Source organism: Anarrhichthys ocellatus, unplaced genomic scaffold (genome assembly GCF_004355925.1).
Source record: "Anarrhichthys ocellatus isolate YVR2014 unplaced genomic scaffold, GSC_Weel_1.0 scaffold5, whole genome shotgun sequence".
NCBI classification, from domain to species: Eukaryota; Metazoa; Chordata; class Actinopteri; order Perciformes; family Anarhichadidae; genus Anarrhichthys; species Anarrhichthys ocellatus.
The window spans coordinates 11,541,114-11,609,053 of record NW_022280035.1 but is presented as its reverse complement, the minus strand read 5'-3'; the positions used below and the strand labels follow the sequence as shown (position 1 = coordinate 11,609,053).

General features: G+C 41.7%; 8 protein-coding genes across 14 annotated transcripts in view; 6 read left to right on the top strand and 2 right to left on the bottom strand.

Moving 5' to 3' along the window:
* Window positions 1–6,107, top strand: part of LOC116382114 (adenylate cyclase type 6-like) — a 32,070-nt gene extending 25,963 nt beyond the window's left edge. Inside the window, exons 16-24 of the mRNA XM_031844831.1 lie at window positions 438–587; window positions 740–909; window positions 1,112–1,144; window positions 1,224–1,253; window positions 1,365–1,497; window positions 1,887–2,150; window positions 2,317–2,521; window positions 2,713–2,837; window positions 4,165–6,107. Coding sequence (XP_031700691.1) covers window positions 438–587; window positions 740–909; window positions 1,112–1,144; window positions 1,224–1,253; window positions 1,365–1,497; window positions 1,887–2,150; window positions 2,317–2,521; window positions 2,713–2,837; window positions 4,165–4,293 — 1,239 coding nt within the window. The 3' untranslated portion in view covers window positions 4,294–6,107. The remainder of the gene's footprint in view (window positions 1–437; window positions 588–739; window positions 910–1,111; window positions 1,145–1,223; window positions 1,254–1,364; window positions 1,498–1,886; window positions 2,151–2,316; window positions 2,522–2,712; window positions 2,838–4,164) is intronic.
* Window positions 6,108–7,977: 1,870 nt separating this feature from the next.
* Window positions 7,978–15,928, top strand: galnt6 (UDP-N-acetyl-alpha-D-galactosamine:polypeptide N-acetylgalactosaminyltransferase 6 (GalNAc-T6)). 3 transcript variants are annotated; one of them, XM_031845921.1, is made up of 11 exons: window positions 8,126–8,214; window positions 9,473–9,972; window positions 10,536–10,708; window positions 12,162–12,311; window positions 13,297–13,531; window positions 13,616–13,733; window positions 13,834–14,034; window positions 14,198–14,329; window positions 14,431–14,532; window positions 14,633–14,791; window positions 15,084–15,928. In XM_031845921.1, the coding sequence occupies exons 2-11, from the start codon at window positions 9,491–9,493 to the stop codon at window positions 15,195–15,197; spliced, it is 1,866 nt and encodes a 621-aa protein (XP_031701781.1). In that variant the 5' UTR covers window positions 8,126–8,214; window positions 9,473–9,490; the 3' UTR covers window positions 15,198–15,928. The 3 variants fall into 3 exon arrangements, with proteins under 3 accessions (XP_031701782.1, XP_031701781.1, XP_031701780.1); XM_031845920.1 differs by having other exon boundaries at window positions 8,127–8,214; window positions 9,470–9,972; XM_031845922.1 differs by lacking the exon at window positions 9,473–9,972 and having other exon boundaries at window positions 7,978–8,214.
* Window positions 15,929–16,267: 339 nt separating this feature from the next.
* LOC116382513 (glucose-6-phosphate 1-dehydrogenase-like) lies at window positions 16,268–22,939 on the top strand. 2 transcript variants are annotated; one of them, XM_031845617.1, is made up of 13 exons: window positions 16,268–16,501; window positions 17,121–17,158; window positions 17,294–17,402; window positions 17,495–17,712; window positions 17,793–17,951; window positions 18,102–18,227; window positions 18,333–18,426; window positions 18,532–18,718; window positions 18,867–19,102; window positions 19,647–19,723; window positions 19,820–19,912; window positions 20,003–20,068; window positions 21,878–22,939. In XM_031845617.1, the coding sequence occupies exons 1-13, from the start codon at window positions 16,367–16,369 to the stop codon at window positions 21,885–21,887; spliced, it is 1,548 nt and encodes a 515-aa protein (XP_031701477.1). In that variant the 5' UTR covers window positions 16,268–16,366; the 3' UTR covers window positions 21,888–22,939. The 2 variants fall into 2 exon arrangements, with proteins under 2 accessions (XP_031701477.1, XP_031701476.1); XM_031845616.1 differs by having other exon boundaries at window positions 16,269–16,501; window positions 20,003–22,939.
* LOC116382512 (ceramide kinase) lies at window positions 20,901–27,291 on the bottom strand. The gene is made up of 13 exons (XM_031845615.1): window positions 26,903–27,291; window positions 25,570–25,665; window positions 25,202–25,339; window positions 24,979–25,107; window positions 24,810–24,873; window positions 24,554–24,699; window positions 24,395–24,469; window positions 24,121–24,273; window positions 23,765–23,870; window positions 22,701–22,804; window positions 22,118–22,314; window positions 21,729–22,036; window positions 20,901–21,568 (listed from the first exon to the last, which is right to left on the bottom strand). Exons 1-13 carry the CDS (start codon window positions 27,027–27,029, stop codon window positions 21,439–21,441), a joined length of 1,773 nt encoding a protein of 590 aa, XP_031701475.1. The 5' UTR covers window positions 27,030–27,291; the 3' UTR covers window positions 20,901–21,438.
* A 924-nt stretch (window positions 27,292–28,215) lies between these two features.
* naa10 (N-alpha-acetyltransferase 10, NatA catalytic subuni) lies at window positions 28,216–32,625 on the top strand. 2 transcript variants are annotated; one of them, XM_031845131.1, is made up of 8 exons: window positions 28,216–28,401; window positions 28,559–28,657; window positions 28,769–28,827; window positions 28,926–28,971; window positions 29,101–29,216; window positions 29,380–29,424; window positions 30,261–30,345; window positions 30,448–32,625. In XM_031845131.1, exons 1-8 carry the CDS (start codon window positions 28,381–28,383, stop codon window positions 30,637–30,639), a joined length of 663 nt encoding a protein of 220 aa, XP_031700991.1. In that variant the 5' UTR covers window positions 28,216–28,380; the 3' UTR covers window positions 30,640–32,625. The 2 variants fall into 2 exon arrangements, with proteins under 2 accessions (XP_031700991.1, XP_031700992.1); XM_031845132.1 differs by having other exon boundaries at window positions 30,441–30,613.
* Window positions 32,626–32,877: 252 nt separating this feature from the next.
* Window positions 32,878–41,237, top strand: LOC116382523 (rho GTPase-activating protein 4-like). 2 transcript variants are annotated; one of them, XM_031845651.1, is made up of 22 exons: window positions 32,878–32,911; window positions 34,423–34,512; window positions 34,692–34,863; window positions 34,994–35,156; window positions 35,352–35,414; window positions 35,497–35,616; window positions 35,704–35,832; window positions 36,041–36,262; window positions 36,330–36,431; window positions 36,828–37,001; window positions 37,183–37,267; window positions 37,390–37,414; window positions 37,552–37,651; window positions 37,751–37,811; window positions 38,265–38,342; window positions 38,470–38,598; window positions 38,688–38,793; window positions 39,198–39,425; window positions 39,508–39,554; window positions 39,632–39,851; window positions 39,946–39,994; window positions 40,547–41,237. In XM_031845651.1, the coding sequence occupies exons 2-22, from the start codon at window positions 34,446–34,448 to the stop codon at window positions 40,679–40,681; spliced, it is 2,475 nt and encodes an 824-aa protein (XP_031701511.1). In that variant the 5' UTR covers window positions 32,878–32,911; window positions 34,423–34,445; the 3' UTR covers window positions 40,682–41,237. The 2 variants fall into 2 exon arrangements, with proteins under 2 accessions (XP_031701511.1, XP_031701510.1); XM_031845650.1 differs by having other exon boundaries at window positions 37,387–37,414.
* A 1,257-nt stretch (window positions 41,238–42,494) lies between these two features.
* ssr4 (signal sequence receptor, delta) lies at window positions 42,495–45,718 on the top strand. Its single transcript, XM_031845193.1, has 6 exons — window positions 42,495–42,667; window positions 42,906–43,024; window positions 43,125–43,199; window positions 43,523–43,612; window positions 43,733–43,798; window positions 45,053–45,718. The coding sequence occupies exons 1-6, from the start codon at window positions 42,517–42,519 to the stop codon at window positions 45,155–45,157; spliced, it is 606 nt and encodes a 201-aa protein (XP_031701053.1). The 5' UTR covers window positions 42,495–42,516; the 3' UTR covers window positions 45,158–45,718.
* Window positions 45,719–49,872: 4,154 nt separating this feature from the next.
* Window positions 49,873–63,379, bottom strand: avpr2aa (arginine vasopressin receptor 2a, duplicate a). 2 transcript variants are annotated; one of them, XM_031845341.1, is made up of 7 exons: window positions 63,034–63,379; window positions 62,079–62,152; window positions 55,954–56,339; window positions 54,708–54,953; window positions 54,317–54,475; window positions 52,837–53,416; window positions 49,873–51,844 (listed from the first exon to the last, which is right to left on the bottom strand). In XM_031845341.1, the coding sequence occupies exons 3-7, from the start codon at window positions 56,335–56,337 to the stop codon at window positions 51,645–51,647; spliced, it is 1,569 nt and encodes a 522-aa protein (XP_031701201.1). In that variant the 5' UTR covers window positions 56,338–56,339; window positions 62,079–62,152; window positions 63,034–63,379; the 3' UTR covers window positions 49,873–51,644. The 2 variants fall into 2 exon arrangements, with proteins under 2 accessions (XP_031701201.1, XP_031701202.1); XM_031845342.1 differs by lacking the exons at window positions 62,079–62,152; window positions 63,034–63,379 and having other exon boundaries at window positions 55,954–62,069.
* Between the last annotated feature and the right edge of the window lie 4,561 nt (window positions 63,380–67,940).

Genomic DNA, 67,940 nt, shown 5'->3' with positions numbered 1-67,940 from the left:
AGTTTGTTCACCAGAGAGCACTGACAACCTTTTTTTTTTTTTTTTTTTTTTTTTTTTTTTTTCAAATATAAAATGTCGAAAATGTAATCTAAATTCTAACCAACAACATAGTGATCTCTATCACAAATGTCGATGTCATGTGCAAATAAATTGTTATTCGATTTTCTTTACTCTCATAAACGATGTTGCCATCGCCCTTATCAACTCAGTACCAGTTGGGCTCTACTTTCATTCAATAGGGACAAAATAAAATATTGAAACCTTTTATAATTGTGGCTTTCTGTTTTCAGCATTACATTTGTGTGTGTGTGTGTGTGTGTGTGTGTGTGTGTGTGTGTGTGTGTGTGTGTGTGTGTGTGTGTGTGTGTGTCTCTCTTGCTGTTTCACTTTTACTGGCTGACAGTTAAATGACAGACTTTGGTGTCCTTTCCTGCCAGTTTACCTGCAGCAGAGAGAATCTGAAGGAATGTGTGGCCAACGAGCTGAACACATCGGTAAATCTCTGCCTGCTGCACAACCTGACCAAGACGGCAGAGGACGGTTTGACTCTGTGTTCGAGCCAGGCCATGCCCTGCCATTTCCCCGAGGTCAGTCCCATAACATTTTAGCGTGTGTGTGTGTGTGTTGTCCGTGTGTTCAGACAAATGCCTATGTGCATTTGTCTGTGTGCATGAAAAGTACGTTTGAATATTCACCCAAATATTCCTCCTCTTCCCTGGCTGTCTCCTCTCTGCTGCAGTATTTCAGCTACTGTGTACTGCTGACCCTGCTGGCCTGCTCCGTGTTCCTCCACATCAGCAGCATAGGGAAGCTGGCTCTGATGCTGCTCATCCAATTCACTTTCCTCCTGCTGGTGGAGTGGCCTCAGGTGGCCTTGTTTGACAACGCAGACCTGCTGGTCAACACCCTGTGAGTCCTCTGCTAGGAACACACACACATGCAATCACATACGGTACACTCACTCCTTTCAAACTGAATAGTTCAGCTCATGTGTCATAACACTGTGGTTTCGTTTGGACATGGCCTACTTTGATACGATAAGGTTTAGAAAAGACCTACTTTCTCATGTACCAGTTGGGCTCTATTCCTATTTTTGAATTTTTTTCCTCAGGCAATTACCACCTGTTAATGATTCCCTACAACAGTAAGTTATCTTATTTTGTACTCTCTTATTTCAATGACTAATATGCTTTGTAGACATGACTTTCTCTTCTCTTTTCTAGGCATGGTTTCAATGAAACTCCAGAACAGTGGTGAGTAGCTTTCATTCGATGAATGTTTTAGTGTGTGTCAGCTTTCATACATTTTACTCCGATGCAAGACACTCGGTCATGTCTCTTGTCAAACCCTCTTTTTCTCCTCAGCCCGGAGGGCGTGACCACGGTATACTTAAAGGTCATGACCCCTGTTATCCTGACGGTGTTTGTTCTGGCTCTCTACTTGCACGGCCAGCAGGTGGAGTCCACCGCACGCCTTGACTTCCTCTGGAAGCTGCAGGTAAATTAAACTTAAACTGATTAAACTGAAGCTACTTTTATTTAAACTCACCAAAAGGCCTTTTTCAGAACAGACATTTTCACTGGTCGTAGCAGGAAAAGCACAGGGTTGGTAATAACATTAATAGTTGCTCCGTTCTATTCAAGTGTCCCAGTAAGTCAGGACAGTGAGACACTGAGCCAGCATGCACAATACCAGGACCCTGAAACTGAAGCACTTAAATGGAATCCAGTCATCCTTCATTTTCTGTTTTACACTTGTGCTTTTCCTGCTGTGACATGCCAAACTATCTTGCACGAGAAAGACATATAGCAGCACATGACTACTTCAGGAATCCAGTTTTATGACAATGAGACTAAGCAACCACATCTCTCCCCGTCCCTCCTCAGGCCACAGAAGAGAAGGAGGAGATGGAGGAGCTGCAGGCGTACAACCGGCGCCTGCTCCACAACATCCTGCCCAAGGACGTAGCCGCCCACTTTCTTGCACGGGAGCGTCGAAATGACGAGTTGTACTACCAGTCATGCGAGTGCGTCGCTGTCATGTTCGCCTCCATCAGCAACTTTTCTGAGTTTTACGTGGAGCTGGAGGCGAACAACGAGGGAGTGGAGTGTCTCAGGCTGCTCAATGAGATCATCGCCGATTTTGATGAGGTGAGAAGAGACGAAAGTATGAGAGATAAAAAGATGAATGGAAATTGAATTTGTGTAGAAGGCATTTACTGAAAATGGTCAGTTGTTTTATGCTGCTTTTATCTGCCTATTCCTGGTTGTCTGTGTTGCTCTGCCACTACAACACGTTTGTGTGCCTTGTCTCTAGATCATCAGTGAAGATAAGTTTCGTCAACTTGAGAAAATCAAGACCATCGGCTCCACCTACATGGCAGCCTCTGGCCTCAATGACTCCACCTACGACAAAAAGGGCCGTTCACACATCCTGGCTCTGGCCGACTACGCCATGAGGCTTAGGGAGCAGATGAAATACATCAACGAGCACTCCTTCAACAACTTCCAGATGAAGATAGGTAAGTCTGGAAAGAAGCAGAGATTGGGCTTGAAGCGTTATCTGATAAATCTTCTTTGGCAATTGTTTAAAAAAAAATCCCTTTCTTGTGCAAATGAGAAACAGTCATCTACTTTCTTAGAAACAGCATTATAATTGAGTTAATATGGTGTAAGTAGCATGATGTAACATGGCCAGGTGATTTGTTCTCAGGGTTGAACATGGGGCCGGTGGTAGCAGGGGTGATTGGAGCCAAGAAACCCCAGTATGATATCTGGGGGAACACAGTCAATGTGGCCAGCCGGATGGACAGCACAGGAGTACCAGACTGCATCCAGGTACTGCACCCAAACTCCTCTCAGCACGACCTCAGCAGTTTGTAACTTTATGTTCTCAAGAAGCATTTAGCAGTTTGTTGCTCAGTGAATCAGCCAATGCAGAATACCAATCCAGTTATTAATAAAATGATGCTGTTGTCATTAGTCATTCAACATGAAAGTGTTATGTTTAGTGTTATGTTTACTCATACCCTATTATTAAAAAAAAAGTCCAATCTGCAGACATCTTTCCTCTAACCGAGAGATGTTTATCACTCTTAGGCATGTACTTTTGAAAGCATTGTTTGTGGTATCTGTCAGGGACCAAGTCATTTGATTATATTATATTCTGTGTAAAAGTTTCATAGAAGATACCAGTTCTACAGATATAATCAGTTTACAGTCCTTCAGTTTAAGGAATTAAGTTCAGACATCTGCTCTGCAGAAGTGCCCTTGAGCAACAATCCCTGTCAGTACCGGACATGCTGTTCTCTAGCAGAGATAGTGCTCTGAAGTCCTTCTGGAGGGGAGCATTATTCTATTCTTAAAGTCTTAAAGACAGATGAGCACTGTCAGTCAGGTTAGGAAAGTTATTTATACCTCTTATTCACGGTTATATAGTTGATGTTTACACTCATTTTGAAATGTGGGAAGAACACCAGCTTAGCTAAGAGCTGTAGTGAGTTGTTTTTTGCCCCAAATCAAATCCATAATTTGGCTGCTACAAAGATTACACTCAGAACAATGCTGCCATCTGTTGAACAGTATTCGCTACTGCAAATGAATATGCCTTTTACAATACACACTACATAAATAAAAGGCAACTGATGGATATTTTGGCTGTCAATAATTCTGTTGATTATTCTTTATTAAAATTTATTCATTGTTTAGACCATAAAATAAGGAAATACCCATCTTGTTCATTTCAACCAGCAGTCCAAACCCCAAATATGTTATTAACACAGATGAGCAGCAAATCTTCGCATCTGAGATGAGTCCAAAGATATTCAGTTTGCATTTAAAATAGAGAAACGCTCCCACCTTTGCAAAGCTGGAACGAGTGAATATTCTGAATTTACTATTTGCTTGATAAATAAGTCAAATGATTGTCAAAGGTGTTGCTGATTCATTTCCTGTCGATTGACTATTTGTTTCAGCCCTAATAGATAAGTAGATCTATTTTCCTCTACTGCTGTACGAAATGTACTACATTTTAAGCTTTTTATATCTGATCATCGCAGTCACATGAGGCAGATTACTCAATGTGAAACTGGGACTGACGGTGTTTCTCTACGGACGGGTTTAGCATCTCACATTCTGGGTGTCAAATGTCCATGTCCTCTCTTAGGTGACCACAGACTTATACCATGTGCTGGTCAACAACGGATACCAGCTGGACTGTCGAGGTGTTGTCAAGGTGAAGGGGAAGGGGGAGATGACCACTTACTTCCTCACCAGCGGTCCACCGGGCAGTTAACGACAGGCAGGCCGACCGCAGAGTGACTCCCACTGCACTGACAAGACAGAGACTGCAGAGAGACCGAGTGGTCAGCTCGGCGATGAGCACCGAAGCACGGTGCGAACACGCCGGGGGACAGAAGACGGCCGACAGAGACGAGCTCGGCCTGTCTGTATTTTGTCAAGTACTCAAGATGCACATATGTAGGACGTTGTTCATGTTCGAAAGGCTTTTTCCCAAGCTGCTCGAGAGATCACAAAGCCTAGTTGCCTTAGGACGGAAGCGACTTTGCTTGTGTTAATGAGCAATAGTACGAGTATTTCATCTGGAGTCGTTATTTATTTTCGTGCGGATGGATTTTCGTGATGACCTTGTAGAAAAAAGAATATATATACAATATACAAAAAAAACTGTTACTTAAAAGAAAATATGCAAGGACAACATCAAGGATGAAAAATGACCAAAGAACAAATGTTTGATATGAAGTACACCCTAATGATTCTGTTCAAAAGTACAGTAAACCGAAGTAATTTATTCATCTTTTGACAGCGAAGGCCACGGTAACGTCACTGTCGTTGATAGGGACAAACACTTTCTTTTGTTGTTGTGAACTTATTCATGAAGGAGAACACACGCACACATACGCAGATAGAACACACTCACAATAACCTTGGCTTGGACTTCTGTGTTTCTTATCAGGACCCTCTTTGTTTCTTTTAGCCTGTGATTAGCCACAGTCTGGCCACAAGGCGGTTTGTGGTTCACTGAAATGTGCAATTGATTACTCGCTCCCTGCAATGTACTTTTGGTTGAAGCCAAAAACAAGAAGTGTGAAATGAAGGAAGAAAAGTTGCATTAGTATCCCGGTACTGAAGAGAGATTCTGAAACTGTCATGAAACGTTTTGTATAAGTGTGTGTGAAGACCGTGTGTATGGGTGTGTGTGTGTGTGTGTCTGTGTGGGTGTGAGCACACATAGCTAAATGCTGATCTTTATCTAGGGGCATACTGTAACTTTTCACTGTGAGGTTTTTATGATACTGTATGACAATGCTTTCTTGCCAAACTGGTTGCTGCAAGGCATGTTTTATATTATTCCTCAGAGATGTGTCCATTTCTGATTTCTCGTGTCAAATCAATAATTTGAAGAGAGTTGTATCTACTGCGCCTTTTACTGGTCTGTGACTGATTTCACTCCCACCTAAATAAGCAAACGCCTATGAAACGTTTGTTTTGGATTGTGTTACAACGTGTGAACGTTAAGTGGATTCCTGACGGCTTCAGGATGAACTGTATGCAGGAATTCTCTGTCTGCTCACAAGTATTGCTTTGAGATTATGCAGTTCCAAAATCTGCATACTTCATGGACAATATTCACAACTTTACACAACAGTATTTGACCCGATCTGGTTATATTTCACACATGGAGGCTTGTTAACCCCCTAAAATTTGTCTTTTGAAACAATAATCATATGAATGTATGTAATAATTTCTATCTTTGTCCACAATTAAACTACTTCTGAAGGAAAACACTATACATTGCCTTTACATTGTACTAGAGGCCAAATTGATTGGACACCACGTTTGCTGAAAAGTGAAGGTGTATTTTACATTTTGACAAGCGTTACACCTGATGTTGCTTTCACTCACTTTTCTGTCTGAGCCAAAAAAAACGTTGCCTTAACAGGCTACAAAAAACACCCTCGCTTTCTCTGTCCTTGTGAAAGGTCAACTAAACACTTGTATTGTCCTTTAAAAAGTGTCAGAGTTTAAGAAATAGTGCAATGATTGACTTGATTAACTTACCCTTGGACAATAAATTAATAAATTGCCGTTTTTGCATTGATTGTGTTTATTTGTTTTTTTTATTTCTATTGAGGCTCTTGGATCTCTTCAGGAGCAGTGGTAGTAAAGTAGTGAACGGCTCAACCAGCTCTCATTTCAATCAGCAGTCTGCAATCAAGATTTCTCCCTGTGACAGTAACCTGAGAGAAGCCTCCGTCTCCTTTTCTGAATAAATCAGTCTACAGTTTCAAGAGGGTGATGCAGGAGAGAGTATTTAATTGCTTGCACATGAATAATGAATTTCTGTTGAGGTAATGGCAATGTTCACACACAGCACTCTATGCTGAACATTAATTAAGAGACATAAATTCGTCCTAATCCCTGATGAAAAAGCACTAATGTTACTGTAATAGGCTCAAGATACAGGGACTTGTTATGTGTGTGTACTACACTGTTGTCTACTTTTTCTTTTGTACACTGTGACTATGTATCTCATATTCGGGTGCATCTCAAAGAATTGGAATATCATCGAAAAGTTAATTTATATCATAAAATATATTAGTCTGGTTCAGTAGGCTACACAATCATGGGGAAGACTGCTGACTTGACAGTTGTCCAGAAGACAGTCATTGACACCCTCCACAAGGAGGGTAAGCAACAAAAGTTCATTGCTAAAGAAGCTGGCTGTTCACAGAGTGCTGTATCCAAGCATGTTGGTGGAAAGTTGAGTAGAAAAAGGTGCACAAGCAACAGGGATAACTTTGTGAGGATTGTGAAGCAAAGCCCATTCAAGAATTTGGGGGAGATTCACAAGGAGTGGACTACGGCTGGAGTCGGTGCTTCAAGAGCCACCACACACAGACGTATCCGGGACTCGGGCTACAACTGTCGCATTCCTTGTGTCAAGCCACTCCTGAACCAGAGACAACATCAGAAAGTAAATTTTGCATTTCATTTGGAAATCAAGGTCCCAGAGTCTGGAGGAAGAGTGGAGAGGCACACAATCAAAGTTGCTTGAGGTCCAGTGTGAAGTTTCCACAGCCTGATGATTTGGGGAGCCATGCCATCTGCTGGTGTTGGTCCACTGTGTTTTATCAAGTCCAAAGTCAGTGCAGGAAAGTTTAGAGCACTTCATGCTTCCCTCTGCTGACAAGCTTTATGGAGGTGCTGCTTTCATTTTCCAGCAGGACTTGGCACCTGCCCACACTGCCAAAAGTACCAATACCTGGTTGAATGACCATGGTATCACTGTGCTTGATTGGCCAGCAAACTCGCCTGACCTGTATTGTCAAGAGGAAGATGAGAGACACCAGAAACAACAATGCAGATGAGCTGAAGGCCCCTATCAAAGCAACCTGGGCTTCCATAACACCTCAGCGGTGCCACAGGCTGATCGCCTCCATGCCACTCCGCATTGATGCAGTAATTCATGCAAAAGGAGCCATTACCAAGTATTTTTTTTTTTAATTGGTCTTATGTAATATTCAAATTTTCTGAGATACTGAATTTGGGGTTTTTATTAGCTGTAAGCCATAATCATCAAAATTAAAAGAAATAAACGCTTGAAATATATAACCCTGTGTGTAATGAATCTATATAGTATATGAGTTTCACTTTGTGAATTGAATTGCTGAAATAAATTAACTTTTCGATGATATTCTAATTCATTAAGATGCACCTGTATATCCTATAGTCTATATAATTTCAACATTTTAATATGAAATAATATTTTTACCCAAATGTATGTATTTTTTGTATGTCTGCTTCGATTTGATTTGACTTTATCTATTTATTTTTCCTTTATTTGTTTATTTTTTTTCCTCTCCTCAATCACAGGAACCGCGTGCTCTGTTTTCGATGAAAGCCGCCTTTAACGTGCTGCACGGAAGTAACTCGGGTAAGGACGCACGCGGCCAGCAGGGGTAGCCCTCACGCCCTCTGTCTCCAGCTAATCATTTCAACAAATGGCACCTGTGCGGTTCAAAGGAAAAGCCGGGAGGCAACGCAACTCCTGCATCCTGGTTCGCTGCTCGAAACTCCAGTCTTACAACTTTAAGCAACCGGAAAGGCCGCTGCGTCCTCACTTGGAAACTTTCCAAACGCATGTAGAAATCCACCGTAACAGGTGTTGGCGGAGACTTCTTATACATTTTAGGTAAGTGGCGGAGTTACATTATATATTCACCTTTCAGCAGCGTATCGGTGTCCTCCGTGAGGTTGACAGGCAGGTTTCATACATTCGTCACCTATCTAATTTGTTAGAGCCGACAAGAGTTTAGATAAGTCTTTAACTCTGATATATTCTGAATTACAGGAACGACACACTTCCTCTTTCATTTTTGCGGAATTGCTTTTTGTGATTACGTGGGACCTTCTGTTGTTTACTTGTGTTTCAAGTTACTTTAAGCTGTAGAAAAGTGTGAACAGTTGTTTGATTTGTAAAATTATGTTTCTGACAAGCACTTCCTGAAAATACAGAAAGTTAATCTGAGGGGGACATAATACTGATTTGCCACTCTATCCAGATTTACAAGCTCACATAATATTGAGTTTAAATATTTTCTGATCGAATGATTTCTTCCTCTGTTGTAACTCTAAAAACTGGACCAACTGGTTATCGATTGGAGACGACTGCAGAGTGGTCTGTGCTGGTTTCCCTTTTGCTGGAACGCCAAAAGAGTGTCCTCTTGAATTAATTATGAAGGAGGCTGGCTTGAGAATAGAGTAAATTAATTATGAACAAGTAAGAGTGAGTCTCTAACTGAACAGTGATCACCCACTGATACACGCAGATGTCCTACATTGCAGTGATATCCTGTTTCACCTAGCAGGAAACAGCCTCTTATTGTGCCAGGGCCGGCTTAATGTTGTGGTCCTGTCACGCTCCACGTAGCAAACTCTGCTTCCTGTAGCAGATGACAGCTCTGATCATTATGGGTGTGGTGTATGTGTAGCAAGGCGTTGTCACTTATTAACAGGTGAGGGAGTTGCGGGTTGTGCCAGCAGTGTCGTGGCCCAACTGCTGCCACGTGGGTCCTGGAGGACTGTGGCCGGAGCAGGTGAATTGAGGTGTGGTGTGTTTGTTCGCACTCTCCACATCCGTGTTCTCTCCGCCAGCCCTGTGGGACTGTTTCCGAAAGAGAGGAGGGGGAGCAATGTCGGCAAGATCTCCTGCTGCTATGACACTTGCAGAGATGCACAAACCGGTTTAAGAAATGTCCCTCTTGCTTGTCTCCCCCACCCACCCCCCACACTTCAGTAACAACTAACTGAATAATTAGTGAGTAAAACCAGGTAATGCTGACAGAGCAGTTTGGTTTTTCAGAGCTTGGCTAAAACTATCAAGTAACATACGCAAACATTTTGCAGCAAACGTCTTGGGACAAATTTCGTTTTTTTTCTGTTTTTAGCAGCAACACCCATTGTGAAACATGCGTAAATTCCTACGCCGGCGTATGTCCCCCCTGAAACTGGTGCTCCTTGGGGGGACTGTCTTCATGGTGGTCTTAGTGGTTCTCCAGAGGGATGTTGGGTCCTCGTCTGCTGGTGACCCATGGTTTCAGGAGCTGGTGGAGAAGAAGGATAAGGTGTTGGTCATGGTCCGAGAGGCTGTCAACAACATTGGCAACCAGATCATACCTCCGCAGGCAGCGTCGGTACAGCAGCAGCCCACCGAGGACGCCAAATGCCTTTCTGGATTCTACACTCGGGCTGAGCTCAAACCTCACCTGGAGAGACCGCCTCAGGACCCCGAAAGCCTTGGGGCTGATGGGAAAGCATTCCAGAAAGACAACATGTCCCCAGAAGAGGTGAAGGAGAAGGAGGAGGGAATGACGAGGCACTGTTTCAACCAGTTTGCCAGTGACCGTATCTCGCTCAGCCGTAGTCTCGGGGATGACACGAGGCCTTCAGAGTAAGAGCATGTTCTCAAGATGATCTGAGATAGTTTGGAGTTTGCTGACATGTAGATACCAGGCCAGATAATACCCTGGGTCCCAGCTGGGGTCACGCTCGGAGCAGTAAATTATTTACATGCATTTTGATATTGTGTCTACATTTTCCTGGAAAATCACTTAGTCAAAAGAGTCATCTGAGTGTAACTGCAAAAAAAAAAAAAAAAAAAGCCTCGCAGTATGCACATGTTAGTATGGGTGTGTACTAAGTAATTGAGACTGAGGTATTTTCTGGGATGCAAACACTTCCACTGACAGTAAATGCTTGTCAGACTTGACATCTAAACATATCACCGGCTCGATACGCCTTGAGCTGTATATTTTTTGAGAGGCTTTTTAAGTGAGCTGATTGTTTATGACCGTTTGCTCAAATGTGCTATTTAAAGTATTGGTGACGAGACCTTGAATATCTGTAATAACAATGGTCTGTTAATACGTGGCTCTGCAAGACCTTGTGTGACTTTCATTTCATCAGATACGCCTCTCACTTTTGCACACTTCTTTGTATTCTGACCTGGCTCAGGTGCGTGGAGAGTAAGTTTCGTCGCTGTCCTCCTCTGCCTACCACCAGTGTTATTATTGTCTTCCACAACGAGGCTTGGTCTACCCTCCTCAGGACGGTCTACAGCGTCCTGCACACGTCTCCTGCCATCCTGCTCAAAGAGATCATCTTGGTGGATGACGCCAGTGTTGCAGGTGCGAAAAACATAAATACACACTATTGACACAATGTAACTGAGGCGTCACTGGCAGGAAAATATATAATACGTTGTTTACGACGTTGCCGACAGTAAGGGGAGTTCAGGTTTACGACTTTATCCATTCGTATTTACTTAATCGGGCAGGAAGTGAGGAACAAATTTGTAAGCTGAGCAATTCTGCTTTCCTGTTGATGTTATCAATAAAGCGAATGCAAACTAAACATTTCACAGACATTGTGTTTTATAATGTAAAGATGATATTGAACACTGTGCATGTTTCACAGAAGAGTTGGACAGTGAAGAAACATTTTCAAACAACATGACATAAAATCACCAGGAAGCTTGAGGAAGTCATTTCTTCAAAAAGGTGCAGGCAGGACACAGCTGCAGCAGCACAGTCTGAAAGCCATAAAGTCTCAAGTTATTGGTGATTTATTAATTAAATTGACCTTCGGAGTTTATAGGGCAGCGTTCCAGTCACTTTAAGCTGTGAGCTTTGATAAGAATGGTGTTGACTTGGGAATTTTAGCAGTTTGCACACAGAGTATCAGGCTGGTGTCATACATGAAAATGATGTTGTGTATTTTACTATGGGTATGTCCACAAGGCTGGCCTCCTGTCAAATAGAAAGTGTTGTGCACCAACTTAACAGAATCTCCAAGGCCACCTCCCCCTCAGTGAGAGTTGGTCAAAGTCAATAAAAGAAGCCTACCTTCGAGGTATGAATGCACCTTTGTCATATATTTTGCATATGAAAGTGTTTTTACAGTCCAATCTCTTGTGCTGCTGTGACTGTGAAAATGTCATTGGATTATTGCACAGTAGCAGCATATTGAAGTACAGGAAAATTCATGACTTATGGCTGGAGAAAATAGAGAATTTTTAACCTACTATCACTACCCGTGTGTGTGTGTGTGTTTTTCAACCTCAGTCTAAATATCCTCTTTGTCAGTTAACTGAAGCTAATGCACCGTTACATTCTGTACCCGCTGTATTTCCTACTAAAAATAAACTTCTCTTTTTTGCTACCAGAGCTGCCTCTCAGGCATAACGTTTAGACAATGTGGTTGCCAAATTCACTGAGACCGAAACCTTTCAGAAATGTGCGCCGTGCATTGCGGTAATTAAGACTCGTAGAGGGGAAGTGTGATCCAGATTTAACAGCAACTTTTCCACTTCAGGCAGTCGTCACACTGGTATACATTTAATTGTTTATTTTTCTTATCTGAGTCAGCAAGCTGCTTTATTATTTTATCTGTTCATTATTATTGCTGAAAATGATAGTTCCTCTCACCGTAAAGTGTGTTGCACCCCTGACCAAACTCATTACCCAGCGCATTACGATTGGGTGTGGCTCAAAGTGAGCTCTGTTGCATCGGTAACCACATCCGTCATTGTTTTAAACAAAGACGAAACAGACATGCTAATGTTGTTTCCATTTTCCGCAGATCACCTGAAGAACCAACTGGAGGTGTTTGTGCCTCAGCTGAAGATTGTCCGCGTTGTGAGGCAGCTGGAGAGGAAGGGCCTCATCACTGCCAGGCTGCTGGGTGCCAGCATCGCTCAAGGCGAAATCCTAACTTTTCTCGACGCACACTGTGAGAAAACGCACACACACACACACACACACACCACAACAGCCACACACCACAACAGCCACAATGGCCGTTTTTTAAGCAGCTGTGTGTAGCTCATTGGGACAGTAGCACTACCAGGGTTAGGGGCTAATGTGTTGTTTTCCCTCTTTAATAGAAATGTACATACTTGCACTACTGCAAGAAAGTGATTCATATTTCCTATAGTTCTCTAGTTTGTTTGTGCCATATTATGGCAACATTTTGAATCAAATGATTATATTTTCACTTAATATTAAGGTCCATCCATAATACAGATTTATCCATGTTTTGTTTCAACTTTAACTTTATCACGGTATTTATAAAGTTTTCAGTAAAATGTTCAGTAGATATAAAAATGTAATTTACAGCAAAGATTTATTGGAAGCAGAGTTAATTACAACTTAATTACAACATCTCTGTTTGGTCTGAAAATGTACTTTGACTCACAAAGCATACACTTTGTCATTTAAATTAGGGAGCAAACATCCTTATTGTGATAGTAACATGTTTAATTGTTTATTTTAGATCATTTTCAGACATCTTCCTCAGTATTCAGCTATCAGAAAATGGACAGAAGTGTCCTCTAAATGTAATGTAGTAATATAATTTTCATGAATCCGTGCTTTGCTCCGATCATAACTTTCTTTCACCTGAAACGGATTTTTGTTAAATTGGTAATCCTTCAGATTTCAGTCCTGGTTGATTTGCAATTTCTTTTTGAGTGAAATCAATGGAATTATCCTCAGAGTTTAGCAGTCTGGAGTCTTTTTTTTTTTGTTGATACATGAGCTTCAAGTTTTCAGAAACGTGTGCATAGGTACATTTTTCTGTATGGAGAAAAACTGCAATACAGCATTTTGTCCTGTAGTTGTCGCCACAGACACAGTTTGCACTGCAAATACAAACTAAGCCTAACTGAGGTTAAGAAGTAGACATGAAGTAATCTCTGTCGTTCCTCCCTGTCTAGGTGAGTGTTTCCATGGTTGGTTAGAGCCACTGTTGGCCCGCATTGTGGAGGAACCTACTGCCGTGGTTAGTCCAGAGATCACCACCATTGACCTCGAAACCTTTAAGTTCAACAAGCCTGTGGCCTCCAATCACGCTTTCAACCGAGGTAACTTTGACTGGAGCCTGAGCTTCGGCTGGGAGACGATCCCCGAGGCTGCCAGGAAGCTGCGCAAGGATGAAACCTACCCTGTAAAGTAAGAAGGATCATGTTGGCTTCACTCGGATAATCCTGAATCATTTAAGTCTCTAAAGCTTTGATCTGACTCTGACAATTTCAGAACGCCCACGTTTGCCGGAGGTCTTTTCTCAATCTCAAAGAAGTACTTTGAACACATTGGGACATATGACGACAAGATGGAGATCTGGGGCGGGGAAAATGTGGAGATGTCGTTCAGGGTTTGTCTCTTTATCTATACTTCCACAGTTCCACACGTTTTGTTAGTCTCATTGTCAAGTTGGAGTCTGAATTGCTACCTGCATCACATTTGATTCGCAGGTGTGGCAGTGTGGGGGTCAGCTTGAGATCATCCCTTGTTCTGTGGTTGGACATGTCTTCCGCACCAAGAGCCCCCACACCTTCCCCAAAGGCACAGAGGTCATCACTCGCAACCAGGTACGCCTGGCTGAGGTCTGGATGGACGACTACAAGACGATTTACTATCGCCGCAACCAGGCAGCTGCAGTTATGGCCAGGGAGGTCAGTGTGGCACTGAGTAACACTGTTCAAATGTTAAATGCACATGGATACAATGACATTTATCACCCTTCTTCCACAACATTTTTCACTAGAATGTTTACCCCGTGCTGCAACAAGTTGATATGAAAATGTAATTATAATATTCCCATTTCAATGTTTATAGCATAAGTTTGGGGACATATCTGATCGCCTGAATCTGAGAGAGAAGCTGAATTGCAAGAACTTCACCTGGTACTTGAACACAATCTACCCAGAGGCCTTCATTCCTGACTTGCATCCAGAAAAATCTGGAGCAGTAAGTCATGTTTCCCTTTGTCAGTATTTGCATATTTACCATATGACACACCGCTCATATTACATAACCGCGGCTGTTATTTGTGTCTGTGTTTGCACCAGATTAGAAACTCAGGATCTAAAACCTGCCTGGATGCTGGAGAGAGTAACAATGGAGGTAAACCTGTGATTATGTACCAGTGTCACAACATGGGAGGCAACCAGGTACGACTATTGACTCCCGCATGTGAAATGTAAGATTTGAAGATGAATTGATGTTCTCTGGGACTGGTTAGGTCTCTGATTGAATGATTGTCTCTTCTAGTACTTTGAATACTCCTCTCATAAGGAGCTGCGTCATAATATTGGAAAGCAGTTGTGTCTTCAAGCCACGCCCCAGCCAGAGGCAGTGACCATCGAGCTCTGCCAGCGGAAGGGGAAGGGCACCAGTGTGTTACCCAAAGAGGAGTGGGTCTTTACAGAGGTGAGGGACATTTGGAGCCGAACTTAAGAAACTAGTATTATTTGAGAGTTTGATGCGCTCTTTAAATTAAGCTAAGCTAAACAGCAGCTGGCTGTAGCTTTATATTTACCGGACAGAATGAGAGTATTTATCATATCTAACTTGGAAAGAAAGCAAATAAGCGCAACATCCTGAAATGTTGCATTTATTTAGCATAGAATGGTGAAAGGAATAGTTCAAATGTAATCTATTGGTATGTTGATATTAATTTAGGCTTCTGTATTGAGTCACCTTTTTCTCTGACGCTCTCCAGGAAAGTCTGGTGAAGAATCCCAGTAGTGGGAAATGTTTACGGCTGAATGAAGGCCAGCTTCAGATGGACCACTGTAATGCTGACGACCTCTTCCAGCACTGGACCTTCAGCTGAGCTCCCTGTCGGCCCATCAGGTGACCTCTGGCACCTTGTGTCCCCTTCCCAAGACACTGCTCTGAGGATCCAACTCAACTTTGATCCAGAAGGACTTCCTGCTGTGGAGCTTGGAGCATTTGGCCATGCTGAGTGGACAGTTAACGATGGAGGACAAAGAAAAGACTGTTGAAGACGCTTGGGTTGGCCTTAACTTGTTTTAAATTTATTTATGATGGAAACTCAGAGAGATGTTTGAAATGTGGCTGGGAATTATGAGACGCTAGACTGTGGACTTTGCATGCAGGAGCTTGACTGAGGGGCGAATGATTTTACTTCAGTGAATTCACACTCCAGCTTGGAAAATAGCCATTTAGTGTTTTATTTTTGTTGTTTTAATGAATGTTGAAATGTGAAATATTCACTTAACTCATGAAATCAAGAGATGTCTGGTTTTTTTTTAAATAAAATATATTATTTGTTGTGTCAGATAAACGATCAATTGTTTATTTTAATCACCATAAGTATCTAGAAAAAACAGAGGTTTCACAGTTATACTGTGAAATATATTTAATTTGATGCGTATGTATGTGTGCACTACAGCTTATAATATTCTATTAACATATTTTATTTTATTTGTTTTTACTTTTTTTTAGCAGAGCAATGGTTGGTATTGATTCACCGGGTAATATTCTGACATGATTAACTTACTGTGGTTACTGATGCTACAAATATTAAATCATTTGAACTTAGGTTTCCTGCCATGATTCATGACTCATCTTAGGCACCTATACGTTTATGCAACGTTTGTCTAAGGAGTGGTTTAGGAGCAAGAAACATGCCAATTGTTTTCAGCCTTGTCTGAACAGACCTGAAATGTGAGTTTAAATGGATAAGCGCGAGTTCTTCCAGGTTGCCAAACCTGATCTGATTGAATGCGTTGGGTCTCACCGTTGACCCAACCTGCTGAACCGGAGAGCCGAGGTCATAAATGCATTACGAAGCACGAGGAAGCGGCCACGCTAAGGCACTATATTGCTGTCCAACAGTAGGTGGCAGCATTAACTTGCTGAGTGTTTCTGCAAGGCGAGGATGACAATTGAAATGTCACCATGCTGCGTGTGTCATGTGGCAATTGGGCAATGAGAGTTGCCACAGTTCGGACAGACTGAGAGCAGATAGGCCCGAAGATGAGCTCTGAGCCTTTGACTCGCTCTGAGCCTTTGACTCGCTCCGAGGTGTTTGGACAGCTCCGGAGGGAGCTCTATGGAGAGGAGCGGTCCAGTCATTCCAACACGCACATATTCATCGTCCTTGGAGCCTCTGTAAGTACAACCTGCACAATGTGTAAGACATGAATAGCCACTGTTTCCCTCTATTCCAATCCCTCGAACACAACTCAACAAAGGTCTGTAGCAATGTTCTGTGGCGTTACAGTGGAAAAGAATGTTTGAAAAGAGATTTTAAAGTGACAGTGGCCCGACAGAGCTGACGCAAAGAGAACAATTCACAGGGGAATATTGCACAGTGGTAATCGGAAAATAAAAGGCCGCGAAAGAGCACCTGTTGACGGAAATGTGCTGCATCTACTTTTTTCTTTGTCCAGCATTGAAGAAGGGGATCGATGTGGCGCAAAAGCATTTAGTCAGAGCGTTTTTACATGGAGCCCGGCACAAGTTCCAACGTCTATTTGTTTATATCTGTCGTTTGTTTAGCCCTCAATAGTTGAAAACAGTGATCTTTTTAGATTCTACCTGAGTCTCACAAACGGGGTGTGTCCAAAGTTCCTCCATTACGCAACAGATTCACCGACTCCACATTACCACTTGTGTTTATAGTTGACCTACTCTTTGGACTCTTGATTGATTCTTTTCAGCCAAAGTGATTATCAGTAAGAGTTCATGATCTGATCTCTTTTTTTTTTTATTTATATATTTTGCACAGGGGGATCTTGCAAAAAAAAAGATCTATCCAACTTTATGGTGAGTGAAGGATTGCTGCTCTAACACCAAGTACACACCCGGTGTCTTTAACGTTGTTTTCTCATTCTGTATTATGAGGAGTTGGACCTTTGGCCAGTGTCATGCATCGCTGCTTTTTGACTTTCCATTCTTCAGGTGGTTATTCAGAGATGGCCTGCTCCCAGATGACACCTACTTTGTTGGTTTTGCCCGGTCTAAGCTGACCGTGGAGGACATCAAGACAGCATGTCTGCCTCATATGAAGGTAGCATCCGTATTGGCTATCTGGGACAACATTGTTGATTGTTTGGGGTGTCTTTTCTGGAAACTGGAAACATTATTCTACATTTCCCTAAGGTCACTGATGAAGACATTGAGTGTCTCTCAGCCTTCTTCAGTAAGAACTCCTACCTGAGCGGCAGGTATGACGACGACGGCTCTTTTACTCAACTTGACTCTCATCTGTCGTCTCTGCCCGGGGGAGCTGATGCCAACAGACTCTTCTACCTGGCCCTGCCGCCCACCGTCTACCAGCATGTCAGCACAAACATCAGAACCCACTGCATGAGCCGCAAGTCGGTGTCTGTTATAGGAAGCAATGGTTTACTTGCTATTCGATCACATTACTCTAATCAGCTATATGTGTGTGAAACAGAGCCTGGAGCAGGGTAATTGTTGAGAAGCCCTTCGGCCGTGACCTCCAGAGCTCAGAGGAGCTGTCAGCCCACCTGTCTGCCCTGTTCACAGAGGACCAGATCTACCGCATAGACCACTACCTGGGCAAAGAAATGGTGCAGAACCTCATGGTGCTCAGGTAACAAGCTCTGTACATGCATTCTCAAGCACTTTTCCACCAGTAAAAACCTAAATGTCATAGAATTCTGGAGTACTCATTATTTCTTTCTTCCTGTGTCACTGGTTTTGAGGGTTTTATTTCAGATGTGTTTTATTCTCTCACAACCAGGTTTGGAAATCGCATCTTTGGACCCATATGGAACAGGAACAGTGTGGCCTGTGTGGTCCTCACCTTCAAAGAGCCTTTTGGCACTCAGGGCCGCGGAGGATACTTTGATGCCTTTGGTATCATTCGGTGAGAGACGGTACATTCAGATAAAAGTGAAATTAATGAGTACAATGTTTTTGTTACACTAGAGCCTTTACTTCCCCTGACTCCTCTTCATGTTTCTTAATGTAGAGATGTCATGCAGAACCATCTCCTTCAGATGCTCTGTCTGATCGCCATGGAGAAACCTGCTTCCACCAGCCCAGATGACGTGAGGGATGAGAAGGTAACACCAATGATTTTAATGTAAATAATAATTTGTGCATATGTTTGGTCTGAAATACCAGAGCGTCTACGTCATTGCAGTCCCGTAATTATTGTTGTGCTGCAGGTGAAGGTGTTGAAGTGTATAGCTCCTGTTGCTGGGTCAGATGTGGTGCTCGGCCAGTATGTGGGGGACCCTAAGGGGGAGGGCCACGCCAAGCTGGGTTACCTTGATGACCCGACCGTACCAGAAGGCTCCTGCACGCCGACTTTTGCCACGGCTGTGCTTTATGTCCGGAATGAAAGATGGGATGGTGAGGCAAAACAGTTCTTATCTTTTTTTTTTTTTTTTTTTTTTTTTTTTTTTTTTTTTTTTTTTTTTTACTCACTTGTCTTAGTCTGCACTGTGTGACATTCCCTCTGATGTTTTGCACCCTTCACCATCAACCGCCCTTCCACCAGGCGTACCTTTCATTCTCCGCTGCGGTAAAGCTTTGAATGAACAGAAGGCAGAAGTGCGCCTGCAGTTCACTGATGTACCAGGAGACATTTTTGGCGAACGCAGTCAGAGGAACGAGCTGGTGGTGCGGGTGCAGCCGGATGAAGCAATTTACCTGAAGATGATGACCAAGAGGCCTGGAGTTTACTTCAGCCCAGAGGAGACTGAGCTGGACCTCACCTACAGGAGCAGATACAAGGTGCTACTCTTAACTCAAAGCATCCGTTGTGGTCAATCATTCAGGTCCAACTTTCAATCTTAAAATCTATTTTTGTCTACTTAAGTGAAATCTCTTTGTGTCGTGATATTGTCACTCTACTCTTCATATAAGTTGGTTGCACTTTATTTGAATAGTCAAATGTTGATCGTCAACATACTATAATATTCTGTAACTTGAATGTCTATTCATTTGAGGTGATATTTGATAGTATTTGATTGATATTCAGTGTCTTACAGTAATATTGATAGTGTTAGAAGAAACTAAAAATAGGGTGGAGATGTAGCGATACACCAAACACATTGAAACAAGTTTGTCAAAAGTTGCAAGTTGGCCACCTAATGGTTGATGTCGTATAAAAGAATATATTACCATTTCCATCATATCCTATTCAGAGACAAACAGCTGGTGTTGTTTTAAAGAGAGTTGCAATACATTCTTGTTTCTTTAGCTCGAATTAAGAAAGATGACTGAACTTGAATCAAGCAGGTGTTTTTTTTTTTTTACATCTGCCATCTTCTTCTAGAACGTGAAGCTCCCAGATGCTTACGAGAGGCTGATACTGGATGTCTTCTGTGGAAATCAGATGCACTTTGTTCGCAGGTTGGTGGCATCATATACTGTTATCGTTTATTATAGGTATTTTATTTTAGTGTGGTGTTTTGTTTTTGACTTGGAGTGCTCTTCTTTCTGTTCCAGTGATGAGTTGCGGGAGGCCTGGAGGATTTTCACCCCCCTCCTCCACCAAATAGAGGGAGAGAAGACACACCCAATTCCTTACACATATGGAAGGTAAAACGTCTGTATTATGAAACCGAAATAAATACATGAATTTCCCTTTTAGTGATCTCATTCTCCTGTCTTTGCTTTGTCCGTCCACAGTCGTGGTCCAAACGAAGCGGATGACCTGGTGAAGAGGGTGGGATTCCGCTATGGGGGAACATACAAGTGGGTGAAGCCCCACACGGCATGATTCAGACACACATTCATGCACACACACAATCGACAAGTTTACAAACAATAACGTTTACTGCAATCTTTCACTGCTGTAAGTTGTTTTATATTGTCTGCATGTTGAAAAGATACCACTGCATTTTATCCCTGATCACACAATGTGGAAATCAGTAGTCTGATTTAAGTGTTCAACTGTAAATTTCTAAACTTCTAGTAAATCTAACATCATCTTCTGCTTGCACTTCTTCCCTTTTTAACATAATTGGCCATATGAGACTTATTTACACTTAGGGTCATTTCAATGTTAAGAGTATAAACCTGTTCTCTATCAGCAGGCCCGTGTTTACAGTCATCACCACACCATGATGACACTGAATGCCACATGCAATTTACACTAGGAGGGTTTGTTGGTCTGTAAGAACAGGTGACTCTGAATACATGTTTACTGTAAATGTCCTGCTTCAGGTGACAATGACAGGTGCTTTAAGCTAAATTCAAATCAAATTTGTAAATGCTTGTCAATTCCATTTGTATGTTGAATCTGTCACAATGCATGAATGCATTTTAACATTACAACTTAGATTTACTGTTAAATTTGATTTCTTTCAACTGCCTGCAGCAGAGTGATGCTATTTGTTGTCACCTATGTCTGCCTTTGTCAGGTACATGGCCTAGCTGGCGGCCTTCCAACTACAAACACAAATACATACACACTCTGACCAATAACACAGTATTTGGTCATCCTGCCAGTACTCAGAGGGCCGTGGGAAGTGCAGCAAAGACAGACATGTATTTAAGAGACTTCTCTTCTGTATCCCATAATAATATCATGATCTTACAGGTATGGTAAGTTATGTTTGGATCACACTAGAAAAACATAGGTCCTACTGCACAATTATTTATGTACAAGTTGTTGTTGCTCTTACTATGTTTCGAATGTACACTAATGTTGACAACAATAAAGCACAAAATGAGTCAGGTCAGTCTTTTTTATTGACTTCAGGTGTTTTTTTATCTTTTAACTTCTGTTGACATTCCCAGTGATTATATTCTGTGGAAGCTCAAGTGAAAATAAATAAAATTCCCAAACCAAAAATTGCATACAAACACTAAATACCCCCAAAAAAAATCTGCACTACAGATAAGTCATCATTTAACAAGTCTCTTAATAGTGTTTTAAGTAGAAGAGTTCAACAAGCACACACTCATTTAAGAACAAATACTTTTTTTTTCATTATTGCAATGAGAAAATATGTAAAAGTACCTGAAATATTAAGAACTCTTTGGCCATGACAGACTGCAAGGCTGTCTCAGTAAATTCACAAACTTGCCTAACATGTCCATTGTCACCTTTCCCTCACCATTCAAAATTTAGGTAAGACTTTGTGTAGGGTGTATCCGCTGTCACACTTGTCATTTTCTTCACCGCAGTTGTGCACGGCTGCTCCGTCCTCGATACCCCTGGCATACAGACGCACCAGCTGGCCGTGTATCCTGAGAGAAGTGAACGTGGTTAAAAACGTTGCTGCTGAGAAACAATCATCTTTGCCACCTGGCCACCATTTTGCTTTATTTTCTTTTGGTAAATGACTGGGATAATACAGTACCGTGTGAGAATACACTAAACAACACATGGATGCTTGAACTCTCTTACCTGCAGAGCATCTCTGTGGTGGGCAGAATCTCTCCGTCACAGTTCCACACTGACACAGCAGGATCTTTGCTGCAGCACAGACCACACAAGAAGGGGGTCGTTGTTTTCTGCTCATTTGTCATTTCTCGTCCTGTGCCTGTCTCTGCCAGGTTCACCTGAGATCCATTCCTGCTTACTGTCTCAATGTAGCCCGTCTCTTCATCTATCCCACCACTCGACCCTCCGATCTCTTCATATGCTTCTTTTTCGGGGGGGAGAGAGAAACGGACGGCCTTCACGCGATGCACCTCCACAAACGGCATGTCGAACTAAGAGAAGTGGCAGAGAACGGGTCAAGCCATGTTCAAGCTTGCTAGCCCAGCTTCGGTGTAATGTGAAAGTGCTCATACCTGGTCCTGTGTGCTGGTGTGTCTGTAGAGGAACTTGAGGAATCCCAGCGGGTGAGTGTCCCATACCAGGATGAGGTCCCCTGTTCCGTCTGCGAGGTGAGCAGAGGGGGAGAGGCCCAGAGGACTCTTGGGGCACGAGCTGGACATACAAGTGAGAGACACACACCTGAACCTGCCCTCCACACTCACCCACTCGCCTGGACAAACAGAAAGAGAGGCATGATGCTACATTTAAAAACAAATCCCTACTGTACATCACTGCTGATTCTTAAAGGACCTTACTGCTGTTTTCGCATGTTTTCGCCCATCATGCACACTTTACTAGATTTACTTTTCAGGCGAGCGCTGGTTTGAGTTGGCGTTGCTTTGATTGTTTGGTCATTGAACATATTTCTGTTCTTAATGGATACTGGATAATGTCACCTCTCCAGCCCTCTATAACTGTTTCAAATAAAACAATCTTGCAATTAGCTTCATTTGAAGAGTTAACGAGCCAAAAACGCTACTTTAAAGTGTACATGATTTCTGCTAAATGGGCTTAAATATACAAATGCAGGACTTTTATGTGTGTTTGTGTTATTACCTTCTGCGTCACTACTGAACTGGTTGAAGTGGGAGCTGTACAAGGAGCCTGGATCTGAAGAGTGGGAGAAAAGTCTTTCTGTGCTTCGGGAACACACACTGCACCTAAACATACACACACGCAACACAAATTATTACTCTGAAACAACAAGCTCCTTAACCTTGACACCCATTCATAAGAGCATTATAAACCTGGTGGATGCCTCAGACAAATACTGAGACAATGTAGACTCTAACAAGAGACAGAGGCTCACCTTTCCTCTAGATCAAGTTCCTCTTGCTATGGTTTCTACCCTCCTTAAGGTGCACCCAACACCTGAGTCCCTGCTGCAGGCGGTAGCAGTTAGTGTCTCAAGCAGTGAATTTGAACCATTTTACTGGTGCCTTAATGACACTTTCTCTCTTTCTCATTAAAGGGGTTTCAGGTGTACAAGGTTAAAGTCACTCTCGTCCTCACACAGCTTAGATAAGCGTGAGAACTCACAGAAAGGCTGGGAGCAAGATTAGAAACCAAAAAAATGTAACAGGCGTTCATCGTTTCTGGAAATGTACATGTTCTCATGGGCTTCTTTCTTTTCTTGTTGATGACACTTGCTATCCAGGAAGAGTCACTTCTAGGAGTTAAACAACTGGTACTTATGGAGAGATGCTACATAAAAACATCATTGTGGTGGTTTTGTTTACATAAAGTTTGTTTCACCTCACATAGCTCAGTCACAGTCACATAATAACAGAAACTAACACAATGGACAGTGATTCTCAATTCACACATAAAGTCACCTCTGTGATACAGGAAGAGAACAGAGAAAAAAACACATGCAAAAAGTAAATACTATACTTGACAAATAACATTAAAGTGTAAATAGATAACACTCCCACAATCCCAGATAGGGGTTGTGTAACAGTTGTAAGGTGTTAAAACACCTCCACATCACTAGAGTATAATCCGTTGTACACACTGTGATTTTCTTGCCTTTCCTTTTTTTTAAGTTTGCTTTGTATTATTTATTGCACTGTGTATACACCCTTCTTTGTGTTAGATCTTGTCAGTAGTGTGTGTTTTACCCTGAGAGGCAGCGTGTTCTATCTCTTGGGCTGGAGAGCAGCGGGTCTGCTGGTAGATACTGAACTATGCCTGCATAGCTTCTGTTGCTCAGGTACACCATAGTGCCTGGACAAAGAAGAGCAATATGGTTAGCAAAGAACACTTTGAAGAATATGCAGGGAATGTGGTTTTGTGACATGAAATGTTTTTTTAAAAAGAGCGTGTGCATCGCATGAAGTGCTTTCATCTTAGTCATAGCGCTATTAGTGACAGGTTCAGGGTGAATTTTTAACTTTAAGTGCAGAGAATACAACAGCATCGTATGTATCTCAGCGTGCAGTCATTTCTGTTCTCTAGATGAATCATCCGTCCACACCTGAATAGTCATATCGGAGAGGTCCCATCCAGCGGTGTTTTTCACTCTCCGCCAGTACGTCCCCGTAGAAGCCGTAACCCAACAGAGACACAGAGTAGCGCACCAGAGCAGAGGCATGATGCACTGAACACACATCCAAAGGCTGAGAGTCTCCTGCAAGGTATTGTGGGATACAAGAAGAACATACAAGCTTAACTATGGAGCTCGGAGTTTGGTATTTTTAAGAATTACATTGTTTTTCAAAAGAGTGAATTATTCAAATAAAAATCCTCACCAATGATGATGTGCAAAGCTGAAGTAACAGGGTCGATCACTCCAACTGTGGCATAGCACACACAGTCTGTAGAGCCTGCATTAGATACATTAGAAGAGGATGAATGTGCCACTGCTCTAACTCCATTCGTTCATGAATTCCTAACAACTGTGTCCTTACCTGCAGGGATGATGCCAATATGGAGCGGACAAGGCTGTAAATTGACCGTGGGATCATGCTCACAAAGGCCTGCCTCTTGTTGTGTCCGCCCAATCAAACCGTGAAGTATTTCGCTGAACATGCCATCCCCACCCACACACACCACACTGTTATAAACAAACACAAGAGTTCTGTTGTGAGAGCGCCTCCCAGAGAGCTTAGCTGTTATAATGCTCTCACACCACAGTGTTTACGCTGTGGTGCTGATGGTTCTTACCCGTCAAAGCCTGTCAGGTCTTTCTTCAGGAGGTGGTCTCTGGCCTGGTTGGCCTGCTCAGTCACTGAAAGAGAAATGTTATAATAACATAGGCTGCAAGTCACTTTCATTCATTATTTCTTAAATGAAGTTAAGGCTAACTATGAGTCACAATTGTGTTGTCCCTTACCTATTACATGAGAGCTGATACCAGCTAGCTCAAACAGAGGGGCCACCAGAGAATGGTAGATCTTTCTTCCTTTCTTCTTCCCTCCAAATGGGTTGATAAATACCAACAGCCTCTTTGGACGCAGCGGACCTGAAACATATATTTGGAATATTACAGATTGTTGCGAGCCATGTGGACTCTGAGGGAATTGAAAAAAAAACATTATCTAATCATCCATCCATACTGTGAGTTTTTAGAGCCGTTCTTAGGTGTTTTGTCCACTGGTCTCTGAGCACCCGACTGAGGCAGCTGAACTGGGTCCGGCCCAGTCTCCACAGTAACCCATAAGAGCTCCCACTGCTGCTGCGCTTCACGTAGAAAACTGGAGGTAAATGACAGATAAGGGAAACAAAACCATACTGTAAAAGCACCATATCAGGCATACGTTTGACTAAACTGTAAAGCTAGTGTGCTGTGCGCTTGTATGCAAATTACACATGTTCTCACATAGTTTTAAGCGCAATGGCAAAAGATGTGTAATGTTTCAGACTGTTCAGCATTGACTGTGGCCTTGGTATTTGTGATACCCGGGAGTCTCGCACATGAACCCACCTGTGAAGTCTTTATCTGTGTCCTCGACGGACTTCTGGGGCAGGATCTCCACGCGGCCCTCCTCCACTCCAATCACCTCAGCCACAGGTACTGAAACTTTAATCACAGAGACACATACACACATTAACCTCATGTGGACATGCTTCTTTGAATACAATGTATGGGGTATTTTAATCACTGGAGAGACCTTCCTCACAGCTGATTGTTTTATGTGTCATAGCAGATGTCAAGGCATCCCAATTGGCTGCTCCGATGCAAAGACTCTTATGGGCCTTTTTGTCACGTGACATTAGGAAAAGCACAGTTGTCACTAGTAACATTAATGATGACTGTTTTCCATCCAGCTGCTTCAGTTTCAGGGTTCTGATATTGTGCATGCTGACTCACTGGCACACCTATAAAGAGCGTCGTCATCATCCATATCATTAGTTACACTTCTTGATAATAATTGGGTTATAAACGACAGTTTGGAGCCTATGTTTTACACTTTGACTGTGTAAGAGAGATGAGGATGATGCAGCTTGTTTGGAGCGTGAATATTTTTTAAATCAATTAAATTCAATGTAGCTTTAGTGGCATGAACGTTTTTTAAAAAACAATGTTGTCAAAGCATCAAATTAAAAATAAAAAGTACGCCATAATATTAATATGAACACAACATCAACGTAACATTGTAATTGTTATTTAATAATGTATATACAGTGGTAGTTATTTTCAACACATGTCAGTATGTGTTTAAAAGGTGACACAAGTGTGTTGTCTTAAAGAAAACACTTTAAAAATGCCTTTAAAAACTGAAATCCCTTTGTTTTCTGTGCAGCAACAACAGATTCCAGAGTGAAGTTCTCTCTGTGTTGTGTGTGTGACAGCATGTGGAGCAGAGGCATTTTGGTGTTGAGAAAATATGCTCGGAAGTGTGTGAGTACTCGACAATCAGTACTTTAGTCAAGTGTCTCAGCTAGTCGTGTTTCATGTTAGTGCTGTTTAACTTGTTTTTCACGTTTTCTGGTAGAAGCTATGGGATTAATTAAACCCTCCCTTTTCCAAATGACAACGCATATTGTTATGTTCGTGTTGTTCCCCAGGCTACTTCTACAAAATACATACTGTTTGTTTTACCATCATCAAGTTATGCCAGTTCCGTGCAGACAGGAAACAGGTTATGGCTTTTAACAAGTGTTAAACAGCAACAACGCTACTGCTGAGGCATTCCCCTGAGTGTGCGTAAAAGCCTTATTATTATATTCAGATATTATTTTTAAACAAGACCACGGGCCTCTATAGCGCGATGTTATAGATCGACTGATGCTTTGGAGACCAAAGAGACACCTACTTGTTTTCTTGCCGCTATTCTTCTTATCTACCTCGGTCCAGTTGAAATGCCAGCCCGTCAGGACCGCCTGGTATCTTTTATTCCCGACCCACAAACTTGACTCCAGCCTCAGATCTGTCTCCTCCATCTGGGAAAGCGCTTTTCATCCACAGCGTCGCTCTTTCACAGTTTCACAGAAAACTCTAACAATCACATTTAACAGTCGTAACTTTTGCATCTCTGAGTAGGAGCAGCAGGTTGACGATCTGCTCTCGCCGTCATTCAACAACAGGTGTCTGAAACGAGAACTTTTTCATCTTCCTCTGAATTAATCCGAAGATGTTTTTTTTTTTTGTTTTTTTTTCAAGACACGTTTAGGATATGAGTCCTGTCAAATGTTGACGACGCCGCCTGTCACACGGGTGTTATTCTAAAAATATGCGTTTCCTCTTCGATCCCTCCCCGGTGACACCTGCTCGATTTGCATGTGGCACTGCCGATTGGATGCCAGTCAACGTTACTGAAGTATGAACAAGATGAACAAGTTTCCAGTTATTGTGAGTGTTTATAGAAGTTGGCTATTTTTTACAGCAATATAAGTAATTTTATGGTTGAAAGAAGGATTGAATCTGGTTACAGTAAATTCTATTTAATTAGTAATTATTAGTAAAAGTATTATTATTATACCTTTGAGCAGTTTACTGGACAAGCAGGTAAAACTAATGATTCAGTTGTTTCTCAATTTAGCAATTATAAAGCTAAAAGATGTGTTATAAAAGTGTCCACTTGACATTCAATCAGTAAGTGAAAAATATAGAAACAAGACAAACAAGAAAATAATCCCTCAAATTTCCATCAAGTAGGCTACAGACTACTAAACAAATTCAGATGGCAGCTTCATTATAGGCCTATAGAGACCGGTGCCTTCATGCTGAAATAAATGTAAATTAAGAACCCAAGACTCCAACAGGGCCACAAGACCAGGTTAAAATGTGACCCATTTAGTTGATATTTGTACTTTTGTGGTGCACAGCACACAATGCAGCTGGGGTTTTGGGGGGCCCCGGGGGTCTGGGGCCCCACACAGTGATCCGCTTTGCCTGTTTGGTAATCCAGCCTTGCTATGCTAGTTTGACGCTTCCTTTAAATGTATGTAAAGTGTACGACTATAATACACATTGTAATAACCGGATTCTAATAGACGTGAGCGAATTCTTCAAAATAAAACTGATTTATGCCATGTTTTCGTGCCTCAAGCAAATGGTAATACTTTTATTGTGAAGTCCCAGCGCACACTGTGACCGGAAATGACTGGCCTTATTGTGGCACGCTCCTTCCTCCACTCCCCTCCCTTCCTTGCTAGCAAGTCGAGTTAGCTCGTTAGCGAGACAAGCTCTTTAAACTACTTGTAGTGCGATTATTATGAATTGATTGACCCTCGTGACGTTAGTTTATTTTATTTCTGTCTCCACAGTCCAGATAACAAGCAAACTAACAAAATGAACATCCGAAACGCGAGGGTAAGTGTGCTGAAACCCGTTCGACAGCCATGCTGTTTCTAATAACTATGCTAGCTAAGCTCGCATAGTTATTGCAGCCTGCCCGCTAGCGGTCCAAATATCGCCTACTACGGGCTAAGCATTGTGTCATGCATCTTTCTGACTGTGTTTTTTCCAGCCGGAGGACCTTATGAATATGCAGCACTGCAACCTGCTGTGTCTTCCAGAAAATTACCAGATGAAATACTATTTCTATCACGGATTGTCCTGGCCGCAGGTGATTCACTGTGCAGTTTCCCCTGTTTCTGCTAACACTGCTGCTCCCATGATCTAAAACCTGACAGTGTTTACGTTTGACCCTCGTTTTCTTTTCCTTTTATCCTTTCAGCTCTCATACATTGCAGAGGACGAAAATGGCAAAATTGTGGGTTATGTGCTGGCAAAGATGTGAGTCTGTGAATCTGTGACAATATATATATTTTATTTGACACCAGTTACACAAAGGAGATGTTTTATATGTTCCAAAATACCTTTCTGGACTCTAGGGAGGAGGACCCTGATGATGTACCCCATGGACACATCACTTCTCTGGTGAGTCTGAACGGGAGACACCCCGTCTCCTCCATACATCTCCTCCAATCTTTATATTACATGTTTTATAGTACTGAGATGTTTGGCTGGTTTCTCGAGGGCAACAAAACCCTTATCTTTGTCTTCCAGGCCGTGAAGCGCTCTCACAGACGTCTTGGTCTGGCCCAGAAGCTGATGGATCAGGCCAGCCGGGCCATGATAGAAAACTTCAACGCAAAATATGTCTCACTTCATGTTCGCAAAAGGTAAAGTCCACTGTTGCTCGCTGTGGACTTGGTTTCTCTTTGTTCTGTTGGGATGCATTATTGTCTGGGTTGTCCTTTTTCCAAAACGTTTAAGCTCTGACTGCGTGTGTGTTTGTGTAACCGTGTTCTCAAAGAACGTACCAATCTTTTCTCCCCACTGCAGCAACCGAGCAGCCTTGCACCTGTACTCAAACACACTGAAATTCCAGTAAGTTTCTTTCTGTGCCAACATTATATTAGTGTTTTAATTGTAAGGTACAGAACGTACTCTTGTGATTTTATTACACAGTCGGTATGACCATAGCCCGGCTCAGGTCATGGGTAGAGCTAGCCAATGAAGCAGTCTGATATTAGCTTATTCTCAGTCCATGAGAATATATGATCAAGAATCTTATCTTTCTTTTATTTAACACGGATAACAACAATTTGTTTTGCTCAGTGTGCCCCTTTTCTTTCGTTCTGACTACATTTTCATTTTGCAGCTGCCAGCACCACCCACTCTGCAGTACACACAGTGTGGAAAGCTTTTTCTTTTCCTCATTCATATTATCAGGCTCATTTAGGAACGGTCTTGTCTTGAAGACCTTCAGATATTTTTGTAAAATTACTTTCTTCATGCCGATCAAACATTTTTCTTTTACAAAATCAACCTTCATGGATTCTTTTCAGCAATGTCGTATTGTCCTCACAAATCCATTATCGGTAGGGCCGTAGTCGTGAGCTCAAGTCCCCCCCCCCCCCCCCCAACAGCTCCAGACACCAAAACCCAAGTCTCTAAATTGTTTCATTTATTTGGACTTATCTCTTGTTTATTAAGCTAAACTGTTGTTGAAATATATTTTCTGTCAATTTAGTTCTCAACATAAAGTTTTCAAAACTCTCAACAATGCCAGGAATTACAATTCTGTTGTGAAAACAAGCGGCCCTCATTCATTTATTTATGACTAAAATTAGTAACGTTTGAACATGTTGCATCCTGAGCCCGGGCTTTATATGTATTTGTTGTGACTGCAACCAATTTGATACATTGTTGTTCCTCCCCAGGATTAGTGAGATAGAGCCCAAATACTATGCAGATGGGGAGGATGCCTACGCCATGAAGAGAGACCTGGCCCACCTGGTTGATGAAGTGACTTTATTTTCTACACTGACCTGATTTTCACAAGCTCCTTGTAACCTCGGGACCACGAGCAGATTCTAACTATCAATGTGTTCTGTTTTTCGTCTACATGCGCCGAAGCTGAGAAAGCCCGGAGTGCGTGTGACGGGGCAGGAGGCTCCGTCTGGCCAGAACCCGTCAGGATCTGTTGACCAGGAGAGGGAGAACGAGAGAGACAGCGGAGGAGAGAGCAAGGAGCTGAGTGAAGTCAGCGAGGCGACAGAAAGCACAGACGTTAAAGATTCTTCTTCTGATTCACAATGACGCTGCAGTCCTAGACATTTTTAAATTCATCCTTAGCTTCCTCTTTTTATCCCTATTTGACAATATTTCTGGCTTTACAAACTGTGACTATCTGTGCGTCAAAGCCTTTCCCACATTTCCATCACTGTTTTTTCCTTAAAACTTGCTTTCCACTGCAGTGATGAACAAAACGTCTTGGATAATGACATCGGGGTGTTACCTAAATGAAACTAAAATGAATAACTGGTCTAACTGTTTTTATTGGATTGCTGTTGTCATTACCAAAAGTCACACAAAGATCTGTGAGATTTAGCGAATTTAAAACAATTTGTGCTTTTCAAGTTGTCTCAATCTGGTCTCTTAATTATTTAACAGAATTACTGCAAATAAATCTTTCAAATAATATTTCGGTATCACACTTGTTTCAATAAGTGATCATAAAGGCAGCTTAGTTGATTACTTCAAGTGGGTCAATAAAACATCTGAATATATTTAGTTAATACAACGCTAATTGTAAAGTGAGGAGCTTACTGATGAATTCACACTGCCACCAATATTACCTCTGCTGGGCACAATCATAGGAGGTATACATGATCCATAGTTAAGGTTTCCATTGATGGTGAAAAAGCTGTGTGTGAGCGAGAGTGTGTGTGTGTGTGTGTGTGTGTGTGTGTGTGTGTGTGTGAGAGAGACTATTTCCAACTTTGAGACTCCTGGTGGCGGCATCAAACAAAGACACCGTGGCAGACGGTAACTCCACACAACCCGGTCTCCTATACAATTCCTATAAAACTAAACTGCACTCTTAATTATGTTTTGAGTGAAACGTATTTTCTCCCAGATTACGGAACATGTGGTTAATGTTGTAAATTAAAACAAAACAAAAAAATGTTACACAACTACTTGGTTAGGTTTAGCAATGAAACCTCATGGTTTGGCTTAAGATGGCTGCAAAGGTGAAACAAAATTTAAACTTATCCGTTTTTTAAAAGCAACACTGCACAAGTTTTAAACCGGGTTGTAGCATTTTTCTAAAAACAAAACATGCCATGATGATAAAAATAGTGCTGCATAATAATAGGGGGTTTAAGATAACTAAAAACATGCTACAGACTTATGTTGAAAGACTACAATGAATGTGACCTCCAAACTCAAACCCTCCTTTACAGCTCAGCTAAAAGATGCTGTGGGAATTCTTCAGTGTAAACTGGTGTTTCAAGGCTCTAAGTTAGCGAAGGCTTTAAACTGAACTGTAATACATTCAAACAATGTATATTAGATACGGACTAGAAACTTCCTCAAATAAAACCAAGCTGGCCAAGCTATGTCAAGTTGTTTTTAAAGCATCATCATCCTATCATCATGTCTGTTAGAGGAAGGAAACAGGAGTGAGAGAGAAGTACATAAGAGATAACATCAAAAAAAACTTTCAGTAAGTTTTGCTGTTTGTCACTAATTGGAAATAGTTAACTTTCAACTCATTTAATTTTGCATAGCTAAAAATCATAAATTTGCCTCAGAGGGCTTTATGATCTGTACAAAATAGGGTCCACACTTTCACACCTTCATGGTATTTTCACAGTTTTCAGAAAGAGGTGAGAGGAAACAATGCTGCTGCTCTTCAAAACAAGTCTGGATGTTTGCGTTATCGTTTAATAGCATCCGTGGTTTCTTTTTCTTTTCTTTTTTACCAGCAGTGCACATGTGATGAAGTTTATTGGGGCCTTTCTCTGAAGTTATAATCCATTTTAGCAACTGTTTTACTTGACATGAGGTGTTTCCACGGTTAGCCTGCTCACCATACATTACTCAGAAACTGTGGTCATACAGTCTTATGCTAAGAATACCCCATAGTCTTCAAAAGTTTGTTTACCCCCAACTGAAGAATATAGCAGCTGATTTCACTTAGTAGCCTGTGAATAACTGGGGGACTAATCAGGGAAAACAGCTGATGTTTGATTGGATTCAAAAACCTGCTGTGGAGTTCCAGTGGCAGCATGAAAGAGAGACTTGAAAAGGTTTTCAGCCCTCGTCACACTTGCACAATCACACACTGACTCCTTAAACTGAACGTGTGAGTGAAATGAGTGTTGAGAAAGAGAGAGTGGTAGAGCAGAGAGAGAGAGAGAGAGAGAGAGAGAGAGAGAGAGAGAGAGAGAGAGAGAGAGAGAGAGAGGGAGATGAGTTCCACCCCACCCACATCCATCCGTGTCCAATGTGAGGGGGAGGTGAAACAGTTGAGAGCTTACTGCGCGGTCTGGAGAAGAGACTAGTCAAGACTGCTCCCCACCAGGTAGGACTTTTGTTTTTTGGATGGATTAAACTTTTATTGATTTTCATTTACTGACCTGTCTCATCAGAAGAAGACAGGTTGCCAGTTTAGTTATAATAAACACATGTTTGTACAGCAAAGTAAGTGCTGTTATGAAGATTTGTTCAACACAGCCCTCAGGCCGTTAACGTCTCATAGCTCAGGCAGCATCTATATGTTGGTACTTGTTAGAACCCAGAGTGAAACACCCAGAATTACAAGAACGACAACCGAACAACCAGAATCTGTAAGGTTAAGACTATCTTTCATTAAGTAGTCCAACAGTTTGTGACGACAGAAGGTGGTGATTCACTGCTGATCACACAGTGAAAGAATGAAAAGGGCTAATGGAAAAGGGTGATAGGTTGGAAAAATGAGACACTCCTTTTCAACAAGGACTTTTGTGTTTGCTTTAACAGCAGACTGATTTTAGGAGGTCAGTTGATCATTTTCTCTGTTAGAAAGGAGTGCAGAGAACACAGTTCAGCCAAAGAGAATGCTGATGAGTGATGTTTGGCTTTTGAAAAAAAGGGAAGTCAGGGGGGGTTAAGAAGAGTGTGTGTGATGGCTGTGTACAAAGAGTTATGGTCCAGCAAAAATAACACCCAACTCTTCCCCTTTCTGGTGTGTGGTAAATGTTGTCCTAATAGTTGATATCTTGCAGTTATCAGAGGCTAAATTGTTGATTCTCAATCTATCAAAGGCCTTTTAGATGATCATACGTTTAAATTACTGTCATGCATTGTAGATACCAAAGCCAAAGTTTCTCAAATACATGTTTTTCAGTGAAGACTTCATTTTTATGTTTATCTGGTGGCCTAAAGTCTGTCGTATACACAAACCCAAATTCTTAGCCTAAACTGTAATAAACTTTTCTGTAAAGATTCTCAGTCATCCAATTGGTAAGATATCTAGAAATGGTTGTTCTAGTTGTTTTGTTCGAAGAAATGCAGGATACCAAGTCTGCATCAGTAAACTTGAGTATCATTGGTAAAACCATCTGTAGTTTTTGAGAACAAATATCTCTACATATTTTACGCCTTGTGGTTCATCCTATTTTTAGGACTGCTGAGATGTTGCTAGAGCTGTTTTTGCACCTCATGCAATTCTGCAGCATGACCGGTGCTGCAGGCAACACATGCCAACTGGTTTTCTAGTTGGTTGCCTGCAGAGCATTGCAGTGGGTGACCAGTTTGAAGAGATGTGTTACAGTAAGATGAACATGCTCTTTTCTCTCTTTCTGTTGCAGCAGGAAGTTGGCATGGTCTGTGGGGGGTTCAGCACTTGAGAGTGTGAAAGTTTGTAGAGTAGCATGCTTGGGTGCAGCAGCCGTTCATAGGCCTTGATTCTTTAAAAAGACTTTGTCCAGCGAAGAAGATCAGAATAGCTTGCATGCCCACAAAGAACGCTGCGATTCTGCAATGGAGGTAAAAAAAAAAGGAACAGAACAACTATTTTATACTGCTAATAAAATATTCACTTCCTTTATCCAGAATTCCACCCAGTTGGAGCAACAATGACTTCCCATGTGAAACTCCGGAAGGAGAGGGTCGGTATGGTGGACTACGACACTCAAATCAAAGGTGAAATAATGACTTTTATCTGCACTGCTGTCCCTCTTAACACACCCCATCGTCACTGTGACTGTGAATTCAGTTTGTCACCCACAGCAAGAGTTTCAGAATGAGTCGCATTCTCTCGTATGTTTGTTTCTCTTTGCCTGATCGGTTGTTCTTTTGCCCGTTCTTTCTTTCGCTTGCAGAGGTGCGTAGCCAGCTTGTAGATCAGTTGAAGGTGTTAGACTTGCAACTTGAGCAGAAGAGCCAGCAGCTGCAGGATCTGACAGATTACCTGCGTCGGCGGGGTGAGATTGAAAGCGAGTATGCCCGCTCCCTTGAAAAACTCGCTGAAAGGTTCACTTCCAGGATCAAGAGGTAAAGATGATCCTTAGCACATAATGTAACACATTAGTTAGCAGTTCATCTGATGATGCTGTTGTGAAGTATTTTTGGTTGTACCTGACACACTGTCTTTGTGTCGTACTTTCCTCCTTCACATGCTCAGGAAGGAGCCCAGTAGTCACTCAGTGTCCCAGGTCTGGCTGGCTCTGCTGTCCCAGACCCGCCAAGAAAGTAGGGACCACAGTGGACTGAGCGAGCGCTGCAGCAACTTCCTCATCCAGCCCCTCACACACTGCCTGGAGTACACACAGCGCCTTGCCAAGAAGGTACTGATATGAGCACTGGCACCACCAAACACAAACAGTCTTTCATTATGGGACAAGTCTGTGTATGTACAAGGCAATTGCCTGACTGGTTTGCTACAACTTTAAATTCTTTGACTCTCACTCTTGACATTACAAATATATTTTGTTGCTCTCCGTGTTGTTCCATCTCTTTGTGGTATTTTGTCTCTACACCAGAGTAAAGACATCTGTACTCAGCTACAAGATGGACTGCTCAAGGTTACCACAGAGCTTCAGACTGTAAGTGAGAACCAATCACCCAAAACCTTTTCTGTTTCCTAACCAAATCGAGGAAAGCATAGCTGTATGCGTCTGTGTGCAGGCATGGCGGACGTACTTCCAATACCACTCGGACTACGTGTGTGCAGAGGGGAAGCTGAAGGAGGCGGAGGAAAAGCAGAAGCAGAGTGCTGCTAAGAAGCTGGAGAGGTTGATAGAAAAAGTAAATGGACTTCTATAGACATGTATGCACATTATACTGCATAAAAGGTATGTCGCCTCCTTTTTGATAATTGTTTATTTCCCATAGAGACAAGGTAAAGTCCAAGACATCGACTTGAAGTGCAGCAAGGCCCGAAACGATTACCTCCTAAACTTGGCTGCCGCCAATGCCTCCATGAATAAGTACTACCTCAAAGACATCTCGACTCTCATAGATGTGAGTGCATCATCTGGTTTGAGTTTTTTTTTAAATGCTGTCCTTTTTTTATCATGCCCCATTGGGCCAATCATCAAACTTTCAAAACATTTGAGCATAGTATGACTTAAGATCAGATATCACTTTAAAAAAAAATCATGTTTAAGGATGTGATCTTGATCCCCCAAGCACCTCAATTACAAACGTGAAGTTGAATTGTTTCCCTCAGTGTGCAGATGTAGGGTACCACCTCTCTTTAGGTCGGGTGATGCAAGCGTACCTGTCCAGTCGGTGGCGGACCCAGGAGAACCTGAGCACGGGGCTGCAGCAGCTCCAAGGCACCGTGTCCGGACTGGACCAGAGCCATGACAGAGACACCCTCCTAAAGGACCATTATAACACCTTCTGTATGCCCCTTCGCTTCCCCTATCAGCCCCATGATGGAGACCAGGTCTGTATTTTGTTTGTCAGTATTAAGTGGATTACTGTTCAACTCTAAACTTTCGTGTGTCTCTCAGGTTTCTGAGGTGAGCGCAGAGGGTGAGATGAGGTGCGAGCTGGAGACCAGATTCAAACAGATACAAACCAGACTTAAAGCTGTTACACACGAAACAGAGGAGGTAGAGTACATCACACAACCCGAAGCGCCTCTTTATCACCTTTTTTAGTGGGTCTACTGGATACACCAGTGTTAACATTTCACCACGCCAGAGTCCAGGGCAGAGTTCAATCGCAGCTCTTTTGCTTGCTTCCTAAATCTTTATTTCATTGTAACAAAGAGTAGATGAGTTTCAGTAAATCCAACTTATTTTGTGTCAATGAAACATTTTCTATAGAAATGTCATCACTCGCTCAATCAACAGGCACTTGAATGCAAGAAAGATTTGCACACCATCACCATAATGCTTATTTTTACCAGTGCCAGGACATTAAATAACTCTATTAGAATGACTAGAACTGCGTGCCATATTGCCAATGCGTAATATTCCCATGTTATCTCTGCTACTGTCACACAGGCTAGTAAGAGCATGTTGGCGTCCCAGTGTTCCCTGCTGGAGAGTATCGGAGATAATGATCTGGAGCTCGGCAGTGCGTCATCTCAGCAGGGCAGCACAGAGAACCTGACAGTCAAGCCCAGCGTGGCCCGTCGCAGGGCCAACGTCCAGGAAATAGAAAACCTCTACTTCACTGTGAGTCAGTTTGTTAAGTTATAAACCAGAATAGCTTGCTGTTTTGGGAGGTTGTAATCGTATGCAGCTGTGGATATGCAGACACTTTATTTTTAATTGTAGGGTTTTGGTTGACGATGATCAGTGAATGATGGTGACAGCATGATAATGACTTTAAATCACATCTGATTTGTTTTTACAGAAGGTAAAAGAGCAACTCATAGGCAGCTCCCTGGTATCTAAACTGCAAGCAAAACACGACCAGCTGAAAGGGGCTGTCGAAAAAGGTATCAGTTCTGCATTTCACACAAAACAATGCTGAAAGGCAAATTGCTGACCCGAAGTGTTCTGTGAATACAGTTGGTGCATTTCTCCTTACTGGTTGCTTCTTTTTTTTTTCTGCTAGCAGAAGCATCAAATGGACATCAGCCTAGGTACATATATGAATGTTTTAAGTGGTCTTAAAGTGTCTTTGTTTAGTTGTGAAAAATGTTGTATACTTTTAGAAACATTGTATATATTCTACAATTGTAACAGAATGAAGCTCACATTATGGCATCTGGCTTTGCAGACATAATGGAAAGTCAATGCGTGTCAGGAAAAATCACTCAAGTGCCAGTTTGATGCACAACCACAAACTTTTCAGTGGAGACATGCTGTCCTTCATACAGGTCAGCATTTCTCTCTCGACATTTTTCCAGCAAATCGGTTATCAGTAAAGTATTAGACTTGAAGTTTGTGACATTAATCACTAAATTTGCTCCATTCAGGCATCACGACAACAGATTCCAATTGTTGTGGAAAGTTGCATTTGCTTTATCAACCTTAACGGTAAGTATTCAAGACTGAAGGAACGATAAAATGGGAGCTTTTGCATGTCTAATGCAAAAATGTATTTAAGACATGACAAAACGAGCGCAAATTTGCAATGGGCTGCGACCACATAAAACTGTGGCCGCCAAATAGTGGGGAGTCTTTTGTGGACTGACAGACCGAGTAAGCTATAGAGCTGCTTGTCGTAGCTAAAAATAACAGTTAGAATTGTGTACCCTTAGAAAACTCCCAGTTCTAGAGCCCCCAGTGAATATATTAAAAAGCCATTGAATGGGCTTCAAGCAACACATAGAGTGCAGCACTATATTTATAATATTTACCTTCATTATCCCATTCTTCTACAGACAAGATACTTGTTTTACTTTCTGTTTTTTACACATGATGACTAAATATATGTTTGCATTGGATCTACTCTCACTGCTTTAGAGCACTTATCTATTTGTCCATCAGGTCTCCACCATGAAGGGATATTTAGAGTTCCGGGGTCTCAGATGGAGGTCAACAACCTGAGGGATGCATTTGAGCGAGGTATACCTATATGTTTTTGTGTGTGTTGGCATGACCCTTCTGTTTCTTTTTTCTAAAATGTAGATTGGCTCCTCTCACTGTGGCGCATTAATAATGTGGGGCAGTGTGCTGTGCGCTTCTCCTGCAGGAGAGGACCCCCTGGCTGAGGGGAGATATGACCTGGACTCTGTTGCTGGAGTGCTGAAGCTCTACTTCAGAAGTCTGGAGAATCCCCTCTTCCCCATCGACAGCACCAGCCAACTCCTGGAGCATGTCCGTGAGTGTGTGGGTGTATGTATTTTAAATGTCTGAGTGTGGCCGAGAGCGCACGGCAGGAGCTTACTTTCTTTCAACACATTTTCTCAGAAATAATGAACGAGGCAGAGAGAGCAGCTCAGCTCAAAATGGTCATCTCTTCCTACCCTGAGCCCGTCATCATCGTCATGAGATACCTCTTTGCATTCCTTCAACAGTGAGTATTGCAACTCATCACAGTCATCACCATTCAGGATATGATGCATCTAAAGAAAAAAGAATTGCGTCACAGGATGTTAATTTCCAGGAAGAGAAAGGACCAAATATTTGTACCTGTTGGCTGATGTCCTAGTTCATCTGACAGAAGTGTGGTGGATTAGGGTGGTTTCACATCATACATTTATAAGAGCAGCACATTTTTCCACACGACAAACTGGATTGGGGACTTTTAATTTAGATGGGTTGAGGTAAAGTTTTGATATTGTCTTTTGTAAACACGTGTGTATTTGATGAATGCAAAAAACAAATTTTAGTTTGGTCTCAACTTTTATTCTTTCGGACCCCCCCCCCCTCTCTTCTTCATGGTAGAATTTAATTTGTGTCTCTGCTCCCTGCCTCTAGTGTGTCTCAGTACAGTGACGAGAACATGATGCAGCCTTACAACCTGGCTGTGTGTTTTGGCCCCAGCCTGGTAAGGGGGGCTGACGATGACGACGTCGTCACCCTGCAGCCTCAGATCAACGCCCTGGTGAAGAGCATCATCCTCCAGCACGAAAGCATCTTCCCCAGTCAGAGCGAAGTACAAGGACCGGTGTACGAGAAATGCATGACTCTGGAACAGGATGACTGGTAAGAGGAAAAAGATGTCCATACACATAACAAGGATACAATGTATGGTGGAACGATTATCTCACGATGTTATTCTTCACAGTGAGCCTATCATTGACGAAGGAGATGTAGAAGCGGAGTACAAAGATGGTAGGTGTTATGTGCCTATCTTCTCTAAGGCTGTGATGGTGTTTCTGAATAGAATAACATAATGTGATGTACTACAGAGTTGCAAGCAGGATCCTCAGCTGACTTCAACACCAGCTCGTCTGCAGCATCAACGCAGAGAGAAGCAGAACGTCCAAGAGCCAACAGCAGCGGTTCAATTGACCAAAGCAGGTTGACAGCTGGACTCGTTACTTCAAGTGGAAAGTTAATGCTCCAGATACCCGTTGGACCACAGTGCAAGCCACGGCGAGGCCACTCTCCTGCCTATGTGCGCCGAGAGTGAGTAGCACTGGATGTTGCAGGATTCCAACCGACTTATGTTTGAGTGAGAAATTAATATTCAATGTCTTCTGATCTCTTCTTCTCCATACAGATGTCGGGAACGCTCATCTTGTGAGGATATTGTCGTTAAAGTAGACAAGGTCTGTCTTGTTTCTCATGTCAAATGACTGGTTTCACTATGTGATAAGGCTCTGTTATTAAGGGTTTGTAAGATGTAAATAATGGCTTCAAAAAGAGTACATGCATAATTTACCACTGCTTTATATTAATAAAAGGGTTCATGATTTTTAAATGGGTGTTCTACAACTTATCGTTGTGAACTCAGTCTTTGAAGGATTTTTATAACAAACGGTCAAGTCTGTAGTTGTAAATGTTGTAATCTAACAATTACAAATGAATGGATTTTTCTTTAAATGTTATGCAGCACTTTTCCAGATGGCAAGAGGGACAAATCAAGCACTAGCCTATAACCGATTTATATTTTTTCATACTTATTATTAAGTGATTAGTTATAACTAAAACACCCTTTTATAAATTGTCTTGTTAGAAAGCAGCAGCATATCACCAAGGGTTTCATGACAATAGTATGTTATGGTTTATGTGCATACTTAACATCTTAAAGGGAGACCAGAGAACAAAGAGTTTTGTCTCTTTCCTCTCTCATCGCTGTCATTGTTTATTTCATCTCATAGGAGGTTTGTCGCCAGATGGACTCTGTCTTCATGGAGCTTCTCTCGCGGCAAGCACTGCAGGATCCCTCCTCCACCGCCTCCTCTCCCTCTGCCCAAGCTCCCCAAAGGAAAGGGAAGCGGGATGGACGTAGGTGAAGAGAAGCGGGGCTCTTTAGAGCAGCAGATCCACTGGAATGAGAGGACTGGCATCAGTAGATGAACTGAAAAGAGAGCGATTAAACAACTTAAATGGAGGTGCTCTGACGGTAGCTTTCAGCACATCTATTTCTAGAAAAGTAAAACTACTGAACCATGGTCACTTCTCTGAGGGGCTTGAGATTGGTCTGGGCTCCCCACTCAGACCTCCGCATTTATGTTTCATACGGCAGAACTCTGCAGTGACTGCAGACCTCCAGTACAATGTGCAAAGTGTGGATTACTTGAAATGCACAGATGTGTTTGTGTGCAGCTGAATGTGGTTGGGCAGCTTATGGCTTTATGTCTGCATCTGTGTGTTGATATTCAACTGTTTCCACTTTAAATCAAATGTGTTTACCAACATTAGATGGGCTTGCATAGTTGCTAAAACTGTGAATACTGTAGCTGTAAGGAATTTTGTATATAATTATTCGTAACTTGTAAAATACCTAATTTGTCTGTATATCTAGGCTACGTGCCAAATAAATATTTAGTTTATTTTTAATGGAAAATGTGATCAGGTTTCATTCAATTTATTTCACTTGAAGCCTTGATTATGAGTGTTTTTAAAATATTTCTTGATCATTAGCTCTATTTTTATGAAAAGCTGAGGGCATTTAGCATCAGCTGTATTGTGATAACTGATTAATGAAACAAGTCATACCACAGATCGTATCACAAAAATAAAGTAAATGGGACTGTGAAAAATAAAATGTGGTCAAGGTATTTTGGTAAGCGACCTTTGTTGCAACAGACATTTTCACTTTCATAGCAAGTGTAACTGAAGGCATTTAATTAATGACAGCTCGATGTATCAGTAACCCTTCAAAAGGGATTGTGAATGCACAATCCCTCTACATTTACATAGGGAAATCCCCATGTTTGTTTTTGTACTGCGTTACATACATTCTTGGTATGATTTTAACTATATCAATGGGTTTGTTGAGTTATACATTTGAGATGTTCTATCATGTTGGTAGTACGGTGCCAAGATTATCCTCTAATATAATTATCAAGACAACACTGTTTTTAAAACGTGATCATTTTAGTGGTGGTAGAAATATTCAGGTTTTAGGCATTTTTGTAAAGTAGCCATGTAAAATTGCTCCCCCACAAGTAAAACTCCTGCATTCAAAATCTACCAAAGATAAAAGTACTGTTTTATTTTTCTAATAGTTAAAGAACTCATTAGTCAACAAATGTATTCCTGTCACTGCTACATTATATTATCATATATTCTAATCCCTATTGTTATAGTCATTATTACTGTATTCATTATTTTTATTTTCCTTAAACAAAAAAATAATAGATTCACTATACAAGGGATAGTAAATAGAGCAAAAACAAAAGAGCCCAGTTGTATATCACATTAGACAAACATATCAAACATACTTGTACTCTGTCTTGATAGCCTTTTTGTTAGTCAAATTGGAAAGCAGTTCCATACATTGCTCGACATCCTAAAAAAAAAAAAAAAAAATGTAGGTGTAGGACTGTTTCTGAATATTTACCACAGGAAGAGCAGTATGTGTTTATGTATTTATCTTTGATCAAATAAATGTCTATCGTCTGTTTCTTTTTTTTATTGGTAAAATTGAATATACAGATAATTCAGGTTAACTTCAGCAAACTGTCTTCTGTTTTGAGGTTCTGGCGGTGGGTTTTGGTTTTGACGGTGGACGCATGTTTTACACTCTGATGACGTGTCGACAGAGTCATTTCCCAGAATGCCCTGCGTCTTAACGGCCCACGTCATTGCTGCGCAGCCGCAGAGGAGTCGCATCAGTGAGCTGATGTGGACTTCTTTCCTTCAGTCAGTGAGGAAGACAGTGCAGTTCAGCTACTGGACCTCAGGAGCAACACGAAACCTACCGGACAACCTCTCGGACTCCACGATGACTCGTATAGCCGCCTTCCTCGCTCTGCTCGTGGTCGCCTGCTCCGGTAAGTCCGCGGGGGAACCGGTGGAAGAGATTTAACGAGCTTAAGTAGCCTAGGGGGGGTTTCTTCTATAATGCTAACCAACCAGCTAGTAACGTTAGCTGGTTTATTAAATCACCTCCATGTGTCTTCTTAATTAGGTGGAATATAGCTCTTAGAGAAATGTGAATGACGTGTTAATGCTGTGAAGATGATTCACCGGTGTTCAGGAGTTTAGCTAATCTCAGCTCTGCACTGACAGGAGAGACCTGCACAGACCCAGCGATCACCCCGTCGGCCTACACCACCTCTGACGCCGTCATCTCCTCTGAGTCGGTCTTCATCGTGGAACTCAGCCTGGCCTGTGCCAACGGAGCACAGGTAGTAACAGCCCACCTCCAACCCGTTCAACGGACATTGTGATTAGATATGGATGTTATTGAGCAAATGACTCACTGAAGATCATGTCTGTCTTCTCCAGAGTGTGACTCTGTATGCTGATGTGAATGGAAGACAGTTCCCTGTGACTAGAGGCCAGGATGTTGGCAAGTACCAGGTATGGTAGTGACCTCATAATCGCATGTATTTGCTCTCACTGTATCTGATTTGTTTTTTTTGTTTTTTGAATGGTAAGTACTAGATTACACTAGATAATGACATTGATCTTGTAGCCACAATGTGTTGAGCATTGAATGTTGCCTAATTAACAATCACAGTTGCACTATTCTTATTTCAGACCGCCCTGAACCTCTTACCTTTTAGGACACAATTCGCATCTGAAGTCCAAAGCTTTGTTGTTGTCCATTTTCAGATGAACAGTCTCTTAAAGCCTAGAGCCTTTTAAAGCAGCTTTTGTCAACATGTGATTTGTTCCCTCAGGTGTCCTGGAGTCTTCCTCACAAACAGGCCAGGTCTGGAACATATCAGGTTAAATTCTTTGATGAGGAGTCCTACAGTGCCCTGCGCAAGGTTAGTGTTTGATGCATAGTTTAATAAGCTCATAGTTCACTGCCAGTAAGCTCCACTGCATTTGCAGCGTTCAAGGTTGTCTAATTTTAATTATATGTGTGATTCTCCTTTTTGTTCCAGGCCCAGAGAAACAACGAAGATGTAAATGCCATTGAGCCTCTCTTCTCTGTCAACATTGACCACAGGGTGAGTCTCTTAAAGCCTCTGAACAATTTTAGTATAGAGCAAAAAAAAAAAAAAAAACACTGTACACTACCTACCTAGTACAAAAACAGGAAACAGACAAAGTAAGTGACTAGCTGGTAAACTAGTGGTGCATTTAGCAGAAATAGAGAGGAGACACAAAACAGAATTAAGACAGAGTGAATGTTGGACTTACATTCCCCCGATGAATGTTAATGTTTCTCTGTGTCTGCTGGATGTGTAAATAACTGTCTGCCAACATGTTCATGATCAATTTAGAAGGTTATAATATGGCAGTGATGGGACGTCCAAGAGGCCAAAATCAGTTATTGCAGCCAGTTTCAAGTTAGTGTATTATTCCCCAAAGAGTCTGAAGAAAACGTCAAACATGTAATGACTTTAAGGCATACTTTTATTAGACACAGTCTGTTAAGAACAAGGATTTGCACTCATTCATGTTTTATTAAGACAAGTATTTTGTTTAGGATTTCAATCCTCTGTACAACATGTTTTTTGTTGTATATGACTCTACGTGATAGAAAAGGGTCGTTTTAAAATGTACAGAGGGAATCCATACATTCCTGGAAAAAAAAAAAGACGCACTCATTCATTCAGTTGAAGCTACACCGAGAGGCTTTTTTTTTGACAGTTTGGGACAATATGTTGTTAATGCTCCTTAAGAAATGTATCCTCTACAGCAGTCATTCCCAAAGACTGGTTCAGGGCCCATCATTGGGTCACAGGAGATTTCATTAGGGTCTCCCAAAAATCTTTTAAGATTTCTATCTGCAGTACAACCTTTAGCCACATGAGGGAGCCTGAATACCATGGTTTACCTGTTCATGGTAATATAAGGTGGTGCAGAAATGGCGGTAAAAATGGTCAAGAACGTTAATTTACACTCGAATTCGCTCTTCTGGTGATTTATAGAAATGGCCTCTTGTGAATTGGGTCACGACAGTTGGACTTTTAAAAAGTGGATGCCTAGGAAAATAAGTTAGAGAAACTACTCTACAGTGCTGTTCTCTTGTAATTATTTGTATTATTTAAGCACTCCATTAAGAGTAACATCATACCTAATAACTTGATTTATCTTTGTGAACAATTTGATCTGAGGCCCGACCTGAGCAATCATGTTGCTCTCAGCCTCAGAGTATTTCTAGAACCAGGTGTAACTTGAGTGTATAATTTATCATTTGATAACTTTTCATCTGAACCTGTGATGCGCTTTAAAACAAATTTCAAATCTCTTTCCAGGGTGCGTGGAATGGCCCGTGGGTGGCTACAGAGGTGGTGGCTGCCCTCATGGGTATCCTGGTCTACTACCTGGCCTTCACTGCTAAGAACACCATCCAGGCATAAATGATTCATGATCACTGGATTGTTAAAGACTGAATTCTGGTGGATCTCGACCAACGATCCGTCTTCCGTTGTTGTGGCGAGCCAATAGGATTTTGCCACTTGATCTGCTTTGGGACAAGGAGCAAGAGCAGCAGTCTTTATATTTTTTTAAATTCAGACTGTCTGAATGCCATCAGTCTTATCAATTTTTCATATGAATTTCGGCACAAGTTTGTCCTGTCAACAAGGGATGGAGTTTTGTAACTTTTTTTTTTTTTTTTTTTTTTTTATAAAACCAAACTATAAATCTGGACCACAGAAATAAACAAAACAGATAATGTGCTGTATTGAGTTCTGCTTAAAACCTCTTGCTACGTTTTGATCAGATTATCTTTTGTCCTTCTGTGTTGATGCACTGGCAGGAGTGGGACTTGTATAGACGTGCTGAACACCAACGAAGAGCTGTCAAGACCTCAAAGCATATGAAATGTCAATAATGTGACTGCACTGGCTGGCCTGAACAGGTCTAGTGTATATGTCTCTTCAAGTTAATTCAATAAATGGCTTGCTTTTTTTTTTTTATACAGTGTAAAGTGTTGCTTCAAGTGACAGACCGCCTCTTCTATAAATTCCTCTTTCTCTTAGACAGACTGGCAGATTCATCATCTCTTGTTCCATAGCAACAATATGCCATCTCTGAAGCTTGTTTGGCTGCCAATAGTAAACTGGTTAAGTCTGGATGAGTCAACAACCCCTGACCTCATCTAGATCAAACAACTGGTTCCAAGCAGATTTAGCGTTCACTGACTACTTGCTAGTGTCTCTACTCCAGATCTAAGATTTATATCTGCTGTACTGATGGAACATTACAACTATAGTAGAAGATTTGATTCATTCCAGAAGTTATTTCGTTCTTATTCTAAAATGCTCACCCCATGTACTCATTTAACAGGATCTATAGCAGTTAACAAAACCATGAAGAGAAATGCTGCTGTTGTGGCTGAAGTCTCGGTGAACGGGGGGGGCTATTTCTGTCTGCATGACTGCCCTATTGGCATTCCTAGGTAGCCATGGCGAGGTATGTGTTCCAGCAGCTGATGTCCTGTTCTGTTTTCTCTCCAACAGTTAACATGTCATATGTGTTGCATCAGTAAAGAGGTGCTGGAGCTGCTGTTACCTTCCTGACTGGCTGTGGTGCAGTGCTGCCAGTTGAACACACTGTGGCAGCGTTATGCTGATCCTTAAAGCCCGGGTATCGTCCACAGCGGTGCCAGCTCTTGCCTCATGGACAGATTACATGTGATTTTTACTGGTTCATTACCAGCTGTTGCTAATGTAATGCAATACGTTGCATAATGCATTACAAGCCCCTGTTCTGTTTGTCACATTTCTAGGTACTATCGTGCCTGTGCGATCTGGTTTGTTACGGACATTTAAACTTAGCATGTCTATTTCTGTAGTTGGCCTGAATCAGTGTGCAACACAAACTGTACAGCACATGCAGTGCTGCTTTTTTCGTCTATAAGAGCAGCACAACTGCAACTTTTCACTGACTCCCATGAGACTAATCTAAACTTTGTATACGGGTAATGTACCCGCACACATAAACACTGCACAGTATACAGAGTACACAAGTACTTTATCATAGGTCTGTAGCTTTGTCAGCACAAACACACACACTGTCATGGTGTAAGCACACCACAGCTTTTGTCTCCTGTCACCTTGGCAAGGATACAATAGAGACTTCACAATGTTGGTAACTGTGTAAGACGTGAGCTGGAGTGATTCCAGAAACTCCCCCATGGAGTCACCTATTAGGCTGTGGGACGGCTGGATGGAGGGATATAAATGGAACGAACAAACAAACAGTTAAAGTAGGCCACTGAGTCGATGCTGACACAAGACTCTTCCTTCTCTTGTGTGATGTGAGTGCAAAGTGTTCAACGACTCCAACCCACACATCAGGACATGATCGCGGATGTAGAATGAAATATTTTGAGATTGTTGATGTTGCATTAACAGGAAGTTGCAAATAGTTTTTCGGCAGATTGTTATTTTGTTTCAAACTGAAATTTACAAGGTCACGTAAACATTCAATTACACAACACATGGTTTTTATCTCGATTCACCAGTCCAATTTTGTATTTATAAGTAATGAGCACATGTGCTTATTATTATTTAGTTCAACATAATTATTACAAAAGACAAATATTTTTACTGAGACCTAGGAGTTAGAGGCATCTGGGTATGTGTGCGAGTGCTGTGAGGCAGAGAAAAGCTGCTTTGACAGAGGTGTGTAAAACACCAGCCGGGGGAGGCAGACGCTGACGGGCTTAGTGCGATTCAGCAATGTGGAAACTGCCGTCGCACAAGCGATCCTCACTGGAAGTCACACTTTCTGGCTCTGATGTAAGCATTGTTTCTACTGCCCGTTCTTCACACTTTCTGGAAAGCAGAACAAAGTCAACAAACTGACGGCTAACTCAACAATCAGAAAACAGATTATCTATTCATGCTGGCTTCCCCTTCCTCACTTTACAATAACAGTTATTGTTCTGGTTATTTCATTGATGTGTATGTACAGTGAGGCATGTTGTATAGCTGCTTCCACCACAACAGTTGGATTATGTTTGGAGTGAATAAACTCACTGTCAGTTCCAAGCTTTTGGGCTTCACTCTGTGTTATATCCCTCTTCCTGCTGTCCTGTTTAGGCATCCTCAAATGTGCTGTTCCTGTTTATGCAGTTGCCAGTCAAGAACCAGCCATATATGGGGAAATGCCCTTTTCTCTCTCTCTCTCTCTGTCTCTTTCTTTTCCTCTATCATATTAGACATCCTCTTGACATTTAACACTAAAGGTCAACCAGTGCAATTGAGCCTTTTTTTAAATGAATTTACATGCATTGCTCATAGCTGGCCGGTTGCCATAGAATATTGTAGATTGACCAGACACAAACTGTTGTAAATCCTATGAAAGCATGTTGACTGAGCTCCCATAAAATGGATTTTATCAGACACTCTCCACATGCCTGTTTTTACTGGGATCAAAGAAATTACAGGGTCTTTGTTGAGGTGTAAAAACAACCACGCTTTAAGTAATGAAAACAAGGTGGGCGAGAGTGATAAAAGCTAACCCTGATTCCCCTGGCTCTCAGGGGAATAACCCATTTCAAGATAAATAAAAGCTTCATCTTCTCTAAAGTGTGAGGCAACCTTTTTGTAGGATCACAACTGCTGCTAATAAAAACAAAAGTGTGGCTATATTTGGCAAAAAGCACATAAACACAGCTGCAGTCAAATCGTTGCAGTAAATAAAGGCCTATCTCTATGAAGATACCTTTTATGTGAGAAAAATATCTCCCAAAGTAAATTCCCAGCTCGTTTGACAGAGAGAAAGTATGAAAAAAATCATGCAGTTGAAAGATAGTTAAAGTGAAACAGAGAAAATAACTTTATCTTCCGAAAAGGAATGATGGAATTGCCTGGATCATTTTTCTTTCGCTTCCTCTGTTTATAAAGTATGATGCTCCGGTGCGCTCCGCTAACACAGACTGTAGTCTGTTGTGTAAGTTGGTTGGGGCCTCCCGGTGTCTTGGAATGAGCTCAGTAGAAGCCTCGGCAGTCATCAGGTCTGTTAAACGGTCATGAGTTAAGCAGGGCGGACACATTGCTCAGTGTTGTAAAGCTTCTGGCTCCAGGTCTGATTTATTCTGACTTTGGTCAGGGCTGGGGAGCTCCGGCACTCTTCAGAGCTACTGGGTGCACTCCTTGCCTTACCCTAAATTGATTCGAAGAGGGACATTTACCTATTTTCCTGCACTTGTGACAGCCACACAGAGGAGTCATTTATTTCCTTTATACCCCCATCACAGCCACAGGGCTGGCCGGAAGCTCTGCCCCACTGTAATGAAGAAGTGACCTTGAGTTTAGACATCAACCTTGCTTCGGCTCGAAAACCATAAGCATGAGGACATTCAGCATAAACACACCCTCAGGAACACACACGCTGCAGGATTACAAAAACGCAGTGACCTACCCTATAGACCATCTATCATATGCTCTGACAAGGGGGGATGATGGTGGTTGGGGTGATATTAGCTACTGTCCGATCTTCTATCCTCAGGATAACAAGACAGAGTCACCGGGAATTTCTCTGCAATGATGAATCACATTTTAGTGGGTGTTTGTACCAGCAATTTCTCCATTTACCGTAGAGCATTCATTATTTAGCGGTCGTTAACGAATGGCTGTGCAGACAGTATAATGCAGAATGAAAGTGTGTTTGGCCTCTCCCATCAATCTGAAAGGCTGGGAGGATCAGAAATCTGACCATTTCATCATAAAAGAATCATCCTCTGACCTCTGAACCTCCTGGCAGGAAGCGGAAAAAACATGAACACCCAGAGGGTTTGGGAGAAGTTAATCTATTTCCTAATACAACAAAGTGATACACGGAACGTTGTTGCCGTAGATTTCTGTTTTGGCAGAGAATCAAAGTGCTTGCGTCTGGCGATCAAATGCACAGTGGCGTGCTGAAAACCCAAGCACTCCTCCTTCAACCTCAACGAGTAGTCCTGGGACACATAAAAGCTTTAAAGCATTGTCCAGCAGAATAGAAACGCTGCTCTGTCACGAACAAAAGACTGTGCTGAAGCTCAAAGTGAGCGAACAGCATTTAAAAAAACATATCACTATTTACTGGAACATCGAATCAGAAATTAATAAACCACAAACAGTAAATTCTAATCTTTTTTTATACACACAGAAAGTTATCACATATTTGTACAGATATGTGTGTACAGTAGCTTATATAATCATACTTTATAAAAAATGTCGTAACATTACTATTCTAAGTCTGTCATGCAGTTCAGGGGCATAATACATTACTCTTTACGTATAAAAATGTAATATAAAAACTACATGAAAATGAGGCAGTACTAGGAACTAATAATATATATATATATTAGTTATTGTTAAAAACACACACATATAGAGATATATATATATATTATTTTTTTCAATTATACAACAATAAATAAAAATATAAAAGAACACATGGCTCTTGGTGTGATATAACCAATGATCCTATCTAAGAATAACATGGTTGACATCACCATTCAGAGATTACTCCAGTGAGGGAGGCCCCTCTGAAAATGTCTACTGACATTACAGGCACTTGGTTTGACTGGAAGTATTTTCACTGTTTTTCTTTTCTTAAACCGACGTGCAGTAGTTTCTCTTTACACTTTACATGTCTGCTGAAGCGTTGTAATAACCTTTTTAGGACCTCAATTGATTCTACAGTCGAGCTTTAAAAAAATCTTTGGTTTGACACCCCATTGTTTTCTACTAAACATATCAGACCAATACAACTGTATGATTTACATTCAACATTTATCCTACACAAAATGTGATAATATCTAATGTGCCTTACATTTTCAATAAATATATTTAACATTGTTCATCACTGTACATGGAATGCTGTTTGTTTCCTTCCTGTGTCTTCTTCATGTTCTTGTTTCATTTATTCAGAAGAGCATGACGAGAAGGTCATTTTATGTAGCTCATATGCTGTGTTTGTGCCAAATATAATCACACAATTGGGTCCAAGTTGGTTGCAGAAACCTGGATTGTCCATTTGTATTCTTCTAGGCCTAATCGTTCTAATGGTATGTGAATGCGTTTCTGTCTGCAATAATCCACAGTGGCCCTCATAAATGAATCTCCATGCAACAAATCACTCTACTTCCCTGGAACTGGATTCCTCCCGAGCAAATATATATTCAGCCTCAAGCATCCGCCTTTAATCCACTTTATTTGATTCAACAAAGTTTGTTCACATTATTAGATTTCTACTTCAGCCTCCGGACTGCTCCTGCAGCTATAACATCCATGTCGTACCATCTGTTCTCAGTCCAACAGCAGTCTCGCTCTCTGGCTGTCAATTTGCATCTCTCTCTCTTTCCCTTGGCCTGCTGCTTTGTTTTCTCTACACCCAAAGCTTTGTCTGCTGCTTTGTACATTAGGTGTGCTGTAAGGCTGTTAATGCAATGAATCACCATTTGCATTCCTGCTGCTCTGCGCTGTCTGAGCAGCGAGAGAGTTTTTCTCGTATGAATCAAAGCGCAGGGTCCTACTCAACTGCAGCTGAGGTGAAAACCTCTTTACTTTCAAGGCCATTTTGCATTGCAGATGCTGTCACTGACAGCCACTGTATATTCTACAGTGCCCTCATAAAATGGTGTTGACATCCTCGATGACACCATTCTTCTCTGATGGGGTGGAGAGGACCAGTGATTACAGATACAGGACTTGTTGACAGTACAGCTGTCCTTTGTTGTTGATAACATCTGGTAGAGGTCAGCGCGCTGTGTTGCCAGGCTGCGACGCTGTAGGTGGTGATGGAAGAGTTCTGTGCAATAGCACGTCCTTCCATCAGGCCCGTGTGCACCCCTGCATTTCTTTTTCGAACATGTCTCTTTGTTTGTTTCTGCTTCATCAGTCTCTGTCAGTACATGCTGTCCTTGGTGGTGGAGGTGTGTGTGGTAGTGGAGTCGTCAGGCAGGGAGCCCCGGCGGCCAGTTCGTGACCCACACTGCAGCAGATTCTGCAGCTCTCTGGACACGCTGCTGGAGAAAGCTGTGTAGATCCACGGGTTGGTGCATGAGTTTAGACTAGCCAGCAGCATCAGGATAGTGAAGGCCACTCCTGCCGAGGACACACACACAAGGCACACATAAGGCAAGTGTACATGCAAATGCAGAGACAAGTACAAACATGAAAATGTATAATTTCCCATGTAACTGAGGACAGATGATCACATTGTTCTCTTCTTTCTTATGAAGCAAACATAAATATGTTCAACAACTATTCAGTTAAAATGGTGAAAATCTCATGATTATTTTCTTTAGGAATAGCTATAAATAACCAAGAGGGACAATATTCTGCATACTTCCTTTTTCACTTTTTTTCACAAAATTATGCTTATTTCACAATGGCCAAATAAGGACAATTGACCAGGAAAAACAATTTTTTTGGAATACAAAGCTGATAACACACTGTCATCAGCTAGATTATTGTTGATAGCGTGTCATATCTGGCCATGTTGCTTAAATCAGCATTAACTGGCTTTTGTTGTTTGTCTTTAGCTTAAAATCAGTCACACATCCAGTCCAAACCATCATCCACAACCTAAGGCTCCACTAGCATTACTTGCTTCATCATCGGTTGCCAGTAAGCAGATCAACAGATGCTGTCTGTGTGCCAAAATGTACAGAGGCCAGGGTTTTCAACCAGGGGTTTCTAGTTGATCTTGTATTTGATTCACTGTAACCACATCTGAGCTGGAGCTAGATGTCCTTGGAATAATGAGTATTTAGACACATTGAGATGGACAACAGCATCAGAGGTTGTTGCCTTAAACAAGACCCGACCATTTAGCTTTTGTTTGTGGCTGCGTGAATTGCAAAACAGATAGGGTTTGCACATGTTGGGTAATTAAATGGATAAACTGGGCTGAAGAGGATCAATCCATCTGAGAAAAACAACTCTAATGGCAATGGTAATAACCCAGGTGTCTGTTTCTCATTGTTTTCTGAGGGCGAACGGCGTACATAAGGGAATGTTGCAATTTTGATCCAGATCTCTGAAATCAGGCAGGTATCTGGATAAGCACTACCCGTAAAGCATGTGTGACTGACCTTGGTCTGGAGGGTTGGGGTCCCAGGCCGCCCAAAGCTGGACGATGAAGAAAGGCGACCAGCAGATAGTATAGACCAGCACAATCACCAGGGTCATTCTCACTGTCTTGGACATGGCTTTTGTGATGCTTGGAGGCGGAATGGCTGGAGGGGGAGGGCGGGTGTAGTCAAGGGAGCAGCGTGGTGAGCCAGAGGCCACCTCGTAGGACGTGTAGGAGTCCTGGCAGTCTGGGCAGTTCAGTGTTTGCTGCTGCGTAGGCAATGCTGTTGTCGTCACATGTTCTCCACGGCAACTGTGATACTGGACAGCGGATGGTGCATTGTTGTAGCACTCTCCAACTTGGCTATTATGAGTGTCATTGTGAGGGTTGTTATTCACACCCTTTAAGAACTGTCCTCCTCTGCCATCCCTACCTCCTACTCTGGACGCCCGTCTTCCCCTCTCCCTCTCCCTGGCTTGCTCGTCCTCTTTCTTAAAGCTATTGAAGCGGAACAAGATCTCACTCTTCTTTAACTCAGCCATCACCATCCTTTCTGACTTATGGTAGATGTTGTTGTGAAGCTCTCGGAAGATTCTTATCTAAAAAGTAAGATTATTTTTAAGAATTAGCACAGTTTCATATGTGGGAAACAAGACAAACCATCACTCAAAACACCCAAAGGCCTGAGGACTGAGTCGACTGGAACGTGCCAGAATCAGATGCTTTTCTTTGCTCTTTGCAGACAAGCTTGTTTGTATTTTGGCTTTAACAGTGGCAGGACATTTAAAAAGAAAGAGATTGTGTGTGTTGGCTTTCACCATCAGCCATAAACCATTGTCAGATATATTTATGCAATACCGCTACTCTTCCACTGTTTCTACCAAAAAAGGTGTTATCAAATTTTATTTCAGCAAAACCATTCTTCACGCTATCCTGAGAAACTAAAACAATAATTTTGAATTGAAAAATAATAAGTCATGTATACTTTACATTATACGTTACTTTAAGGTATGTTGCTGCAAACTGTTGTTCTTCTGAAAAGGTGTCTAAATAGCCCTCTAAACTTGAAATCTGATAATGAAAAAAGGTCAGGGATCTATGTTTGGCAGAGATCTGGTATATTCGACTTCTTGGCGGGAGGTTCTCAGAGTGGGCAGATTTTCTGAGCAGCCGTCTCAGCAGTGGTTCTGCAAGTGCTGTGTTAATTAGGGGAAATAGCAGGACCCTGGAAATATCTTTCCCTAAATAGAGCAGCAGGCCTGATGGGAGGCGGCCCAGAATGCCTACCCGCCATGGGATGCTACATAACACCAACCACAGTCCCCCACAGGGTTATCAAACAATGCTGGCCAAATGCACCCTCCGTGAAAACAAGAGAGAATTGAATTCATGCCACACGGTTCATTATTGAATGATGTTCCATTCAACATGTAATCCTTGTCAATGGACTTTGTGGGCGATGCAGAGATTGAGAGCCAAGCCGCTATAACCAGTATTACCTGACAGATGGTAATGATGAAGGCAGGTAGGACGAAGACAGCCACGGTCATCCAGGTGACGTAGGCCTTCAGCCCCCACGGCTCAGCAAAGTGACCCCAGCACTCGAACACGCCAGGAGACACTTCTGGATTCACTTCTGAGCGAGAGAAGATGAACACCTGACAGACCAAACAAAAGGAGGGTGGTCAGCACACCCGCAGATATGACTGTCAGTTTCGTCTTCCATTAGCTGAACTGCAATGACCTCAACTAGCTAAAAATAGACTAACATCTTGAGTTCTACTGTAGAGATCAGGGTGTGAACTCCCGCTTAGTTCTCATTTCCTATTTCACCATGTGTTGTTGTGTTTGTGTAAGGTTTTGTTTGGATGTGTGTTCATCCCTCCCTACCTGTGGTATGCTGAGGACAAGCGCCAAGGCCCAGGCCACCATGACAGGGGTGTTCCAGCGGGACATTGTTCCACCACGGTAGGCCTGCAACGGGCAGCAGATGGCCTGGTGCCGGTCTACCGTCATAGCAACGATCATGTAGGGGGAAGCAAACATGCCCACAATCTGCAAGTACTTGATGGACCGGCACAGAAAGTCAGGCCCCTGAAACCTCTCTGTGATGTCCCATATTAGCTGTGGAAGAACCTGGACACACAGATTTAAAAAAAAAAAAAAGGGACCAATATTAAATTGGCTCTTAGAATAGTTTGTTTCTAGTTTGGCCTTAAGAAATGAGAGAAAAACTAAAAGGCAAGTCTGATTATACACTGATTAATGTAAAAACACCCCCTACATGTGCATCCTATGGGTACACCCTTTAAATAACTTAAATCGCCCTCCTTTTCCAACTGCAGTCATGTTGTGGTGTATCCTCATTGTCACCGTTCTGCAAGTTTAAATAGACAAAAATGGTGTTCTTATATTCTCTATACGGCTATGCACAAGAACAGACATGTTTGTGCCCACGTACACTTACGTTCTTCAGCCATAACAATTAAATAGTGCCCATGAATGCACTTTTTACTTTGGTTTGAGTTGAGTAAGGTTTACATAAAACTACAGCGTCTATAGCGGTTTTAGGAAGTGACTGAGTTTGTACTATCTGTTTATGAGCTGTTTAACAAAAAAAGATTTACAGAGGAACCCCTGGGTTTAGGGCTAAGAGAGCCACATAGTTATGATGAGAGATGGACTCATTATTGGATTGGTTAACAATAAGAAGGGTGGAAGTGACAAATGACATTTACTCTCATTACTGTAGTTGTTTTTGTGTACTTGTACTTTTCTGAGTATTATTATATGTAATTTTACTTTTACTTAAGTATGTATTGTGTATTTATGATTGATAATCAGTTGTATGCACTGGCAGCAGAGTGCCCTCTGTAGGTTTGGATATATAATAGGGTTGTTGCTGTTGTCTCACTTAAGTTGACCAAGGGTGTAACCATGATACAGACAGGGGGCGGAGAAAGCCTGGGTTAATTGTAATTTAAGGATTCATTTTGGGAGATCCTTTGTCATTGTTTAAATCACCAGAAGAGAGGAGTCATATTTCAAAAAAATGTTGTATCTAAGTTTGTCTATTATTTTGCCCACTCTCATACTTTACATTCCTGTCATGGTCTCAAGTAACTCATGAACTGACCTGAAAGAGGGCCACCACTAGGTCAGCCACACACAGGTTGACCATGAACACGTGCATCGGCGCATTCTGCTTCCTCCTCCTCAGCAGCACCCACAGCACAAAGCTATTTCCCAGGGTGGTAAGAGCCAGCACCACCCCGAGAACTGCAATCTCTGCCCGAGCCAGACCCGGGTCCCTCATCCTGGGCTGGGGCAAGGTGTGAGGCGGGGTGGTGGAACCATTCTCAGGGAAGATCCCAAAAAATGACCCCCCGCTGTGAGAACTGTTGAGGGAGTACAGTTCAGAGACAAACAGAGACGAGGAAGAGAAGTTGTTCCTTCCTGTGGCGCCTAGACAGGAGAGGGCTAACCCATCCCAGTCCGTTTCCACACTGATGCTTTCCATTCCTGAAAGACAGACAGCAAAGGGTTAATGTGTGAAAGCTTTTACAATCTTTGTCTGATTAGTTTAAATGATCCCCTGTGCAAAATGGTCACCAGGAGTCACACTGGTGCTCGGTCACAAGACTTTGTACGCACAAATTATAGCAGGCGCAGATGTTATTCATACACAAACACTTTACTTGTTCGGTATTATCACCATATCAAAGTCATGCCTTGGCTCGTTATTAAATTTCCTCTAGTTGTCCTCAGCTTTGTCAGCTGCGAAATCTTTCCTGATCATATCGCTGAGAATCCAAACCAAAAGACTGGGGCCTCTTATTCAAGACACTAGATCAATGACATGAGATGAAGGATTAAACACATGTTGGTGTATCCATTATATTTGCACACTATAAATAGCTTCTGTTGTGCAATTTTATAAAATCTGACTGAAAGTAATGGGAGCCAGAGACTGTTGCAATCGTGCTGCCATGTAAATATTGTTGTCTTTTAATAAGTCTTCATTTCTGTTTGACGCAATTCCAGAATGGTTTATTTTCTTTCATATATTTTCTCAAGGTTGATTGACAGCTTTCCCTTGTATCCCACCCCTCTTATTCCTTCACCTCCACTCTCATAAACGCTCTCATCCCATGCTTACCCCTTACATTCCTGCTTTCCCCTGTTTTTGTTCAACCCCCCCTCTTTCTCTTCTCTCATACATCCAGTCATTCCTTTCTCTTCTACTTCTCACACTCTCTCTTGATCTCAATAAACTTTACGTTTATTTTTCCTTGCTTATAAATAACTGTCTCAAAAGAACAGAAAGTTCTTGAGATGACAATTTAAGAAACAGAGTCGTGGGATGCCGGGGGTACGTCTTGGTCAAATAAATGACCCGTAGAAGAAAGGCTGGGAGGAAAAATTAAGGAAGAAGTGTGATGAAGGCAGTGTGAAGAAAAGGCAGGAAAACAAAAACAGCACAGAAAAAGTAAAAGAATAGAGTTGTGGAATGAGAACAATAATACACGGAAAGAGAAGGTGGACAAATATACTTCTAATGAGAGCTATGTGCTGTTACTTAACACAGAGTGTGTCGTTTGACACCATATCGATGTCATATTTTGACTAATGTGCAAGGAGCGGTTAGGTATACAAATGTTACACTTAATGGGTGCTTGGAAAGTTTCCACGTCTCAAAATAGGAGGAAAACTATATTTATAGTATTACGCTATTGAGTACGACTAACAATATGTTACAAAGTTGTTCTCACTACTCCTCCGAGACCTAATGGCCAATTTGTGAGTAATGGCATACTCACTGCTGGGTGCGAGAGATAACACAGCTGAACATATTGTCAAGCGTTACATGCTGGCTTCGCCAGAGGAATGTATTCAGATGAACGCATGATGAGCCAGGCCAGCTGGACCTCTCCACCCAGCATGAAGGTAGAGCCTCGGATGAAAGGAAGAGAATCTGAGCAGAAGCATTTCTCTTGAGTCAGAGAAAGACCCTTCGGTTCTAAGTGACTCCCCGCTGCCCTGGCAGACGACCACAACAATATCATAAAAAGCTTAAATCTGCATTGGCTTGGTGACTTTTTAGTAGTCTGCTCAAATGTTGGCCCTGTCCTTTAGATCAAAGCTAGTAATATTCTTTCTTATTATCTGTTTATTATTTTTTGCTTTTCAAGTTTTTTAAAATTAATTACAGGGTTAGACAACACAGCCTTTTTTCATCAAGGAATCTCCTGGCCTCTCTTTGTCAGGGCCTGAGGAGCCTCGTGCCCCTCTCTGTAATTACAGCATAATTCATGAGAGGATTCTTTGTGCTGCTGCAGTCCTTTATACAAACTATACAATCTCACTATGTTGCCTATATTTGCCAATTTGATACATTTCTGATATGGAATACCTTTTTCAAGTAAGCCTCTGTGAAGATAAGGTGTAATGACTTAGGGAGGAGGTAGAAATAAATCCACACTATTATAGTAATGTTAAACTAATACCCCCAAATTGCGAAATAAAAGGACTAATAACTGGTAGGAGGAGCCCTCTATGGTGTCTGGACTTATATGGGGAAGTGTGTGAGGCAGATTGACAAAGCATTGTTGCATCTCTAAGTGTTGTTATGATTCTGAATGAGCCTCTGAACACTGAACTCCTCAAGGACACAAAATATGTTCTTCAAATATGCGCATGTCTCATTTGCATTGCGTGTGCCTCCAAGAAATCAAGATGGATTGTCTTCAAATTGCTCAATGGCCCCACAGGAGACCCAAGCAAAGCTCAACATTACTGGCACTGATGTTTCCTGTCCTCAGAGGAAATTCATTAAACTGAGGGTACAGAGAGAGGGTAAATGTTGTCTGTAGAACAGTGCTGGATGCAGTTTATGTATTCCTTTACATACCCTGTCTCTGAAAATGGATTCTGCTTTGCTCTCTCTTTAATAACAAAAAGCACAGCAGAGCTTCCCTATCTGTCTGATTGAGTCACTGTAAAGCACACATTATTCCATCTCTCCGTGCTGGATGGACTGTAGACACTGCTTTTAGTAGTTAGTGCAGTACAGTAGCTTCCTCTCGTTACTTTAAGGATTTCATTTTGATTAATGGTGGAGTTGATTCCTCTCTTGCTTTCCTCTGCAGAGGCAAACCGGTGTTCAACCATCCCTTTTCATGTCCTCTCCATCCTACACCGCTTTCCCACACACAGGACTAGTGCCTCAGGGATGACAGAAACAGGTAATTAAAGTGCGCAAGAAAATGTTATACCGAGCATTAACATCTTTCAACATCTCAGTCCTCTTTTCTCGCTGTTCACACATGTTTTGGTCATTCCCTTTGATGAACTACGTCATGTTCCAGCTATGCCGAGATCCAAGCACGATCTGTTTGTGTTGAGTACCAAATGTCTTCAAGAGACACATTTTTTGGGGTGAGAAAATCACTACTTTGTTATTTTGTCAAAATGACGCATTTGGCCATATATATCATGTGACAGAGATTCAGAACAAACAGAGGTTATTAAGCATAAACCTGGTTAGATATAAGAAAATACAATGTGAATTCAACTCATAGACATATAGGGCTGAAGCTGATTTAAGGCCAAAACTAACAGACAATAACTACATGATTGCATCTTATTCATGTGTGTAGTTGCCATTTTTGTAGATTATTTACAAATGCAGGCTATGCAAATAAAGAGCATTTGATTTTTTTCCTTATTTTTGGCATTTTTTTACAGATCCACATCACTGTTTTTCATTAATTTCTGTATGGCATGAAAATGAATCAGCAGGCTCTGCCACAGTGAAAATCAGGTCTGCAACGTAATATCTGTCAATTTTGCATTATTGTTGCATGATAATGCCATTTGAGCACGCTAATAGTTTCATATTGTGTGACAATGGATGTCTGAAATGGTACAAAAATAGGCTACATGCAAATAACACAGAAGATGTAAAGTATAAGGGATGTGATGCAAATCCACTGCTTTGGTCCTTTTAAGTGAACTTATTTGGTCAAATGAGAAGCAACTTTTTAACAACAAATTTAACTTTGAATAAAAGTAGAAAACATGAGGTTGACTCTGAATGTCCCAGGCGTACTCCCTGTGTTTTGATGTCAAACTATTGTCTATTGTGTATTGTCTTTAGTTCTGTCTTGCCATCTCTTGATTGGCAGAGAAACGCATACCTCTCATGGTGTTTTGCACTTGTTTGCATTTCCAGACAATGACCTCAACCTGGTTGGCCAGTTTATGACTTATCAACATGAAATGAAGGCGGCATCAGTGGCAGACAAACAGGTAAGTCAACCCTGGGTGCAATAATGCAAACGTAATGAAAGTTCCATCCCTTCCTTGCCTGTCTTGTGCGTGCATGTCAGTCCCTTGATTAGTTCCCTTTGACCAGGTTTAACCCGATCTGATAAATGAGGACCTCTCAGTCCTCATTAGCAGCCCAGTGTACACTCACGCAAGCTGTCGCTAATTCCCCCCTCTAATTTGCTCTTCTTCCTCTTTTCTATTTCTTCCCCACACCTGTTAGTTTCTCCTTTTCACATTCACCCACACACTTCATTTTCTCTCCTTCTGTCCAAACCAATCAACCATCTCATGTCATTAAGGATCAACATTGTTTCTGATATGCTAATTCTTTCCATTGGATTTTCATTATCATCCTCATTAACAGACATTGGCATCAGGAAACAGGATTTAAATAGCTAGATCCAATCTGTGAATAATATATATGAATCTAAGATTAGACTGCACCATGCGATATCCTTAAGCATTGGTATTCCTTTCTGCTTTTATTGGTGTGGCAGGAGACTTTATTTACATACCGATCAATAGATCCGTAACAAAGGTCTGGATGAGTCATGTGGCACCACACGCAGGGCTGTGCAGCACTTCATCTGCATGATAAGGCCGCTATGACCACGCTTTCTTCTTCAAGCCCCACATATCACTAAATTAGATTCCCATTGGCGCTCTCACATGCAGAGGATATATTCCCCATCTGAATGAGTCAATTCAATGATAGGTGAATACTCTGTATATACTTATGCATTTCAATTTGTGGAGGCACCTGCTGCACTTATTAATTCACAGCTCTGTATCCATGATTTATTCCTCTCTTTCAGAGGGTATCACTCAGGTTCTAGCCTCCTGGCTGCAGCCCATGTGAGCAATTACAGCAAACACTTGTTCTTTCACTGTCTTGTACAAACAACCCATTCAATGTTAATCATGTGGAGACACACCTCATTGCACACTCATTACCTGCCCACATTTCAGCTGTGAGTTTTGTATTCACAAACATCGGCATGAGTTTATTTCCACAATTCTCCGGCTGGTGGACAGACCTCCTCTCGGTCTGGTGTTGCAGAAGGCACAAGTCCCGTTATCAGCACTGATAACGCCTGTTCGCAAGACCACTGATTGTTGTTCTTGTTATGTATCATTAACCAGCACACTGGCAACATGAATGTGACCCAAACTGGTTTAAAATTGAGAGTATTTTCCAAGAAGAATAGAAACTGCGTCGCAGTGTTAACACATCGGCTAAAACAGGCCTGCACTTTTTGTAGCTGATATGGTTAGATTCGGCCACATGATGAAATGATTCCCCATTAGAGACCAAACTAAATTGACTGTGAAAATAACTGTGACAATAATGATGATGATTATTCCGGATGGGGGCTGGCTACACTCAGGGAAGTCATTTTGTGGATATTACAGACTGTGCCAAACAAAAAAAGACAGAAAGTGTATGATTAATGGAAAAACTCTTTTTTAAAGCAATTTGATTGATACAAACACTTCCTGCTCTAAATCACATTCAGTAAAATATGTGATTCTTATAAAGAAATCTAGAGAGGTTTCTTTTATTGTTAAATTGCTATTACACTAGTGGAAACTGGTAAGACAGACTTCTGCGATGGTGGAGATACAGGCTTTCACTTAGAATTAAAGCTAAAGAGACATTTTAAATGTCATCTATATATTAAGTAATTAGTTGTTCTGTATACAAATCATGTCAGGTCATAAATCAATTTACTTTGAAAGTACACCCTTGTGTGCACCATAAACACACAGTTGGTCTGGGGGGCCACAAATCTCTTTTTAATCATCCAAAGACCTTTTGATCCTAAAATACGGGCAGGACACACAAATGCACGATAAAAAAGGCACAAGCACACACAAGCACATAAAAGAAGAGCACTCCAAGGTGAGTATGCCTCTGTCGCCTCTCACCTTGTTGTCAGTGCATGGTAAGCCTTCTCACGCGTGTCCTTTTCTCTTGGTCTGTTTCGCTCTCGTCTCGATGTCTGTGGGGACAAAGCATTTAGAGTCGTCACCATTACAGTCCATTAACATTACATGAGAGAGCAGATCACATGAACAACCTGGTGATTCCCTTCAGCTTTTTTAATCCATGGAAAACTTAGAGGAGCACATGCATTTTCAATTAGGCTGTGCCATAAAATATTTCCGATCACGTACATCCGTCTGTGCCAGACATACTGTGTGCGTTACTATACTGATACTGATGGCATGATAAATACAAAGGCTACTGTGAGTTACAATACTTCATCAAAAGCTTTATTCAAAATGTATCACTTTTGTTGTCAAATCAACTTCATGTAATATTCAATCATTTGAAATAAACAGATGACTACACTCAGAAAATGTGTATGTAAAAATCATACATCTATATATATGCTATACAAGCTTATTTTCATGCCAGTAATCGTTTATGTAAATGTTTCCTAATGTATTATCAATACATTAATTCACTTTCCAAAACAGGGCACTGTGTCTGAAAATACGATTTGTTTTGTGTTCCTCGATTCAATCTAATGAACATTAAATTACACAGGTTTCCTTCTATTTTTAAAAGAAAAAACAAGACATAGAGCTGTTAGGTTAACAGTGCAAATGTTACATGAGTCAGAAGAGTAATGATACTGATGATGACAGCATTGCAAATGAGTGAAAAAGATGACCTAGATTAATCGGTAAACAAATCCATTCACTCACAATGTGACCAAGTTTAAGTTCCTACAGATCCCTGGGATGTTAAGTGTTTTCAATGACAAGAGGACAATTTTTGGATGATTTTAATTTGTATTAATTTAAGTATAAATATCACTATCAGTTCTAGTATTCAAATCAAACAATCGCCACAGATAAAATCAAAAGCACTCACTTATGATCCACTTGAGTGGTGCCGGGTGACACAACACATTCAGAAATTCACCCAAAACATTCACATTGTCAGTGCTGTCAATCCAAGTCCCTCGGCGCAGCGTGATATCAGCTGGCTCCTGAATGAATGTGTCTTCATCAAATTCAGGTATTTCTTTTTAAATGTTCGGTTAGTGGGACAAACAAGTTCTTCAAGCTCTGTGTGAGTCCTTTGTGTGCCTCCTGACTGTATTGTCCTTGCTCAGTCTGAGTTCACAGGTGTATGTCAGAATAATCCATTCGATAGCCATGCGTGTCCCAGCTCCTTGCGCGTCACGTTATGCTCTTGCAATGTGCTGTGCTGTGCCTCCAGCACCACCAGCAGAAATGAATCTGAGCTCAGTCTGCTCCTACCTCTCCCTCCCTCCCCCGCTATCCCCTCCTCCTGGGTCAACCAGCCTGTCCTCTAGGACTGAGGGTGGAGCGTGGAGCCAGGGGTGGAGAGAGGCTGTTATACATACCTATGAAGTGTATCAGAGAGAGAGGGAGGTGGACAGTGTGACCGAGTACTGGGTTTATCTGCATGTACACATCTATGTACGTGTATCTGTTTGTGCATGTGCATGTATATGTGTGCAAGCTTGTTTTGAAGTTTGGGTGTGTGTGACAGAGAAGCTTCTCTCCTCATTGTAATGATTTACTGTATGCCTGCTGTGAGTCATTGATACACACCAGCTTTTATTCAAAGCTCTCCCCTGTTTTGTCCTCTGTTACCTTCCATCGCCTCTGTTGTTGGTGGAATAGGGCCAGTGCACTTCCACCTATCCAGGAATGCTGAGTCAGCCGGCCAACAGCAGCAGGTCACGCCCTTAGTATACACATAGTATAGCAGTAAAGGGTAGTGCAAAGAAAAAAAATGTCCTTTAGTCTTAATGTCAAAGCTCTCACACACATGTACATGTGATGGCAAGAAAATAAAGTTGGCATAAACACATATACACAGTGTGTGAATTCATCAATTCATGCATACGCATGCACGACTCTTATACACACACACACACACACACACACAAAAATCTAACCAAACAGGCAGATGTTGTAGATTGACGCACATTTATTTTGACAAGTAAATTGTACCCTCCTCCTACTTTTTCCCCAAAAGTTTCAGTTAACAAGGAAACTTCACTTCATTGACATTTTACAAGTATTATATCATTCCCATTCAGTGGCCCCCAGCAGCAACAGCAGCACACACACACACAGACAGCATGCTATACCCATCAGGCAATCTTGGTCTGTCTAGCCCAAAGCCAATGATTCTTGACCAACAGAGACTAGATTGTCCCATGATGTCAGAAAACCTGGCGGTCTTCCTCAGTGCTGCCAGGTTCACATCAGTCGACCCATGCTGCCCTGCCGCCGAGGAGGCGGGGCTGTAAGCTCCCTGAGAATCACTCTAATATGATTATCCGGGCTCCTCTGGTCTTAGAGGACGTTTTGTCACAAAGCGGTAAAGCAGCACAATTACTCCACAATCTACTTAGTTCACATGATGACTGACAAGCAAGTGATAAGGGAGCGGCAACAAAGAGAAAATGCATTCATTAGCTGGACAATAAAATCACGTTGAATGTGTGACAGAGAGATAATGAACAATTGGCTCCGAGTTTTAAGGTTATGAAAATACAAACTTGTAGAGAACCTGTATGAAGAATTTTATCTGGGAACACATCCACCCACAATACATTGTCTATCATCAGGTAGAGCATCTCTTGCACATATTCAGGCGCCAAGCAGCGGTAACGTTTAAACGGAATGTTGAGACCTTTAAATATCTCAATCTATGACAACCTTTTCCTCAGAGATTTCTGGCTTGACATTCTCCCACATGTTGAGGCTTATTTCCAGCTCCTAGTATTGTGCCAGAAATAAAAAAAAAATGACAGCTGTTTTCCTCTGAGAGGGGGTGTCTTCTGCAAAGACCTTTCATTGACTCCTTTCAGGGAACTCTTTATCCAATCAGAGGTGTTGACAATCGTATGAAACAAATCTTGCATTTAGGTTATTTAAATCAGCCGTGTTGTCAATCAGGAGCTGTCCTCTGCCTGGACAAGAGAAAAATGGAGACAGTCCTGGAATACAGGACTGTCTCCACTGAACCAAATCCCAAAACAGTCACTCAGTCCAAGTCCGCCTCTGTCAGAAATCCCAAACATGACTACCATCAACCTCAACACAGTTATATGAGGCTTAACTAAATGTTCACTCAGAGGGACAAAAAGTCAGACATAGTCATTTGTCTTGTCATATGTCTGCGGGCCGAAAAGTGCACAGAACACCTGGTCTTACAGTTGGCACTGAACAGTTAAGAAACATCTGAGGAAATCATTAACTGTGAGCCAACCCAATAAATAACAGAGGCAGAAGAAGGATTTGGGATTCACCTTGCCAATAAAGTGCAGTTTTATTTCTATCAAAGGCCCTATTATGATCATTATTCTGCAAGCTCTTTTCCTTAAGATAGAAACCCTATTTTTTATTGTCATATACATGAAATTTGACTTCTGCATTTGACCCATCCCTGTATATAGGGATGGGTGGGCTGCCAATGACAGGCACCGGGTGTTCAGGGACACTACGACACGTCCCAGTCGAGGATCGAACCGTTGACCCTGCGGTTACCAGACAACCCTCTTAAGCCGGTGAGCCACGGTGATTTTACATTGTATGCCAGAATGTTACCATTTATTTACAAAGGGTAATACAACCCAATACTTTTGGATTTAATTTCCAACAAATAAAATAATCACAATAGACATTCAATACATAATTGTTGCAGTTTAATATATGTTCTCAAGACAAATAATAAAGGGACATTTATATTACATCACAAAATTCACAATGTACTGCTTGTTTAGAAGAAAAATCATAAAATCTTTAATGACCAGCTTAACTGAGCTCATGAGGATAACCTCAGACTAGTAGCGCCGGCTCACCGGCTCAGATCTGTTCTGTGTCTGTGAGGTCACCAGTGTGCCTGCATGCTTTAATAAACTCACAACATCACAGCAACTTCTGAACTGGACTTGAATGATTTCTTCAACACATACCACTCCAGGTATCGATACCTCCCGCTGAACAACAGTAGCATACCACTCCAGGTATCGGTACCTAACCCTGAACAACAGTACCTACCACTCCAGGTATCGGTACCTAACCCTGAACAACAGTAGCACACCACTCTTGGGATAGGTACATACCTCTGAACAACAACAGCATACCACTCCAGGTATCGGTACCTAACCCTGAACAACAGTAGCACACCACTCTTGGGATAGGTACATATCTCTGAACAACAACAGCATACCACTCCAGGTATCGGTACCTAACCCTGAACAACAGTAGCACACCACTCTTGGGATAGGTACATACCTCTGAACAACAGTAGCATACCATCGGCCACTTTTCGATCGGAGCGTCACTGCCTCAGACACTGAATCAAAATAGCATTAAGAGTGAAACGCTGAACTGCATGAACTCACACATGAATGAAAACATTAAAAGAGGACTGCAGCGACTGGCAGGTATCCTCAATCTCTGATGATGAGTGACTGTAAAACAAACTAAATAAAAACACAATGTTCTGAACTTCTGGAAAGGTATATGAGATCCAGGATGAACAAACTTAAAAGAAGCTTTGGGTGTGCAACTGTGGGTTCGCATGTGCCTCACACATATTAACATGCAAGTCTTTACAAAAAGCTAATGCAACAATACCATGCAGTTTAAATCAACAGACTATGTGATGAGCTGATCACGTTAGGTGAAGAAATGAAGCTAAGACAATGGACCACAATGGACTAATGTTCAACACTGAAATGAGTTTGATCTGATGTTAATGTTGCTCCTGTGATAACACACGTTACCGTTAGTGTTACCTCAACTGTTCATCGTCTTGAACACACGTTGTGATTTCTGGTCCGCTCTCCCTTTTGGTAATCGTCCCGTTTGCGGTCCTACAGTTGGTTCAATAAGAGCACAAGTAAACACAAGTTAGGTTACTAACATTACATCTTAACACTGTAATTGGTGATTAACTTTATTTATGTTAACTTACCTTGCTTTGCTGTTAGCTAGCTAACCTTTCTAAGGCTACTTGAGCTCGAGCTAGCTAACGTCACAGAGCTAACGTTAGCTCCACCAATATTAGCAACCTAATGTAATGAAACAGACCAAGTGAAACATTATCTGAGATGTTAACAGTTCAATAATCATGAAGACAAAACAATAATGGAGACTTTGAATTTCGGGTGATAAGCTTAACGCTACCTCGGCTCCTCGGTTGATCTCCACATGGCTGTTGCTCAGAAGGATGAACTGAAGCTGTTGTGTCCAAAGTCACATTCAGGAGCAGTCTGTCACTCTTGTCACTCAAAAATGACTTTTAGGCAATGAGCAGTTTGAATAATAAAAAATATTCTATCGTCATTACAGACACATTAACCTACAATAGACAGTACGATGTAGATGGATTGTGATTCACTGAACTTGTATAGAAAAGCGTATTTCCACCACTTCACAGAAAATACTGTATTATGCTGATAAATTACAGTAGTCTGCTGCTATTGTTAATTGACAGCATTAACTGTTAATTTACGGCATTGACTGTTAATTTACATGCGAGGGATTAACCTTTAACTGTATGTTACGGTTATTATGAAATACAGTAAGATACCGTTTTAAATACAATGTAAATTTACAGCAATTCATTACAGTGTAGTACTATATCTATACCAAGATAATACAATACTTAATTTATAGGGCTGCTTCACCTTTATGCAACACAGTTTCAGTTTTATTTGAAGTTTTTACTATCTTATCTACCCATCCTTCTTCTCTACCTCCAGCACAGTGCTAATATGTTGTAGG

Coding starts and splice junctions, on each gene's coding strand:
- galnt6 (XM_031845921.1), top strand. CDS start 9,491: ATGCGTAAATTCCTACGCCGGCGTATGTCCCCCCTGAAACTGGTGCTC. Junction 9,973..10,535: donor GATGACACGAGGCCTTCAGA/GTAAGAGCATGT, acceptor GACCTGGCTCAG/GTGCGTGGAGAGTAAGTTTC. Junction 14,792..15,083: donor AGGAGTGGGTCTTTACAGAG/GTGAGGGACATT, acceptor GACGCTCTCCAG/GAAAGTCTGGTGAAGAATCC.
- LOC116382513 (XM_031845616.1), top strand. CDS start 16,367: ATGAGCTCTGAGCCTTTGACTCGCTCTGAGCCTTTGACTCGCTCCGAG. Junction 19,103..19,646: donor CCTACAGGAGCAGATACAAG/GTGCTACTCTTA, acceptor ATCTTCTTCTAG/AACGTGAAGCTCCCAGATGC. Junction 19,913..20,002: donor ATTCCTTACACATATGGAAG/GTAAAACGTCTG, acceptor GTCCGTCCACAG/TCGTGGTCCAAACGAAGCGG.
- LOC116382512 (XM_031845615.1), bottom strand. CDS start 27,029: ATGGAGGAGACAGATCTGAGGCTGGAGTCAAGTTTGTGGGTCGGGAAT. Junction 22,805..23,764: donor AGAACACGCTGCCTCTCAGG/GTAAAACACACA, acceptor GTGTATGTTTAG/GTGCAGTGTGTGTTCCCGAA. Junction 21,569..21,728: donor ACCACAGAGATGCTCTGCAG/GTAAGAGAGTTC, acceptor CACTTCTCTCAG/GATACACGGCCAGCTGGTGC.
- naa10 (XM_031845131.1), top strand. CDS start 28,381: ATGAACATCCGAAACGCGAGG. Junction 28,972..29,100: donor ATGGACACATCACTTCTCTG/GTGAGTCTGAAC, acceptor TTTGTCTTCCAG/GCCGTGAAGCGCTCTCACAG. Junction 30,346..30,447: donor TGGCCCACCTGGTTGATGAA/GTGACTTTATTT, acceptor TTTCGTCTACAT/GCGCCGAAGCTGAGAAAGCC.
- LOC116382523 (XM_031845650.1), top strand. CDS start 34,446: ATGACTTCCCATGTGAAACTCCGGAAGGAGAGGGTCGGTATGGTGGAC. Junction 35,415..35,496: donor TTACCACAGAGCTTCAGACT/GTAAGTGAGAAC, acceptor GTCTGTGTGCAG/GCATGGCGGACGTACTTCCA. Junction 39,555..39,631: donor AGAAGCGGAGTACAAAGATG/GTAGGTGTTATG, acceptor GATGTACTACAG/AGTTGCAAGCAGGATCCTCA.
- ssr4 (XM_031845193.1), top strand. CDS start 42,517: ATGTGGACTTCTTTCCTTCAGTCAGTGAGGAAGACAGTGCAGTTCAGC. Junction 43,613..43,732: donor CCTACAGTGCCCTGCGCAAG/GTTAGTGTTTGA, acceptor TTTTTGTTCCAG/GCCCAGAGAAACAACGAAGA. Junction 43,799..45,052: donor CTGTCAACATTGACCACAGG/GTGAGTCTCTTA, acceptor ATCTCTTTCCAG/GGTGCGTGGAATGGCCCGTG.
- avpr2aa (XM_031845341.1), bottom strand. CDS start 56,337: ATGGAAAGCATCAGTGTGGAAACGGACTGGGATGGGTTAGCCCTCTCC. Junction 54,954..55,953: donor TAGTGGTGGCCCTCTTTCAG/GTCAGTTCATGA, acceptor CTGTGTGTCCAG/GTTCTTCCACAGCTAATATG. Junction 51,845..52,836: donor CCCCAACCCTCCAGACCAAG/GTCAGTCACACA, acceptor TGTCCTCGGCAG/GAGTGGCCTTCACTATCCTG.